At 41.8% G+C, this 58,159-nt stretch overlaps 2 protein-coding genes across 2 annotated transcripts; both read right to left on the reverse strand.

Moving 5' to 3' along the window:
• Positions 1–9,504: 9,504 nt before the first annotated feature.
• LOC145850202 (uncharacterized) lies at positions 9,505–30,404 on the reverse strand. The gene is made up of 3 exons (XM_082976071.1): positions 29,079–30,404; positions 24,227–24,401; positions 9,505–23,326 (listed from the first exon to the last, which is right to left on the reverse strand). Exons 1-3 carry the CDS (start codon positions 29,085–29,087, stop codon positions 22,191–22,193), a joined length of 1,320 nt encoding a protein of 439 aa, XP_082832197.1. The 5' UTR covers positions 29,088–30,404; the 3' UTR covers positions 9,505–22,190.
• Positions 30,405–39,474: 9,070 nt separating this feature from the next.
• LOC145850346 (uncharacterized) lies at positions 39,475–50,832 on the reverse strand. Its single transcript, XM_082976128.1, has 3 exons — positions 50,788–50,832; positions 42,137–42,254; positions 39,475–40,972 (listed from the first exon to the last, which is right to left on the reverse strand). Exons 1-3 carry the CDS (start codon positions 50,830–50,832, stop codon positions 39,702–39,704), a joined length of 1,434 nt encoding a protein of 477 aa, XP_082832254.1. The 3' UTR covers positions 39,475–39,701.
• Between the last annotated feature and the right edge of the window lie 7,327 nt (positions 50,833–58,159).

Genomic DNA, 58,159 nt, shown 5'->3' on the forward strand with positions numbered 1-58,159 from the left:
ACTGTGTTCCACTCCTATCAGCTAAAAACAAGAAGACGCTGCTCCAGTAGGAACGCAATAACCAACACTGGACAATTAAGGAGTGGAAAAACATTACCTGGTCCGACGAATCCCAGTTCCTGTTGCGTCATGCTGATTTTGGCGTAAGCAGCATGAGTTCATGGACTCATCCAACCTGGTGTCAACGGTACAAGATGTTGGCGGAGGTGCACTGGTGTGGGGAATGTTTTCCTGGCACACTTTAGGGCCCTTGATACCAGTTCAGCAACAACTTAACGCCACGGTTTATCTGAACATTGTTGCTGCCCTAACCCAACAGAGTATCTTTGGGATGAGATTGGCAGCATGAATGTCCCACCGTCCAATCTGCAATAAATGTGTGATTCCATCGCGTCAGCATGGACCAACATCCCGGGGGAATGTTTCCGACACCTTGAAGAATCCATACCCCGAAGAATTCAGGCTGTTCTGGAGGCAAAGGCTGGTCCGATCAAGTACTAGATGGGTTTACCTAATAAACTGGCCACTGAGTGTATACTGTTTATCAATCAAATAACAATTGTTGCAGAAACAGATTGTAGTCTAATCCACACACATTATTGTTCTTACTTGATGAAATCAAATCCCCCTCCTCGTTTCCTCTCACAGTTACACTCTGCCCTGATGTTTCCTGCAGTCGACCAGCCGCAGAAACCCTCTTCAGACCCAGCAGTAAGGCGCTAACGGGAGTGTTGCAACCGGGGACTCCGGTAGGGTGGAGGGGGATGGGCTAGCTCTGTCCTGGTGACCACAGGAAGTATTGTACATAGAATATCATTAGACCAAACATTTGATTACTTTAACTGTGCATTCTTATAATATCTCATTTTTCTTGAAGTGTGCAATCGTTCACTACTTTCCACAAATGTACAGTTTTTTTAATCACTTTAGCACGTTTTTCCAAATGGATGTGGTTTATATATTCTTTTACTCTTAGTATAAATGCCAAAACTGATAACACTTGTAATGCCCCATTTTATGTTCAGAACCTTTGATTGAGCATTCATTAGAGTTGAACATATCTTTCACCCCTGAGTTAGTCTTGGATAACCCAGCACTAAAGTCTCACGTAATTGTTCAGCCGCTCGGTTAAGTTCTGGGTTCACTCATGTTAGGAGAGAATAGGAGATGCTAGAACGAGGAGCAGAACCAGAATGTGGAGCTCCTCTCGATATGGGCCAAATGTCCCCTCCCCTTCCGAAATATGAAAGATGATAACATCTGCGAAATACCCAAACAGCAGAACTACTGCTGCTCGTTATCCCACATTTGCAGCATGTTGAGAAAAATGTCAGTCTTACAGTTTCAGTATTCTTATATACAGTACATACATAGAAGAAACCATCAGATATAGGGGTATTGTGGTATGTAGCAGAAGCCTACATTAAAAAGGTATTGGTGTAGCCTGGTGCAATTTCTACCCCATGCAACATTGCTCAGATCCACTTGTCTATGTGACTTTACTGTAACAGCATCCTCATCGAAAATCATCAGCTTACAGCGTATCAACTTTTATCGGTCACATACACATGGTTAGCAGATGTTAATGTGAGTGTGGAGAAATGCTTGTGCTTCTAGTTCCAACCATGCAGTAATATCTAACAAGTAATCTAACAATTTCACAACAACTACCTTATACACACAGGTGTAAAGGAATGAATAAGAATATATAAATATATGGATGAGCGATGACCGAACGGCATAGGCAAGATGCAGTAGATGGTATAGAGTACAGTATATACATATGAGATGAGTAATGTAGGGTATGTAAACATTATATAAAGTGGCTAGTGATACATTTATTACATCCAATTTTTTATTATTAAAGTGGCTAGAGATTTGAGTCAGTATGTTGGCAGCAGCCACTCAATGTTAGTGATGGCTGTTTAACAGTCTGATGGCCTTGAGATAGAAGCTGTTTTTCAGTCTCTCGGTCCCAGCTTTGATGCACCTGTACTGACCTCGCCTTCTGCATGATAGCAGGGTGAACAGGCAGTGGCTCGGGTGGTTGTTGTCCTTGATGATCTTTTTGGCCTTCCTGTGTCGTCTGCAAACTTAATGATTGAGTTGGAGGCGTGCATGGCCACTCAGTCATGGGTGAACAGGGAGTACAGGAGAGGGCTGAAAACGCACATTTGTGGGGCCCCAGTGTTGAGGATCAGCGGGGTGGAGATGTTGTTTCCTACCCTCACCATCTGGGGGGAAGTCCAGGAAGTCCAGGACCCAGTTGCACAGGGCGAGGTTGAGACCCAGGGTCTCGAGCTTAATGACAAGTTTGGAGGGTACTATGGTGTTAAATGCTGAGCTGTAGTTGATGAACAGCATTCTTACATAGGTATTCCTCTTGTCCAGATGGGTTAGGACAGTGCAGTGTGATTGCGTCATCTGTGGACCTATTGGGGCGGTAAGCAAATTGGAGTGGGTCTAGGGTGTCAGGTAGGGTGGAGGTGATATGATCCTTGACTAGTCTCTCAAAGCACTTCATGATGACGGAAGTGAGTGCTACGGGGCGATAGTCATTTATCTCAGTTACCTTAGCTTTCTTGGGAACAGGAACAATGGTGGCCCCCTTTAAGCATGTGGGAACAGCAGACTGGGATAAGGATTGATTGAATATGTCCGTAAACACACCAGCCAGCTGGTCTGCGCATGCTCTGAGGACGCGGCAAGGGATGCCGTCTGGGCCGGCAGCCTTGCGAGGGTTAACACGTTTAAATGTTTTACTCATGTTGGCTGCGGTGAAGGACAGCCCGCAGGTTTTGGTAGCGGTCGTGTCAGTGGCACTGTATTGTCCTCAAAGCGAGCAAAGAAGTTGTTTAGTTTGTCTGGTAGCATGACATAGTGGTCCGCGATGGGGCTGGTTTTCTTTTTGTAGTCCGTGATTGACTGTAGACCCTGCCACATACCTCTCGTGTCTTAGCCGTTGAATTGCGACTCTACTTTGTGTCTATACTGATACTTAGCTTGTTTGATTGCCTTGCGGAGGGAATAGCTACACTGTTTGTATTCAATCATGTTTCCGGTAAAAGCAGTGGTTCGCGCTTTCAGTTTTGCGTGAATGCTGCCATCAATCCATGGTTTCTGGTTGGGGAAGGTTTTAATAGTCGCTGTGGGTACAACATCACCGATGCACTTGCTAATAAACTCACTCAATGAATCAGCGTATTCATCAATGTTATTGTCCAACAGACAATATGCGGAACATATCCCAGTCCATGTGGTCAAAGCAGTCTTGAAGCGTGGAATCAGATTGGTCAGACCAGCGTTGAACAGACCTGAGCACGGGCGTTTCCTGTTTTAGTTTCTGTCTATAGGCTGGGAGCAACAAAATGGAGTCGTGGTCAGATTTTCCAAAAGGAGGGCGGGGGAGGGCTTTGTATGCATCGCGGAAGTTAGAGTAACAATGATCCAGGATTTTGCCAGCCTGGGTCGCGCATTCGATATGCTGGTAAAATTTAGGGAACCTTGTTTTCAGATTAGCCTTGTTAAAATCCCCAGCTACAATAAATGCAGCCTCTAGATATGTGGTTTCCAGTTTACATAGAGTCCAATGAAGTTCTTTCAGGGCCGTCGATGTGTCTGCTTGGGGGGGGGGGGGGAACACACGACTGTGATTATAATCTAAGAGAATTCTCCTGGTAGATAATGCGGTCGGCATTCGATTGTAAGGATTTCTAGGTCAGGTGAACAAAAGGACTTGAGTTCCTGTATGTTGTTATGATCACACCACGTCTCGTTAATCATAAGGCATACACCCCCGCCCTTCTTCTTACCAGAGAGATGTTTGTTTCTGTCGGCGCAATGCGTAAAGAAACCAGGTGGCTGTACCGACTCAGATAACGAATACCGAGTGAGCCATGTTTCCATGAAACAAAGAACGTTACAATCTCTGATGTCTCTCTGGAAGGCAACCCTTGCTCGGATATCGTCTACCTTGTTGTCAAGAGACTGGACATTGGTGAGTAGTAAACTCGGGAGCAGTGCGCGATGTGCCCGTCTACGGAGCCTGACCAGAAGACCGCTCCGTCTGCCCCTGCGCCGTTGTTTTGTGTCGCCGGCTGGGATCCGATCCATTGTCTTGGGTGGTGGACCAAACAGAGGATCCGCTTCGGGAAAGTCGTATTCCTGGTCGTAATGTTGGTAAGTTGATGTCGCTCTTATATTCAATAGTTCCTCCCGGCTGTATGTAATAAAACTTAAGATTTCCTGAGGTAACAATGTAAGAAATGATACATAAAAAAACAAAATACTGCATAGTTTCCTAAGAACGTGAAGCGAGGCGGCCATCTCTGTCGGCGCCGGAACATTCAGATAATGAGTGGAATAAACTGTAATTTACCACTCAAGTATTTCAGCAGTTCATTGTACACTACACAATAATTTGAAATGGTAGCACAAAGTGACCCACTTTGCCCTGCTGGCTGAAGAAGGATGATGTAGTATTTATAGCCATATGCATAAATTATTTGGTTTTACCTTCCAACCTAAATTAAATGTATGTCAATTTATACAGCTTTCAAACTGTACGTAAACTCGACACTATACAATTTTGGTTTCGAAGTTCAGTTTTTAGCAATTTGATTAAATTATAGTTAAATTAATTGTTAACAAATGACAGGAAAATATTTTCAAAAGTAATCAATATGTTTTATACCAGTTATTTCCTTTCATATCAGTGAATGGAAGTGAACAAGTGCACACTTTGGGAGGATGGGAAAGAAAATTAGGGATTCGGTAACATAGTATCTAGGTAGAAGTGGAGCTAGCGTGAGGGCCATGTGTGCTAAAAAACAAAACAATACATGTAAGCCTACCAAAAAATGAATAAAAACATTATGTAACACTATAAAACATAATTTAAAAAGATGACACTATGAAGACATTGCTCCACCATTTCCTGGTTGCTACATTTTTTATAGTTCGCCTAATTTCAGTTTGTGACAAAATAAGCAAGTATAGTGTAGAGAATCATTGCAGCATCTAAACTGCTTTTAAATATATTTTCCATAACCCAAACTATTGTATTTTCAGCTGTTCGAAGCTTGTGTACAAAACCGAAAGTAAAAAGAATACAAATCGGTTTGTGACACATGGAATCAATCAATCATTCGTTAATTTCATCACACAGGCGAGTCATTCATGCTTTGAAATGCAATCAAGCATTTTAGTTTTAAAACAAAGTAACAAAGAGAGCTTTGTATAACTAGCCTAAACAGTAAATAAACGGCAATTCACTGTTTTTAGTCTTTGCTGTAATAAAAGCTTAATATATTGTTCTTTAGAATAGACTCTGGTAAAATTAGAGTTGACTTTATTCAAAGACATAGGGTGTGTCTATATATGGAAAAAATACACGTTTTGACATTTTAATCAATCGATTGGTCGACAAAACAGACTACTCTCGGTCGACCAAGATCTTTTTAGTCAGGGACTTGCATAACTCCAAATACAGGTGGGCCAAGCTTGTAGCGTCATACGCAAGAAGACTCGGCGCTGTAATCGCTGCCAAAGGTGCTTCAAAGTACTGAGTATAGGGTCAGAATACTACATAAAGTATGTTTATTTGTATACATTTGCAAAAATGTCAAAAACCCGTTTTCGCGTTGTCATTATGGGGTATAGTGTGTAGATTGATGAGGCAAAAAAACATTTCATCAATTTTATAAAAAGGCTGTAACGTAACAAAATGTGGAAAAAGGTGAAGGGGTCGGAATACTTTACAAATGCACTGTAGCAACCATAAAGTGACCATTTGATTGAAGAAAAAAAACATTGTATTGACTAAGTTTGTAGCTCCAACAGATTCTCACTTTCACGTGCACATTTTCGTCCATTAGCAACCAATGACGAGCTACTTTTTTTGTAGCATTTCTGACAATGCTAACATCTTTTCAGCCATATCTCCGAGTTCTATTCAAACGGGTCAGCAACTCTGTTGCTCTGGAACAATACAGTTGCTATTAGCTAAAGTTAGCTTATTTCCCCTGTCGGGTTGCGTCAATTCGAATCTGGTGTCAGAACAAAGAGAAACTCTGGTCTCTTGTACTGTTTCACAGCTGTTTATTAAGCTAAGTAAATAGTGATAAATGCAATGTTCGTATATACGGGCTCACTGTAACACCTCGCAAGGCAGACAGAGAACTGAGTGACACATCCTTTGCTTTTCATTAAATACTCTGACAGAGATAGTTCCCGCTCACTGCTGGCCTGTCAGAGGGAGGATGAGCGTGGTTTAAACTTACTCATCCTATCGTTGGCGTGCAGGCTGGTCCCAGCCTCTAGACGCATCTTTGTTGCCAAGCATAGTTGTCTTCTAGCTTATCTTCGTGTGTGTACCCGAGAGTCAGACACCCAAGGACAGTGCCTGTTCTTGTGCCACAGCCATTCTCCCCTCTATCAGTTCCTCACATACATTTTCTCAAGCAAGGGATTATACAGGCAGCACAACACATCAATAATGGGAACACAAGCACTAGGGTCAGAAATCCAGTAACCACCATAGATGTGTACTTGCCAAAAAAGATGTTCAGCCAATTCCCCTCGTATACCCCCGCTACACCCTTCATTTCAGCAGATAGCTTGTCAAGTCCCAGTAGGGCTTTGGTAATGCTACCATAGGGCTGGTGTTATTAGGGATAAAAGTACAGCATTGTTCACCAAACGTTTTATACACCCGCCATTATTAGCCAATATCATATCCAACTCCAATCTATTTTGTCTAGCGGTTCTAGTGGTAGCCTCTAGCTGCTCAGCCATACCTGTCAGTGCAGTGCGAGTATAGTTAACAAATCTCTGTTACACACACATCAGTAAAGAACTCAACCCAGCTTTAGGCGGCTGTATTTTTCCCACAGTACACATACATTCCTTATCAACCTTGCCACCTGTCTTCTAATCTCCTGCCCACTAGCCGTTCCCAGGCCGTTGTTACTCTCCCTAACTTAGGGAGGCTTCTTCTCCTGTTCCCTTCCCAAGGTCGTCTTATCAACTCTGCCCTGCTCATTCTGGTAACAGTGTCTTACTCACACAGTGTCACGGCTGTCTAGGACCAGTGGAGATGTGGAATCAGGAGCAGGAGACAGAGGGCCGGAGCAACTGTGTTTTAATAATATTAGTAACACGCAATAGCCGTAGGGCACCAGGCGCGTGGCGAAGTCTGCCAGGGGAAAAACACCTTCCCAAAATAAGCGCACTGGAAACAAAAAGCGCACGGGGCGCAGCCCGGCAATAATAATCGACAATAACAATTTACAATCACAACTGTCCTGAGTGGACAATAAACAATCCCGCACGAGAACCCCAACTGAAAATACACACTAAATAACCCCCCACTAATGACAAACACAAAACAGGTGCGAGATAGACAGACAAAACCAAAAGACACAGAAACAACGATCGGTGGCAGCTAATAGGCCGGCGACGACGACCGCCGAGCGCCGCCCGACCGAGGAGGGGCGCCACCTTCGTTAGATACTGTGACACACAGTATTGGAATCTAGTTTTTAACCCATTATTATAGCTGTATTTCGAATACATTTCAACAGGTTATAAGGTTTCTGAGTGAAATCTTTTAGTCAAACCTCTCATTACATCCACCCGATTGGCTAAATATTTCACATACATTAAAACACATCTATTTTTATTGGATTCAGAAATTTCACACAAAATCAAACTAATTCAGGAAACTCTAAAGATGGTCTCATCTTATCATGGGCACCTCATAATTGAATGAATCCTCCACCAGGCTCGGCGGTAGGTATTTGTCGTCCCACTGATCTGAACTTTGACTCGGTCCGTATCTCACCATCCGCTCCGTTATCGATCTCTCTAAAGTTCTGGAAATGAGACCTCTCGCACAAGGGACCAAACAACAACCACACAACACAAACACACTCATACAGGTGAAAGCAGCCCATAATACAGTTCTTACAACACTTTTCCATTTCCCAAACATGAGCTGTGTTATCAGGAATGTACGTACAGCAATTAACCTAATCATTCTACCTACACTGCCCTCTTCTGCCAAAAACATATCGAGAGTCAGTCTATTTTACCAGGTCATGAGGGAGGTGGTGGATAATTGGTCAGATAACCTCTTTACTGCATCCCCGTTTTCATTCATGAATCTCTGTTGATTATAAAAGATGTCATTAATCCAATCCACATTTCTATTTATTGTCAACTACCAAAATAATGTAGTGTTAAAGCCTTCACATATTTGATTCATAGCTTTGTATTCATCTGGAACTTCCCTGAAGATGCCAATAGCATCCATCTAGACAAAGCTACTCCCATCCTGGTCAAAACTCCTCCTGTGCCTACTTTAGCCTCCTATAACTGGCCTCTGATGACTAACTCGAACTGGTTGGACCTATAACCCCAGGCCGCAAGTTCCTAACCACCCTTTGTGGTAGTTACTGTCGTATGCGTTTGCTGGTACTAGCCCACCCTACATCAGTTATAGGTGCTATGAGGTTAAACATTTTCTCCTGTGCTTTCAAACCTAAGTCAGTCACATTAACGATTACCTTTCAGCCATTAAAATCATCTTAGTTCTCGGTGTGCCATTCTTGTATCTATAACACTGGTATTCATCCGGAGTTAAGGTGAACCGAGGTGTGTTGGCTGAGTACTTCAATCTGGCCAACCCCAATTCCTGTACAGTTGTCTGCTTCACCAGGAAATTGTTTAATGTTTACCTTAAATTCTACATCTTGATCTTTTTTGATTCCTTATTCTGTATGTCACTCATCAGTGTATTATAGTTTATCTTTTACTTCTTCTCAATGACAACGGTATCGTATGATTAGTACTGGAAGATGGTGGATCTGAATGTATCAGAAAGGTTACCAAAACTATGATGCAGCTCAGAGTCTCTACTCTTCCCAAAAACCGCCAACCCTCTCCTGCCCTTAGTCTCTCTGCTTGGTACCACCCCATACTCACACCTCTAGGAGCACACACAGTGATGAACGGTCGGGATAGGGAATCTTCGTTAAGGAGGTAACCCCCGCACCCTGTTGGTACTCGGTTCTTCTCCTAACTCTGTGTGTGATCAGCAGTGGTCATATGTGTACATACCTTCTTGCAGTGGATAACGTGGACCCAAGTGACTCTTTCAGCTTCTCTAATGGCAAAGGCAGTGGTTTAACAGAACCTGGTATGGGCCTTCCCCACGGGGCTGCTTCCCGTCTTTTCTCCTCAGGGACTGGATCCACACCCAGTCTCCTGGTTGTACTGAGTGAATCACCTTCTCCTGTAATTCACCTGTTGGACACAAAATCTCTGACATACGGGTTTGGTTAACAAACAGTCTTCTCATGTGTTCTGTTAGTATTTCTTCAACTTCTATGTCTACCTGTTCTGGTATCTCTAACTCTGGCATTCTGTAGGCTTTACCTGATTAGTGTTAGGTCGCGTCAATTCGAATCTGGTATCAGAACAAAATAGTCAGCACCTAGTAACTTCTGATTTCTTTGTACTTTAATTAATGCAAACACTTGAATGGTAAATATGTGGTTCATATATACGGGATCCCTGTAACACCACGCAGGGCAGACAGAGAACTGGTATGTCATCACAAGTTCTTCCTTAAATACTGGACAGACTTAGTTCCCTCTCCATGAGGGCCTGTCATAGTAGAGGCTAGAATATGGTTTAGACTTATTCCAGCCTATCGTTGGCGTGCAGGTTGGTCCCAACCTCTAGACGCACTCCTGTTTCCTGGCGTAGCTGTTGTCTCTGGCGGATGTCTCATCTTGTGACTGCACAATGCACAGTTCTCTAAAACCCTTAACACCCCCCGCATATACCTTTCACCCATATCCTGTTATTGATATTATTCTACAGACAATCCTGTTTCTACAGCATCAGCATTCTGTCCACATGACCCACCATCACATGAGCCACTTCCTCTATCATATAGCAGTACTCAATGATCTATAGTTTATATACTCATTATTATAGCATCTGTGTTATATTATATAGATTATGCAAACAAATTGTTATATTATATAGGATATGCACACAAATAGTTGGTCAAACCCTAACAATCCCCCTTTTCACACCTGATAGGTGTGAATACATAAGTTCTTAAAATTTCAGGGAAATTTTGAGATTCCCCCTTTTGACACCCCCTAGGGTGTCACTCAACACAATTGTAAATTTTCGATTTAATGATTAGATGATTAGTTAAAAACCCTCACGTCCTTCCGGCTACACCTAACCTGTACTAGGTTGACTACCAGTCACCCAGGAACTTCAAACCCTCACATCAGGAAAGACAAATAGTACACAGGATAAATTCAGAACATATTATTCAAAACGTATAAAAAGAAGACCTTCTTGCGGCAGGGGCTACACCTAACATGTGTGGGACAGACTCTTTGTCCCAGAACTTAAAACCTTCACATCCACCTGCCACTACATTCAATACATATAAGAACATTTTGGATAAGCTTTATTCTACCACTTCCTCAACATGCAACCAAGGATCATCCTCAGACAGACCCCTCTTTTGCCCAGAGGTTGATTCAGTATCCACTGGGGTCACTTCCATCAAGGGCATCATTCCGGTTGTTTTGACAACATCTGTAAGAGACTTTCTTAAGCAAGAGATTATACAGGCAGCCGTCCCACAGGTCTGAACTTGGACTCGGTCCGTACCTCACCATCTGCTCCTTTATCATTCTCTCCAGAATTCTGGTGATTAAACCTTTCATACTTGGCATATACTCATCAATCACACAATATCAACACACTCATACCGGTGAAAGAAGCCCACAACACAGTGACTATAACATTTTTCCAAACATACTATCGCATCACCCAGTCAGTGAGGTATCCACCCCAGAGTTCTCTACTAACTTGTTAGCCAATGTGGTTAAACCTGCCAGGGCCTTGGCCACTGATCCATCTGGAGCTGTGTTATTTGGGATGAAAGTACAGCACATTGATCCGAATATCACACACACATCACCCTTCTCCACCAGTAACATATCCAATGCTATTCTATTCTGCCAAGCCATCAAACTAGTTGCCTCTGTCTGTTCTGCTAATCCTTTTATCGCATCTCTAGTATAGTTGATGAACTGCTGTTGGTTATAATAAATATAATTTATCCAATCTACATTTTTATTGAGGGTTGACCACCAGAAGATGCTTGATTCCAATCCAGCCAATATCTGATTCCTAGCTTTAAACTCATTAGGCAACCCCCTTGGAACCCCAATGCTATCAATGTAAGCTCTATCGTCTAAGGACCCAGACGGAACACTCCTTCTCTCTCTCTGTTCTATTGCGTGTTCTCACTTCCCCTACATCCCGTCCATGTATATTGTGTCAAGCCATACAATAATAGTCTCCTCCTGCGACTGTGAAAGGGGGAAGTCTGGATCTAATGGGCACATAGGATACAGATAATGCAGATCAGTGCAACTGTTATTGTCTGGCTTCCCTGCCTTCATGACCAGCTTTACCATACAGGCCATTCCCCTTGGTAAATTAATTCCATCGAGTGGAAAGGGGATGGTTGTCTAGCTGTATCTAGCTGTATACTGAATCCATTCCAGCCATAGGTTGGAATCCCCAAACCAAGTCTCCACCTCAATCACTTCCTTAAGATCTTTCGTCTGAACTATCCTCAGCGGTCCTTGGCTCTGGATGACTACAAGAGTAATGTCAGTTTTATCAGGGGTACAACTGATATCCTGTCCTAACCTCTACTACTCGGAATGGTACCGTAGTGTCGACACTGGTCTGGTCAAGGCCAACATACCATAACCCTAAATCCTCTTTCTTTACGCTTTTAATGGTAATTCATACCTTTAAGCAATACTTCCCTTGCTCTGGATTGCAGTCAAAAACCCTGGCTTTGACTATACTCCATCTGTTTCTATATTGGGTGTGTGGATTGACATAGCCTTCTCTCCCTGTGTAAGCTATGACCTGATTCCATGAGTTACACAGGGATCTACACAGATATCTTCCCCATGAAGTCAGAGTCCTAGACTGCCAGGAGGTTAGGGACCCCATTTGGTCTGCATATAACTCTATTGAGACATCCTTCCCTAACTCTACTCTCACTTCCTTTTTTATCCAGCTCGAGTGACCTTTTGTACCTAGGGCATAAAAACTCCTCATCTTCTACACTATGGGTCAAGTTACCACTTTCTGACTTCTCGAGTGGTTCATGGTGTATTAGGAATATGGCTCCCACAATCAGACAGCTCAGACTGACCAGTACCACTGTAAAGCCCCACCCCCTCCCGGAGAACATATCACTGGCTAGAGGCCAACCCACACTTTCACTTCTATGAACGCACACAGTGAGGATCGGGCGGGTTAGGGAATCTTCGTTAGAGAGGTAACCCCCGAACCTTATTGGTATTGGGTTCTTCTCCTAACTCTGTGATTGTTCGACAGTGTCAGTGTGTCTTACCCTCCCGCAATGTGCGATATGAACCCAGGTAGCTCTTTCAGCTATTCTCACCGCAAAGGCTGTTACCAGGAGCACTTGGTATGGCCCCTCCCACTGTGGCTGCTTCCAGTTCTTTTCTCCTCAGGGACTGGATCCACACCCAGTCTCCTGGTTGGATTGAGTGAATCACCTTCTCCTGTAATTCACCTGTTGGACACAAAATCTCTGACATACGGGTTTGGTTAACAAACAGTCTTTTCATGTGCTCTGCTAGTATTTCTTCAGCTTCTATGTCTACCTGTTCTGGTATCTCTAACTCTGGCATTCTATAGGCTCTACCTGATTAGCTAACCTGTTAGGGCTAGGGGGCAGTATTGACACGGCTGGATAAAAAACGTACCCGATTTAATCTGGTTACTACTCCTGCCCAGTAACTAGAATATGCATATAATTATTGGCTTTGGATAGAAAACACCCTAAAGTTTCTAAAACTGTTTGAATGGTGTCTGTGAGTATAACAGAACTCAAATGGCAGGTCAAAACCTGAGAAGATTCTGTACAGGAAGTACCCTGTCTGACCATTTCTTGAACTTCTTTACCATCTCTATCAATTACAAAGGATCTCTGCTATAACGTGACACTTCCTACGTCTTACATGGTCTCTCAGAAGGCGGCAAAAAGCTGAATCGTGGCTTTGCAGGCTCTGGCTGAAACAAAGTAGCGCGTTTGGGTAGTGGCTGGTTACAGTACTGTGAGACTCAAGCTCGTGCCCGCGTCGACCGAAAGCTTTCTTTTCCTTTGTCTGTTTACCTAAAAGGATATTCCCGGTCGGAATATTATCGCTTTTTTACGAGAAAAATTGCATAAAAATGGATTTTAAACAGCGGTTGACATGCTTCGAAGTACGGTAATGGAATATTTAGATTTTTTTTGTCACGAATTGCGCCATGCGCACGACCCTTATTTACCATTCGGATAGTGTCTGGAACGCACGAACAAAACGCAGCTATTCGGATATAACGATGGATTATTTTGGACCAAACCAACATTTGTTATTGAAGTAGCAGTCCTGGGAGTGCATTCTGACGAAGACAACAAAAGGTAATCAAACTTTTGTAATAGTAAATCTGATTTTGGTGAAGGCTAAACTTGCCGGGTGTCTAAATAGCTAGCCCGTGATGGCTGGGCTATGTACTTAGAATATTGCAAAATGTGCTTTCACCAAAAAGCTATTTTAAAATCGGACATATCGAGTGCATAGAGGAGTTCTGTATCTATAATTCTTAAAATAATTGTTATGCTTTTTGTGAACGTTTATCGTGAGTAATTTAGTAAATTGTTAGTAAATTCCCCGGAAGTTTGCGGGGGGTATGCTAGTTCTGAACGTCACATGCCAATGTAAAAAGCTGGTTTTTGATATAAATATGAACTTGATTGAACAAAACATGCATGTATTGTATAACATAATGTCCTAGGGTTGTCATCTGATGAAGATCATCAAAGGTTAGTGCTGCATTTAGCTGTGGTTTGGGTTTTTGTGACATTATATGCTAGCTTGAAAAATGGGTGTCTGATTATTTCTGGCTGGGTACTCTGCTGACATAATCTAATGTTTTGCTTTCGTTGTAAAGCCTTTTTGAAATCGGACAGTGTGGTTAGATTAACGAGTCTTGTCTTTAAATAGCTGTAAAATAGTCATATGTTTGAGAAATTGAAGTAATAGCATTTCTAAGGTATTTGAAAATCGCGCCACTGGATTAGACTGTGTCATGACGTTGGCCTGTGGGTAAGGTTTATGACCCCCCCCCCCCCCATAAATACCTTTCTCCCTTCCCCTCTCTTACTGACCCTACTGAAGGACTTGAATAGCCTGTGTTAAATATAGAGAGTCTGGGAACATCAAACAAATGGGGAAAAGGAACCATATTTTGTTAATAAAACCAGTTGGAAATATGCTTGATAACGTAATGAGTATGGATTTCATTTCAGTTGTCATCTGAGACATTATGATTGATGACAGGACGACATAAACTGTACCTGGGAAAGTATCCACCCTCTAGTTATCAGAGTCACATGGAATTGTTATGCAATTGAAATGTTTGATACGGAAATTGTTTGTTAGGAGATTAAATGTAATTTTAGCTTCCAAATGAGAGAATTGGGTTTTCATAAGGAAAGTGCCCTGCTTGATCAGTGGCCCAACCCTGTGAAGAGACAGGGGTTATAAACGATGAAACACCTCCCTCCCCCTCTCCACTATATAAGCCTTTGACGAAAAGATAACCAGTGGTTCCAGTACGGGAGGTCTGCAGCCTCTACGTTAGAAGGACACACATGTCAAGTACAGAACTAAGCCAACCTCGGCGTGAGCTCTGGTATGAACTGGTATGAACTTTGAGCTTATTCACTACAGAAGTGCTACTTCCTAGCCGTTGAGTTAGCAGCGGCCGCTGTAACGTGGGCTAGGAAAGGACGGACGACGGATCCAGTCTAACAGACGGACGAAGATACCACCACGTATCCAATTTACCACCAGAGACATTCTTGCGAGGACAGGAAGGTCTGTTGGCCAACCCGGCCAGCATCTACGACCAATCTACCGAAGCGCAGCTCAGAGTAAATATTTATTGCATTTTCCTTTTCCAAATGGGCGGTAATTTAGAATGCATAAGATAATGTATTTACAATAGCATAGCTGCTGTTTCTGTGTTCCTAAATCTTCCCGCTCTTTCATTCAAGCCCAACCCCCTTTCCTTTGTGTAACCAGCTTTCATACAGGTTCCGTCCACCAGGACGTTTTCTGTATGACATCATTGTATTCTGTGTATTTGTAATTCTGTGTGATTAGTTAGGTATTTAGTAAATAAATAATTAAACCCAATTTTGCATTGCTGATTCAACTTGTTAGCCAGGGTTCGTGAAGATAACCAAGAATTTACAACTTTCATTATGAGACTGAAAATAAAACAAGGGTTAATATTGACTGCTATCGATGTAAAATATTAAAGTATTTTAAGAGTTTATTTGGAAGATAACGGCTCTATAAACGTTCTTCCGTGGTGCCCCGACTTTCTAGTTAATTACATTTACACGATTAGCTTAATCAGGTAATATTAATTACAGAGAAATCATTTTATAAGTTAGCATGTCATATCACTTAATCCGGCATAGCCAAAGACATGACAACTGGCTGTTGCGTAGGTGGGACGAATTCGTCCCGCCCAGCCCAGAGAGGCTAAACTGTAATTCATTCTTTAAAGAGATAGATCCCAGTAAACCAACTCTAGGGATAATATCTTGACCTCATTTTTTAGTTACCATAATCATGTCCACCAAGTAAATGGGGAACGCATCTACCCATTTGCTATACTTATCTGTTATTGTTAAACACCCCTTCTTCCCCTCCATTCAGAATAGTTCAATAAGTCAATTTCCAAATGTTGGAATGGATATTCTACAAAAAATGTTTTTGTTTAAGTAATTATCCTAACCTGTTCTATCGCTTGCTCTACCATACTCTCTACTATACTCCCCCTATTTATACATTCTCCCTTGGGCATTTAGCTACCCTGTAACAATTCTCTTCAAGTGTCTTATCTTCTTTAAGATTTAACAACTACTTTCAACAAAATTATCATATCTTTTCCTAGCAAATTTTACCAAACATAACTTAAAATCAAAACTAAAATACATGCCTATGGAGCCAATAGTCTCTCCATGAATTAATATCCTAAAGCTAAGCAAACCAAACTAAATTCTCTTCCTATCTTCTATTCTTATTATGTATTTTCTGTCTGTCCCAGTATTATTTCTGTCCTCACCTGTTTATAATTTAACTATGCTGGTCTCCACTCACTAACTGTTATCTAATTCTTCTGTGTCCCTTTTATCTTCTCTTCCTTGCTTATGCTCTCCTCCTGCTACTTCCAACCCATCAAGGTCTCAGCAGTGCAGGGGAGGACTTCTCCGTCTGCTGTCTTATTCCATAGCTACTTAAATTTATCTCGATACCCTCAGTGATCCTGGATCACCTACAGATGTCATATATTCCTATCCCGTTGGCTTAGAATATATCCTAATACTTGACATAAGTCTATCATTATTAAACTTATTCAACAACTAAATATAATAATACTATTATATTAATTCCACAGCCTTGTGTTAAATCTCTTCCACTGCTTTCAACCACAGCTCACTTCCTAAGGGAAAATAAACTTATCTAGATCATGTAAAAAATACCCCTGCTATTGGTCAAAATATTTTCAAATAACATAATCAGATCAAAATGACTAATCTGATTTACTCCACCAAGAAAAATTATTGTACCCTTATTGTTCTAGGAAAATAGACTTAAGGAAGCCTACCCTTAGTCTAAGGCTTTTCCCTTTTAGTCTTCTCATTGGTTCAAATTATCAAGAACTTTAACTCCATCATAATTATCAGTTCTACAAATTCCCTTAAAATCAATATCACCAATGACCTTAAATTCACCATCCAAATGGCTTTTCAATGTGGCTGATCAGACTACACAGGGAAGCCACTAGAGGGGTCAAAAGTCATACCACCCTTTCAGAACCGTGTTTCTTACTACATTAGACAAATGAAGGCTAAGAACTTTATCCACATTTTGTATCCCAGGTTCCCAGAACATTCCCTATCAAAAGAATTTCACGTGTTTAATTAAAACTCAGAAAACCAAACTTCCAAAATGCCATGTGTATACCCCTTTAATAACCTGTTGGGGCTACAGGTTAGCAATGAACCCCGAGCCGGGATTGCTAACAAGGCTGGAAATTCAAAACATCAAAAATCTAATAATTTCAATTTCTCAAACAATCAACTATTTTACACAATTTAAATGATAAACATCTCCTTAATCTAACCACATTGTTCGATTTTCAAAGAGGCTTTACGGCAAAAGCATAAAGTTAGATTATGTTAGGACAGTACATAGCCACAAAAGTACAAACATCCATTTTCAATTCAAGGTCAGGCGTCACCAAAAGCAGAAACCAGCTTGAATTATGCACTAACTTTTGTCAATCTCCATCAGATGACACTCCTAGGACATTATGTTATACAATACATGCATTTTTTGTTCCATCAAGTTCATATTTATATCCAAAAACAGCATTTTACAGTAGCGTGAAATTCAGATTTTTTTCTTCTCTGAAATGCTTCCGGTGAACATAACAAAATTACTATTCGAAAACATTTGGTAAATTATAATATTGTCATTCAAAGAATAATATATTATCATCTCGTAATTGCTACCGAATGGCCAGATCTCAAAATAACTTTACTGGGAAATCACATTTTGCAATAAACGGGGTGCTATGCTAAGAACAACAGGCTATGCTATACAGTTAGCATCATCTAAAATCGATAATAACATTGTAAATATCCCCTTACCTTTGATTATCTCCATCAGAAGGCAGGCATCCCAGGTCCGGAAGGCATCCCAGGTCCGGAACAAATGTGGTTTCTTTTGACAAAGTTCATAATTTATGTCCAAATAACACCAAGTACTTAGCGTTCATTATGCTCCCACAAAACGTGGTGGGGGGCTGGTAAAATCACAACGAAAAACTAAAAAAAAACTAGTAAATAATCTATTTATGTTCGTTCAAACATGTCAAATGTTGTTTAGCATTAATCTTTTGGTCCATTTTTAACGTTAAACATCAGTAATATTTTCACACAACCTATCCTATGTCTAGATAAAAAATGATGACAAACTCACGTTTCTCAGATTTATGCGCAGGCGCAAAAAAATGAAGTGATGACATGTCAACTTCCTTGGATTCTAATTTGCTCTCTGTTTATCATAGACGCTTCAAACAACTTTATAAAGATCGTTGACATCTAGTGGAAGCCGTAGGTGTTGCGAAATGAATCCTTTCTCACTATGGTATCTATAAAACAATGACACTAAATAGTACAGTCACAAAATTCACATTTTTTTTTGGATCTATTTTTCACAGGTTTTTGCCTGCAATATGAGTTTTGTTATACTTACAGACACCATTCAAACTGTTTTAGAAAATTCAGAGTGTTTTCTATCCGAATGTGTTAATAATATGCATATCCTAGCTTCTGAGTTGGTGTAGGAGGCAGTTAAAAATGGGCACATATTTTTTTCAAAATGTCTCAATACTGCCCCCGAGCCCCAACAGGTTTTAAGATATCCTGTCCCTAGGAATTTTTCCCAAAGAGTGCTAAGCTCTCCTTTTTCCATAAAATAACCACGTACATTTGGTCATCATTCCTTACACTACACAGATTCAGAAACCCAAACGTTAGCTACAAACAAAACCTAATAATACTTATAATTCCATTGTACTCCCCCCAATCATTAGTTTTAAACTTCCTCAAGGGTTTATGTGATAAAAAATATTATCTCTTTTTAAACAGCGTTCTGCCTTACCTCTATCGTAAGATTAAAACCAATGTTACAACTTTATCTCTCTTTCGGCTTCACTCTTATGAAATGTCCAAGACTTTAAAAAAATATCATGTATATCTCCAAATTTATAAAATACTTCTTTCAACTCTTTTAGCATAAAAATAAACACCTGTCGGTGGTTACAATTCTATCGCAATTACCTATCCGCTCCTTTAATTTAGCCTTCTCCATTGCTTCTTTAAATCTGCCTCTACGCGTTTCCCCCTCCTGCTTCCATTCGGAAAAGGTTTTATCTGTTTTTTCGTTTTAGCATTTCTAATATTCTACCGGGCTCCCCGTCGACTGGGAGTCCGTTGGGTGCATTAATACTACCTTCTTTTATCCATCCCTTATATAATTTTCCGCCTCTCCTCTTCCATTCTTTCCCATCGCGACCACCATTCCTTTCGAGAGTCGCTTTCAAAGTTTTCAACACCCGTTCTGGTTCAATATCCCCCATTCTCACGTTACCTTTTCCACAGAGGAATTATGTCTCCCTTCCTATGATCTATTTTACCCCGCTAATTTCTAGACCCGTTTTAACAATGTATTATGCCCACCCGGTAAAACCCTAATATAACCTGGAACCTAGCCTAAAACCTAGCCCATACCTCTTTGTATAGGACTTCGTAAAGGACCTCGTCCTGGGAATCGAACTAATCCTGAACCTTCTCTATAAGATGATCAACCCTGTAAAGCATTACTGGATAGCCGATATATTAAACACTCAAACCAGATATTCAGATCGCTGTCTAATATCCAATGTACTACATTCACACGATTGGGTTGGCCTCCCAAACTTCACACAGTCCCGTTGATAGTCAGACTTATCAATCACATTCAAACCAATACCTAGTATCTAGTACATTTCAATCGCTGGTTATATTCGTAATTACCCACATTCAGTCGGTTAAATAACTCAAAACCTATACACGAAACCTAGCCTGAAATATGATCAATATCTACAGGTCCTCGTAAGGGTCCTCATAAGAGGTTAACCACACACACACATTCAGTCGGTTAAATAACTCAGAACCTATACCCGAAACCTAGCCTGAAATATGAGTCAATTAATTTCAGGTCCTCGTAAGGGTCCTCGTAAGAGGTTAACCACACACACACACATCATATTACCTAATACATATCATTCATCACAGTTCTTAATAGGTCACATTCATTACTGTTTAACCGGTTGTCAACAATGCATTTATCACTTAATCAAACTCCAAATGTTCAATACATACTTCAACCAATTTGTATATGCTAAAATACAAATTTGGTCACTTACATCAAACAGGTGTCTCACAAAAATAAATTTTGAAATAGCCAATGTGCAGAACTTCAGTTATTCACAATAGGTGTCTGCTTACCTTTTTAGTTGACCGGTCAGGATTTGTGAAACACACCGTCCGACGACAGCGATGGCCAATCAGCCGGACAAATTCCAGCGAAGTCCCTACACCAGATCACGTCGGGGTCACCAATCGGGTTGCGTCAATTTGAATCTGGTGTCAGAACAAAGAGAAACTCAGGTCTCTAGTACTGTTTCATAGCTGTTTATTTAGCTAAGTAAATAGTGATAAATGCAATGTTCGTATATACGGGCTCACTGTAACACCTCGCAGGGCAGACAGAGAACTGAGTGACACATCCTTTGCTTTTCATTAAATACTCTGACAGAGATAGTTCCCGCTCACTGCTGGCCTGTCAGAGGGAGGATGAGCGTGGTTTAAACTTACTCATCCTATCGTTGGCGTGCAGGCTGGTCCCAGCCTCTAGACGCATCTTTGTTGCCAAGCATAGTTGTCTTCTAGCTTATCTTCGTGAGTGTACCCGAGAGTCAGACACCCAAGGACAGTGCCTGTTCTTGTGCCACAGCCATTCTCCCCTCTATCAGTTTCTCACATACACCTGTCCTTGAGCGGCCCCACAACCAGGCATTGTGTGTGTGTGTCACGAGTCTACTCAGCCTACACTACTAGCCAGCAACCCTCCAGTTAGTCATGTCTATTATATGTCGCTCAATCTATGTTAATACAATATAAACCTCTTATGTTTAGCATTAGTATTCATAAGTTATGCACCACAACTCATTTTATTATATAGGTTTAAATAGTTGTATTATATTGGTTATGCAAACAAATAGTTGGTTAAACCCTAACAGCCCAAAGTCCAGCAGCTAGCCTCTGTAGCTAGCTAGGTAACACCAGTCAGCTGAAAGCTAGCTAGCTAATGAACGGGCAAAGAAAGGTAACGTTAGCTAGCTACATTTGTTTATGGAAGGGTTGTTACACATAACAAAGCCATTCGGTAACTAAAGCCAGACAACAACAGCTGACGTAGACACATAAGGAAGCTAATGATAGCTAATTCACTTCCAAATACCAGTCCTACACTTTTCCACAAAACATAGCTAGCTAACTACATCAGTTCAAAATCAACACCAAACTTTGGGCAAATTGCCACGCTGCTAGCTTACAATGCATGCATCGCAATTGGCTTTTGCAACACTAGCTAGCTCTATAGTCCAAACTATGGTAAGAGCTAGCCATTTGACAGGCTTCATTGTTTTTAGAGCTCCGATCTGGATGGTGGACTAGCCTATGTGTAGGATATTTTTTGTGAAAAGCTCTGACGAAGGCCGTGAGGCCGATACGTAAGCTTATTAAAGATCAGTGATACGATCAAGAGCAGTGTGCGGTTTCCTTTTTCATTTAATATAGATATATAAAATACAATTTAAGTGATAGCTGCTTGTTAAGAAGATAAGATTGAATTTATTGATCACTTGAATACATGAATATACACCCATTGTTGAAACATTCTACAAACTGACATTCAATAATAATAGTATCATGAGTGTATGAAAGAATATACAATTATCAACACCCCCCCACACAAACAGGTTCACTATGACATTTTCTATGATAACATTTATCCATTTAGATCCCAATATGTGATATTACATAGACACAGGGGAGACCTGATCCTAGATCAGAGCTGCATATTATGCTCTACAGAGGTTACCATGGTGATAAGACTAAGTCAACTTTTTAAGAATGGGAGATGGATATGACTGTTCACTAGGTGTTTTCTACTGATCCTTTACATGGGGATCAGAAACTGGTGCCGAATAGGAGGGAGATTAAGTACGGCATGTTTGTGCTTTCTGGTGTTTTCTCATTGGCCCTAAATGAACAAAGCTCTTCCCACTCTTCCCACAAAGCTCTTCCCATTCACTGGTGTGAATAAAGGGTCCATAACTGACTGAAACACTTCCCACACTGATCACAGATATAAGGCTTCTTTTTCTCCAGTGTGTGTTCGCTGGTGTTTAGTCAGGGTGGAAGCTCGAGCAAAGCTCTTCCCACATAGACAGACATAGGTTCTCTCTCCAGTGTGTGTTCGCTTGTGTATTTTCAGGGAGGAAACTACAGAAAAGCTCTTTCCACACTGATCACAGCTGTACGGCTTTTCTTCTGTGTGTGTTAGCTGGTGTATATTCCGGTTTACTGATTGAGAAAAGCTCTTCCCACACTGACCACAGCTAAACGGCTTCTCTCCTGTGTGTATTCGCTGGTGTATAGTTAGTTTTTCTGATACAGCAAAGCTCTTCCCACACTGATCACAGCTATAAGGCTTCTCTCCTGTGTGTATTCGCTGGTGTCTAGTTAGTTTTTCCGATACAGCAAAGCTCTTTCCACACTGATCACAGCTATAAGGCTTCTCTCCAGTGTGTACACGCTGGTGTATAGTCAGGGTGGAAGCTAGAGCAAAGCTCTTCCCACATAGACAGAGATGAGGTCTCTCTCCAGTGTGTATTACCTGGTGTCTAGTTAGGGAGGAAGCTACAGCAAAGCTCTTCCCACACTGATCACAGCTATAAGGCTTCTCTCCTGTGTGTGTGCGCTGGTGACTGGTTCGTTTTTCTGATACAGCAAAGTTCTTCCCACACTGATCACAGCTATAAGGCTTCACTCCAGTGTGTGTTACCTGCTGTCTAGTCAGGGAGGACGCTCGAGGAAAGCTCTTCCCACACTGATCACAGCTATAAAGCTTCTCTCCTGTGTGTATGCGCTGGTGTATGGTTAAGGCTCCTGCACTAACAAAGCTTTTCCCACAATCAAGGCAGGGGTAAGGCTTCTCCCCTGTATGAATTCTTACATTCGATTTGAAGGTGTTAGATGCAGCAAAACTCTTCCCACACTGATCACAGTGAATAATGAAGCCACTCTGGCTTGTGAAACTCTTCCCACACTCAGAGCAGCAGTGGTGAGGTTTCTTCCCTGTACGTCTCTGCTGGTGTTTCTTGGGATGTTCTGATTGGGAGAGACTCTTCTCTGTCTCGTCAGCAACATGATGTTGTTGAGGCTCCCCAGATGATAAGCCCCTCCCACTGAGAGAACGACGGTTAGGGGTGTCCCCTGTGAAACAATAACATTAAATAACTAGGTTTTGGAAATATAGGTCCATAAATAATATCATTTTTGTAAAAATGTGTTATTTAGCAGACGCTCTTATCCAGAGCGACTTACAGGAGCAATCAGGGTTAAGTACCTTGCTCAAGAGCACAGACAGATGTTTTACCTAGTTGGCTCAGAGATTCAAACCAGCAACCTTGCGATTACTGGCCTTAACCACTAGGCTTGAAAATAAGGGAGAGCCGCACACCCTAGGAGCTCAGATGCAAAAATGTAATGTCCAACGTTTCGACAGCCAAGCTGTCGGGGTATGATCACAAACACTGTGAGATGACTCGTTTATATAGTGTCAAAAGACACACAGGTGTCTGTAAACATGGCCAAGTGTGGCCTAATATCATTGGTTAACTCTGAAATATAAAAATGGCATACAAAGAACATACAAAAAAACAAATGGATAGCATACGATCATAATTCATTTTAGACTACACAAGCTTACAAACAATTACAATGGCAAAGTCACAATAATCACAAGAATGGCTTAAGATGTTGAGACCGAAGGGTGCAAGAGTCTTTAAATTAAAGATCCAGGCAGCCTCTCGTTTTAACAATAAATTATCAAGGTCACCCCCTCTCCTAGGGAGGGTGACATGTTTGATGCCAATATAACGCAGAGACGAAATTGAGTGGTTTGCTTCCAAAAAGTGGGCCGCAACCACTAGGCTACCTGCCGCCCTCATCATCAATAAATACACTCCGTGGCCAGTTTATTAGGTACAACCTCCTCCGTTCACGAAAAGGATCGACAATTTACTGGCCACTGAGTGTATACTGTTTATCAATCAATTAACATAAATTGCAGAAGCAGATTGTATTCTAATCCACACACCCCATTGTTCTTACTTGATGAAATCAAATCTCCCTCGTGTCCTTCTCTCACAGTTCCACTCTGCCCTGCTGTTTTCCTGCAGTCGACCAGCCTCACAGACACCCTCTTCAGACCCAGCAGTAAGGAGCTACCAGGAGAGTTGTGACCAGGGGACTCCAGCAGAGTGGAGGGGGACGGGATAGCTCTGTCCTGGTGACCACAGGAAGTATTGGTCATAGAATATCATTAGACCAAACATTTGATAAATTTTGTCTAAATCTCTGATTGATGGCTGCATCCTTATAATACCTCCTTTCTCCTGAAGTGTGTAATCGTTCATTACTTTCCACAAATGTCTTGTATATTTCACTTTGGCAAATTTTTCTAAATGGAATTGTAATATTTTTTACAAAATGTAAAAAGGTATAAAACTTGATGGTAGAACAAAGAGCAGAACCGAATCGAAAAGCTCCACACCCTCTTTCAAGATACGGGCTGAATGTCCTCTCCCCTTCCAACATGTGAAAGATGGTAACACCTGCTAAATCATGTTTTTTTTCAAATAACCTGTGATGAAATACCCAAACACCAGAACTATTGCTGCTCGTTATACCACTTTTGGAGCATGTTGAGAAAAATGTCAGTCTTATAGTTTCAGTATTCTTATACAGTACATACGTAGAAGAAACCATCAGATATGGGGTATTGTAACATGTAGTAGAAACCTACAGTAAAAAGGTATATTGGTGTAGCCTGGTGAAATTTCTGCCCCATGCAACATTGCTCAGATCCACTTTTCTATGTGACTTGTTGCTGTAACAGCAGCCACATCTAAAAATCAACAACATTCAGATAATGAGTGGAATAAACTGTAATTTACCACCCAAGTATTTCAGCAGTACATTGTACACTACACCATCATTTCAAATTTCATTAAAAAAAAAAATACTGTATGGAAACTTGGCACTTTATAATTTTGCTTTCGTAATTCAGTTTTTAGCAGTTTGATTAAATGATAGTTAAATGTATTGTTAACAAATGACAGGAACATCGTTGTACTTACAGTTACGAAAATCTACAACATACTTATGAAAATTGTACCAAAGATAAAAGAAAGCGGCATTGGATTGGTGGAGTCATGGGCTAGTGGGAGAATCCACCATATGTTTTATAACAGCCATTTCCTTTCAAATCAGTTAAGGGATAGTGAACAAGTACACAGTTAGGGAGGACAGAAAGATAACTACGGATTCCTTAACATATTATGTAGGCAGAAGTGGAGCTTGCGTGAGGGCCTGTTCCTGCAGATACAAAGAAAAATGATGTAGACCTACCATTATTTAACACCATAAAACATTTAACACTATAAAACATGCAACACTATAATTACATATTTAACACTATAAAACATATGATTCAATTAAATCCTGGAATTGGTCTGAGCTGTTGTTGCTTATTTTATAAAGCAATGTATCGTCTGTCAGTATACCTCCTTGAGGGTACACCTGTGACTGGTGGCTGCACTGCTGGTTGGCTGCTGGTGGGGGAAGGACCAGGGTCTTCAAAATGATTTATTTATTTAGTTTAATAGTTTAAATTAAGTTAACACACTGCTTTAATACTTACAAGACCATCGTGATTAATTGACCGAATGATTTTGTCTTGCAGTAATGTGGTGCCTGCCTGTATTTCCTTAAACCTTTGTTTTAGCAATGCATGCTACTGAGAAGACAAAAAAATATTTCATAACAAATTCTCTTGCCCCCATTAGCCCCCACCCCTGGCACCGCACCACTGGAATGGCCGTGCATGGCAGAGTTGTTGACAAATATCCAACACATGGGCTAGTCCAGCATCCAGATCAGAGCTGTAAAAATAATCAAGCCAGTTAAATGGCAAAGTTCTTAGTTTGGCACTGTTGATCAGCACAGATTTGGATAAAAAATGTAAAGAAGACAGAAGAAGCATATTTTAAATTGAGTTTTTCCTGATACTAGCCAGCATGCATTTGCTCACTGCATGCTGTTGCAACATGCTGTTTACATGTGTATTTGTTTTCTCCGCTACAGTTAGACTTGTGTCCTGTCTGACAGTGAAATATGGCTAGCTCTTAACATAGCTTGGTCTATGGAGTAGCTAGCTAGTGTTGCAAAAGTCTATTGCATGCATTGTAAGGTAGCAGCGTGACAATTTGGTTTTGAACTCATGTAGCTATGTTTTGTGCAAAAATGTAGGACTGGCATTTGGATGTGAACTAGCTATCGTTAGCCAGCTTCTGTGTCGATATCAGCTTTTGTTGTCTGGTTCTAACTAGCTAGCTAGCTAACGGCTGAAGTTATTTGTGTAACAACTATTCTATAAACAATTACAGCTAGCTACCTTTCGTTGCCTGTAGGTTAGCTAGCTAGAAACTTTCAGCTGACTGGTGTTAGCTAGCTGAACTTTGGACAAGCAAGCTAATGTTAGCTATGAGCAGCTGTATTGTTGCCAAGCATCCAAGTTGCTGACCCAGGTTAGATAGATATGCTGATGTAACAGTGTAGGTTCCGTCCCTCTCTTCGCCCCAACCTGGGCTCGAACCAGGGACCCTTGCACACATCAACAACTGACACCCCACGAAGCATCGTTACCCATCGCGCCACAAAAGCCGCGGCCCTTGCAGCGCAAGGGGCAACCCTACTTCAAGTCTCAGAGCGAGTGACGTCACCGATTGAAACGCTATTAGCGCGCACCACCGCTAACTAACTAGCCATTTCACATCGGTTACACTGAAAAGATGTTAGCATTGTCAGAAATGCTACAAAAAAGGTAGCACATTTTGGGTCTTAATGGACAGAAATGTGCACGTCAGAGTTGTCAGGTCGCGTCAATTCGAATCTGGTATCAGAACAAAATAGTCAGCACCTAGTAACTTCTGATTTCTTTGTACTTTAATTAATGCAAACACTTGAATGGTAAATATGTGGCTTCGTATATAAGGGCTCCTTGTAACACCACGCAGGGCAGACAGAGAACTGGTATGTCATCACAAGTTCTTCCTTAAATACTGGACAGACTTAGTTCCCTCTCCATGAGGGCCTGTCATAGTAGAGGCTAGAATATGGTTTAGACTTATTCCAGCCTATCGTTGGCGTGCAGGTTGGTCCCAACCTCTAGACGCACTCCTGTTTCCTGGCGTAGCTGTTGTCTCTGGCGGATGTCTCATCTTGTGACTGCACAATGCACAGTTCTCTAAAACCCTTAACACCCCCCGCATATACCTTTCACCCATATCCTGTTATTGATATTATTCTACAGAAAAGCTCTTGCAAAACCCTGTTTTAAAGCATCAGCATTCTGTCCACATGACCCACCATCACATGAGCCACTTCCTCTAACATATAGCAGTATTCAATGATCTTATAGTTAATAAACTTATCATTATAGCATCTGTGTTATATTAAATAGGTTATGCAAACAGATTGTTATATTATATAGGATATGCACACAAATAGTTGGTCAAACCCTAACAGAGTGATAAATGATCAAATGTAATAAAACCTGTTCCACCTAAAAAGTTATTAAAACCTTTTAATTCCAATCATCACTTTATGGAAGGAATAGTGCCATTTTAATCCAACGCAATAATTTTAGCAAAGTAGGCACAGAAAATACTGAACACTCACGACTATAATATAAGGGAATCTAAAACAATAAAATAGAAAATAATAATTGTCCAAATATAATTGTTTTTGCCAGTGTGTAGTGAGATAAGCATCTCACAATTACTTACAAAATAGTCATAATTTGAAAAGGGGATATTAACTAGCTGGCCTGGCACATCATTGCCCATGAATAGAAGTTACAAGGCTAGTGTGCAAGCATCTTAGCCAGGTAGCCTTGGACAAAAAAACAACAAAAAGCATGTACTGTATGACAGAGTCCTAGACCGTTCAGGGAACATAAGTTGGGACACACAACATGTTTTTTTTTCTTCTACTTGCACGCACACACAGAAATGAGTACCATGGATAGACGCCTCTTGGCAGGGGCGCAACTTTGCTTTTAGAAGTGTGGGGGGGTCATAATAATTTACAAAAATTATCCAGTCAGATACACTCTACAAACAGCCTACTCGAACTCTTGGAGGCATCCGCATGGTCCTAAAGCACACCATTAACACATTTAGTATCACATTCCAATGATAAAACTAGGAGGGACAAAAATGCAATTTCAGAATGTGGTTTTTGTTATCTTTTAGTTGTCACTGTAGAAGACTAAATTAGATGATGTTGAAGTTGAAATGGTTCTTGAATAGTGGAGGCAGCACCTGTTTCCTTTTCGACTTGCGGTAACTCTAAATCAATAATTGTTTAGTATTCAGAAACATTCACTTGCTTGACCGTTCTGAAGGTCATGTAACTGTTACATGCAACATTTTTGGTGAACTTAACAGGACAGATGTTGCTCTCTAGTTGTATGATTTAACAAAAAGGTGTGGTTGAATGTATTCTGCCACTGTTTTCTTGTCTCGGCTGTGTCAAGGTATATGAACTAACAGGTTATAACAACGCAATTACCACAACATGTAATACGGCTATTTTTCTGGCTTGGCTTCACTGGTGATTTTACCCACACACTGCTTCTGCAAGGTGTAGGCTTGGCCTCATTATTTCACCATGGTTCTGACTTTAGCTGCTTGTTGCCTTGTTTCAATCTGTGTGCTTTAGGCTAGTAGGCTACTTTGCTGAAGGACAAAATATCCCAAGTGTTTATTACCATCATTGTTTATTTTGTCCAGCTGTTCAAATGGAACGAATGGATATGGAAGATCAAAGATGATAACTAGGCCTAGACATGTTATACACCACAGTAGGCATATTGTTAATAAAAGTAAACCAAACTTACCCGATCCATCGTTGAAGCCGTTGTTTCTTCAGCGTTTCTTCAAATAAAAAAGTGACAGTAAATCTGTAGCTAGCCTACACTACAGTTACTTCCTTGTCACAGCATTCAGATAAAGCTAGACCAGAGCAAACGTAAATTTAAATATCAACACTCGATTTACGTTGTGACAAATATATGTCTGATGTAGCCTAATCTTACTTCAGAATGATCCTGGATAAGATTTAATCTATTAAAGTCAATTAAACGTCCAACACCCTATTCACCAAGAATCCTGTTGTCTGTTATCGTCTAACTCTACCCGAGCGTCACTTGGAACTACGTCCTCTTCGAGAGTCCAGCTAGTTTTAATTGTCTAATGCCCAGTAACGGTAGCCTATAAAATACCAAACTGATTACAGCAGAGCTGTACGTGCAGTGTCCATGCAGTACTTACAGCAACGCAACCTCCGCAGTAGTCAGTGTATTACAAGCATTTCGCTACACCCGCAATAACATCTGCTAAACACAAGTATGTGACCAATTGTTTTGATTTATAATTCTTCCGCTTTACAGACCAGATCCAGAACCGTTGTGAAGGAAGTGGTCTTCTTCTTCTTTAGTGTTATGGCGGTCCGCAAACAATTATTATAGGTGCACGCCCCCACCTAGTGTATTGGCTGTGCATCAGTCTACTATTCTGTAGTATTAATTCAATACACTTTGTGAAAAACCAACTAACCCTACACCCATTACAACCTCATCAATATTCCACTACTTTGGCCCTCTGTTCCTACACCAGGCCAGCAGCCTGAAAGGATGGGATATTATCCTTCAAAACACCTTGTAACTCTGCAGTAAAATATTGTACACCCAAGTACTTCTCAACAGCTGCCACCACAACATCTATCCACTGTAATTTACATTCTATTCCTGTGGTACAGTTGACAACCATGACCATGAACACCAAAAAAATTAATCTTACTGAAGAATGTTATTTCTGTCACTCTCTATTGACCTCAGCCTAATTACAGGGATCCTCTCAGGATCCCTCCCCCTGGAGCCATCTTCCTCTACTACTTTCCTCACTGCCTCAGCATACAACACCTTCTGCACTACTGTTATCCTGGTAACCTCAACCTGTCTTTCTCTCACCGGACGCGTCTGATCTCCAGCATCATGATACCCCTACAGTTTACACACACAACTTTTTACATCAATACTACACATTCCTTTCTCTCAGGTCCTTCTTCACACCTAGGAATCTCCCTGCTACACACTGCTGGAAGGAAGTAGTCAAGGAAGGGAGTTTGTGTTTATACAGAAAGTACCGCCCCCACTTACCGTCAACCAATCATTTCAATGTCAAGCTATACGAGCTCGCCAGCTTGTAGTCTTGAAACTCGGAAATGAGATACGTTTGGCTCGTTCAGCCATCCCAATGGCAAAAATGAAATGGGGGAAAATGTGGGTTTTGGAATAAACACTGAAAATTAGGTCTGCGCAGGCTAAGGTGATCTTATACGTTTTGTTCTATGAGATAATAGCAGTCAGTTAATATGAACTTGATATTTTATGAAGCCTTCTGTGCTTTTTCTGTTAGAAATTCTTCAAAATTCACAAGAAGTGACGTTAGCTGATAAATATTGTAGAACAAAACGTATAAGATCTCCTAAACCTGTGTTTACAACGGTCCTTATTTTCGGCATTTATCCAAACACCCTACAAAAACGCCATTACATTTTCCCCATAGAATTTGTCCAATGAACCATGGCAAAATTAGTGCCTATAAAAAGATGCCATTACTATTTCTCGCTATAGAGTCCCACAGTGGAGAGTCATAATACCCATAAAACCTAGTGGTCAAACAGGGAAATGGTTCCAATTGTTTTCCACCGTTCATTTTTCTCATAGGGGATTTCCCATAGGCTTACCCTGGCGAGACATTTTGATTACCGTGTAACTCTCTCGGACAAGGTGACTTGATCAGTATAGTCAGCTATATTTACTCTCACATTTCACAAATGCTGATGCAAGGCAATGATCTTCACCTTTTCCAAATGTGTATTTTGGTCCAGTTTCATCCAACTGACAACACATTACATTATCAAAGTATGTTTGTCTATTTTATGTTTCTATCTGAAAATATTTTTCACTCTTGTAGTCTTCTGACGTTGATATCAGAGTCCTCTAAGGCATGTAGTGACCTCTCTGAGGCGTGTAGTGACCTCTCTGAGGAGTGGTGGTCGGGGTGGAGGTGGTAGCCCATGATGGGGTGGGGGTCCGGTCGAGGGTTCTCCCCGCCCGAGGCACGGCATCTTTTTAAATGTCATTTTTACGACGTTTCAGAACCACATGTCAAACAAAGTTAAAAATGTATAATTTTCTTTTTAAAGCAATGACAGGTAATTCTGATGTTTCCTAGAGGTCAAAGATCACCTTTCTGTCCATCTGAACATTCTGAAGATGTGTCTGATGGATAGCTATGAATCTAATATTTCCAATGATATGATTAAAGGGTAAACATGAGTAATAACCTGATGTACTGTATGCTGACGTTGTCATAGGGTAAAACCTCTATGGGAAAACTGAATGGGATGGAGGGACGAATAGAAAGTGATAACACACAGAAAGCTACCATTGCTGCAACGATAGAACACATTTTACACTCTAGGGACATATACATTGTCACCCCGAGTGAGCCTGGCTCATTGACTACAAAGTCTACAGATAAATTCAGTAAAAAAAATTGTGTGTGTGTGTGTGTGTGTGTGACTGATTGTTCAGGTGTGTACATTTCAATAATTCCATTATTTTCCTTTTAGATGGGTGTATTGTTAGATATTACTGCACTGTTGGGGCTAGGAACACAAGCATTTACAATTTGATTATTAGAGTGTGTGTTTGTGTGTGAGTACAGGTGCTTAGGTTTGTGTGTGTCTGTTTGCAATTGGTGAAGTAACACATAAAACATTAGTTTGTGTTATTACATGATCGGTCACAGTCATTACTTTATTCATTTAAAAGGTTCTTACATGATAAAGTAACTTAATGTAATAAGTGGAAAAAGTTATTACGATAACAATTCAACATTTTATATTAAGCAACAAGATATTACATTTACAGTTGAAGTCGGAAGTTTACATTCACCATAGCCAAATACATTTAAACTCAGTTTTTTACAATTCCTGACATTTAATCCTAGTAAAAATTCCCTGTTTTAGGTGAGTTAGGATCACCACTTTATTTTAAGAATGTGAAATGTCAGAATAATAGTAGAGGGAATGATTTATTTCAGCTTTTATTTCTTTCATCACATTCCCAGTGGGTCAGAAGTTTACTTGCGCTCAATTAGTATTTGGTAGCATTGCCTTTAAATAGTTTAACTTGGGTTAAACGTTTTGGGTAGCCTTCCACAAGCTTCCCACAATAAGTTGGGTGAATTTTGGCCCATTCCTCCTGACAGAGCTGGTGTAACTGAGTCAGGTTTGTAGGCCTCCTTGCTCGCATACGCTTTTTCAGTTCTGCCCACAAATGTTCTATAGGATTGAGGTCAGGGCTTTGTGATGGCCACTCCAATATCTTGACTTTGTTGTCCTTAAGCCATTTTGCCACAACTTTGGAAGTATGCTTGGGGTCATTGTCCATTTGGAAGACCCATTTGCAACCAAGCTTTAACTTCCTTACTGATGTCTTGAGATGTTGCTTCAATATATCCACATAATTTCCTTCCTCATGATGCCATCTATTTTGTGAAGTGCACCAGTCCCTCCTGCAGCAAAGCACCCCACAACATGATGCTGCCACCCCCGTGCTTCACGGTTGGAATGGTGTTCTTGGGCTTGTAAGCCTCCCCCTTTTTCCTCCAAACATAACGATGGTCATTATGGCCAAACAGTTCTATTTTGTTTCATCAGACATTTCTCCAAAAAGTATGATCTTTGTCCCCATGTGCAGTTGCAAACCATAGTCTGGCTTTTTTTAATGGCGGTTTTGGAGCAGTGGCTTCTTCCTTGCTGAGCGGCCATTCAGTTATGTCAATGTAGGACTCATTTTACTGTGAATATAGATACTTTTGTGCCTGTTTCCTCCAGCATCTTCACAAGGGCCTTTGCAGTTGTTCTGGAATTGATTTGCACTTTTCGCACCAAAGTACGTTCGTCTCTAGGAGACAGAACGCGTCTCCTTCCTGAGCGGGATGACGGCTGCGTGGTCCCATGGTGTTTATACTTGCGTACTATTGTTTGTACAGATGAACGAGGTACCCTCAGGCATTTGGAAATTGCTCCCAAGGATGAAACAGATTTGTGTAGGTCTACAGTTTTCTTTCTGAGGTCTTGGCTGATTTCTTTTGATTTTCCCATGATGTCAAGCAAAGAGGCACTGAGTTTGAAGGTAAGCCTTGAAATACATCTACAGGTACACCTCCAATTGACTCAAATGATGTCAATTAGACTATCAGAAGCTTCTAAAGCCATGACATCTTTTTCTGGAATTTTCCAAGCTGTTTAAAGGCACAGTCAACTTAGTGTATGTAAACTTCTGACCCACTGGAATTGTGATACAGTGAATTATAAGTGAAATAATCTGTCTGCAAACAATTTCTGTAAAAATTACTTGTGTCATGCACAAAGTAGATTTCCTAACTGACTTGCCAAAACAATAGTTTGTTAACAAGAAATTTGTGGAGTGGTTGAAAAACGAGTTTTATAACTTCTTAGGATAGGTGTCCCGTTAACAAGACGTCTGAAGGTGAAATGTGTACTTAAATCAGAGCAAGATTTCAGAATGTATCATCCAAAGTGTCCCAGAGATAACATGAAGTGTTGTTTTGTTAGATAAAATCCTTTTTCATATCCTAAAAAGGTCCATATAGCATGCACGATCGATTTTGTATTTCCACTCGTTCAATTTGCAAAGAAAGGAATCTGTGAAAATCTAACCCTAAGTGTTGTTTCAACCGGTCAAATCACATTTGTATGCATTCCTCAGAGATCCTAGAATGTACCCAGACTTCACTATATCATTAGGGGTGTAGTATATCCTATAGGACACCATAATTGGTCAGAGAGCGACGCCTTCATGGCACGGCGATGATGCTGCCAGTCTTCATTTGATCGACTATCTTTGTGAAACAAAGCTATCTAGATAGCCAATGAGCTAACCTTATGGGAGTATCCGGAAACCGTGTGACTGTCGCAAAATGCAGGTGCTGACCTTTTGCGACAGCATGCAATTTCCTTTTGGACAAAAATTAAGTTATGAAAACTGGTTGTTTTGCAAATGTTGAACTTATAATATGGCTACTAACACTGGAAAAGCTAAATCAAAGTCCAAGTATACAGATTTGATGATATTCTTGCAGAAAAATGTAATATGAATGCAAATGTCTCCTTCACGATTTGCACAAATGTACCTGGGTGACTTCACTCTAAATGTCATGTAGAACGCTCATACTTCAAGTTATCCGTCTGAAACTTTGCACATACACTGCTCCCATCTTGTGGACACCATCAGAATTACAACCAGAGTGATGGCTCAAACTGGGACCTTTCTCTTGCATTTCAAAGATGGTGGTAGAAAAAAAAAACAGTTGTTTTTTTCTTTTTATCTTCTTCTTTCAGATCTATTGTGTTATATTCTCCTACATTCAATTCACATCTCCGCAAACTTCAAATGGTTTCCTTTGAAATGGTGCCAAGAATATGCATATCCTTGCTTTAGGGCCTGAGCTACAGACAGTTAGGTATGTCATTTAGGCGAAAATTGAAAAAAAGGGGGCTATCCCAAATAAGTTTTATTAATGACTCCAACCTACGTGTATGTAAACTTCCGACTTCAATTGTACCAGTTTTATTACATTATTAATCTAAAAGTTATTACATTACTTAATTACTTTAAACAATGCCATATACAGTCATGGCCAAAAGTTGAGAATGACAGAAATATTAATTTCCACAAAGTTTGCTGCTTCAGTGTCTTCAGATATTTTTGTCATATGTTACTATGGAATAGTGAAGTATAATTACAAGCATTTCATAAGTGTCAAAGGCTTTTATTGACAATTACATGAAGTTGATGCAAAGAGTCAATATTTGCAGTGTTGACCCTTCTTTTTCAAGACCTCTGCAATCCGCCCTGGCATGCTGTCAATTAACTTCTGGGCCACATCCTGACTGATGGCAGCCCATTCTTGCATAATTAATGCTTGGAGTTAGTCAGAACTTGTGGGTTTTTGGTTGTCCACCCACCTCTTGAGGCTTGACCACAAGTTCTCAATGGGATTAAGGTCTGGGGAGTTTCCTGGCCATGGACCAAAATATCAATGTTTTATTCCCCAAGCCACTTAGTTTTCACTTTTGCCTTATGGCAAGGTGCTCCATCATGCTAGAAAAGGCATTGTTCGTCACCAAACTCTTCCTGGATGGCTGGTAGAAGTTGCTCTCGGGGGATGTGTTGGTACCATTCTTTATTCATGGCTGTGTTCTAGGGCAAAATAGTGAGTGAACCCACTCCCTTGGCTGAGAAGCAACCCCACACATGAATGGTCTCAGGATGCTTTACTGTTGGCATGACACAGGACTGATGGTAGCGCTCACCTTGTCTTCTCCGGACAAGCTTTTTTCTGGATGCCCCAAACAATCAGAAAGGGGATTCATCAGAGAAAATGACTTTACCCCAGTCCTCAGCAGTCCAATCCCTGTACCTTTTGCAGAATATCAGTCTGTCCCTGATGTTTTTCCTGGAGAGAAGTGGCTTCTTTGCTGACCTTCTTGACACCAGGCCATCCTCCTAAAGTCTTCGCCTCACTGTGCGTGCAGATGCACTCACACCTGCCTGTTTCCATTCCTGAGCAAGCTCTGTACTGGTGGTGCCCCGATCCCGCAGCTGAATCAACTTTAGGAGACGGTCCTGGCGCATCTTGGGCGCCCTGAAGCCTTCTTCACAACAATTGAACCGCTCTCCTTGAAGTTCTTGATGATCTGATAAATGGTTGATTTAGGTGCAATCTTACTGGCAGCAATATCCTTGCCTGTGAAGCCCTTTTTGTGCAAAGTAATGATGACGGCACGTGTTTCCTTGCAGGTAACCATGATTGACAGAGGACGAACAATGATTCCAAGCACCACCCTCCTTTTGAAGCTTCCAGTCTATTATTGGAACTCAATCAGCATGACAGAGTGATCTCCAGCCTTGTCCTCATTAACACTCACACCTGTGTTAACGAGATAATCACTGACATGATGTCAGCTGGTCCTTTTGTGGCAGGGCTGAAATGCAGTGGAAATGTTTTTTGGGGGATTCAGTTCATTTGCATGGCAAATAGGGACTTTGCAATTCATTTGATCACTCTTCATAACATTCTGGAGTATATGCAAATTGCCATCATACAAACAGAGGCAGCAGACTTTGGAAATAAATATTTGTGTCATTCTCAAAACTTTTGGCCACGACTGTAGAGCCCACTGAGGAGGTCTTCTACTTTCTGAAACATCACGTTGGATCGGATGGCATCAGAAAAGGTCAGTTCAAGGCGGTGTGCCATACAGTGGATGCCGATGATGTAGGCCCTGTCCCCCTTCAGCTGGCTGACCACACCATTCTTGGCTCCGGTCATCACAGCAGCTCAATCTGTTCCCAGAGCGACCAACTTGCTCCCCCACTCATCACACACTCCCTCCATGATGGCGTTACTTATGTGTGCGCGTCTGCCTTCTCCACTGACTTGCTGCCAACAAACTTCGACTCGATCTTGCCCTTGTGACAGAATCTGACATAAACTAACTCCTCTTTCACAGAACCATCTGTGGAGCCATCTGACATGGAGAGAAAGTGTTTTTCAGAGTCTCTCTAACCTCTGCAATATGGTGCATAAACTCTTTGGCCTGCTTATCATTTCTATATGTTGAGCCCACAGCGATTCCTTTTTTCTCATCCAAAGCGCAAAAATAAGAACATCAGATTAATTCAATAATAATTAAAAATACAATCATATTATCCAATATAGCTGTCAGTTGATTGTGCTAAATTAGCCTTCTAGCCTTTGTTTACTTTAGGATCAACACTATAAGGCAGGTAAAGTCAATTGTGTCACAATGCTTCAAAATGTAAACAGCATCTGGAGACGAACATTAAAATAGAATGTTACAGAGCCATAGGAAAGCATGGAGATCCATATCATCATCATCAGTAGGCCTATCATTTTGTTATTTATACAATATTTTAAGGTGAACCAAAGCTTATCAAGAGCTGAGAAATAACCTACAGTACTGGACCACGTCTGCTAAATAGACTTGAAAAAACTAGCTACAAAAGTACTAGTCTAGCTACAAGAGTAACAACATTTTCACTTCCTCGCACATCCATTCGAAGTCAGAAAGTGGTCTCACCTTCTTGCCAATGGCATGTACAGTCCTAAACAGCATCTTCATCTTCGTGCTGGTCTGCTCTGACATTGCCATTAGTACCGTTACAGAGGGTGTCAAGAGGAGAGGCTCTGATTGAGCCCGGGACACAGACACGCAATGTGACACTTGCTGTGTTCATGGTCACGAATGTTCTCCAGCTTCATCATTTTATTTCTGATAACAAATTAGTTGTTTCTGCTTTTATCCTCAGCATACTGGTGACACACAGAACAATTCATCACCACAGCCTCCGCATCTTACTGTAGCCAGCTTCTTGAAACGCCTTTATCTCCAAACCTCCATTTCTCTCACAACTTTCTGTGATTTGTCCTCCTTTTCGTCGGTGGGTTTTCGTTTCAAAAGGTTGGCTCACTCCAGGTAAATGTCGCCACATAATAGCTATTTATTGAACAGTAGCTAGCAGCAAACCCGTGGCAAGTGAGCGATGTCAAGTAGATGATGTACTGTGCGGTAAACTGTGCCACGAAACTAGGAGCACTAGAGACGGTCTGTGGTAGGCTGGCAAACATGAGTAATTTTTGAGCCATCATGCCAGATTTGATTACATTACTATTTTGGTACAAACATTTACCCGTCAGTGTGGCGGATAACCTAAGATTTACTCGCCAAATGAAAAATCTACCCGCATTTGGCGCTTGAAGGGTGTTAATTTCAGAACATGCCGCCATCTACCTACGGTTTCTGGTTGGGGTAGGTTTTAATAGTCACAGTTGGTACAACATCTCAGATGCAGTTCCTTATAAACTCACTCACCGAATCAGCGTATAAGTCGATATTATTCTCTGAGGGTTCCTGGAACATGTCCCAGTCCAAGCGATCAAAACAATCTTGAAGCGTGGATTGCGCTTGGTCAGACCAGCGTTGAATAGTCCTCGTCAGGAGGTACATCCTGTTTGAGTTTCTGCCTATAGGAAGGCAGGAGCAAAATGGAGTCGTGGTCAGATTTTCCGAACGGAGGGCAGGGGAGGGCCTTGTATGCATTGCGGAAGTTAGAGTAGCAGTGGTCCAGTGTATTGCCCTCACGAGTGCAACAATCAATATGCTGATAGAATTTAGGTAGCCTTGTTCTCAAATTTGCTTTGTTAATTAAAATACCCAGCTACAATAAATGCAGCCTTAGGATATATGGTTTCCAGTTTTCATAGAGTCCATTGAAGTTTGAGGGCCGTCGTGGTATCGGCTTGAGGGGGGATATACACGGCGGTGACAATAACAGACGAGAATTATCTTGGGAGATAATACAGTTGGCATTTGATTGTAAGGAATTCTATGTCAGGTGAACAGGAGGACTTGAGTTCTTATATGTTGTTACGATTACACCATGAGTCGTTAATCATGAAACAAACAACCCGCCCTTCATCTTCCCGGAGATATGTTTATTTCTGTCAGCGTGACGCATAAAGAATCCCGGTGGCTGTACGGACTCCAACAACATATCCAGAGAGAGCCATGTTTCCGTGAAACCGAGTATGTTACAGTCCCTGATGTCTCTCTGGAAAGCAACACTTGCCCTAATTTCGTCTACCTTGTTATCTAGAGACTGGACATTAGTGAGTAATATACTCGGAAGCTGTGGGTGGTGTGCACGCCTCCCAATTCTGACCAGAAGGCCGCTCCGTCTACCACTTCTACGGCGACGTTGTTTTGGGTCGGCCTCTGGAATCAGATCGAATGCCCTGGGTGGTGGTGCGAACAAAGGATCCGCATCGGGAAAGTTGTATTCCGGGCGTTAATGTTGGTAAGTTGACGTCACTCTGATATCCAATAGTTCTTCCCGGCTGGACTAGAAGCGAGGCGACCCTTTCTGTTGGCGCCATTTTGCTCACACAAGAAAACTATAACATTAAAGTGATATCTTGTTTATAAGATAATGGATTGAATTTATTGGTCAATTGAATATACACCAATTGTTGAAACATTCTACATAATGAGATTTAATAACAGTATCATGAGTATATGAAACACGATACAATTTTCAACAACCCCCCCCCCCCCCCCACACACACACACATAGGTTCACTATGACATCTTCTATGATAACATTTATCCATTTAGATCCCAATGTGTGATATTACATAGACACAGGGGAGACCTGATCCTAGATCAGAGCTGCATATTATGCTGCACAGAGGTTACCATGGTGATCAGACTAAGTCAACTGTTTAACAATGGGAGATGGATATGACTATTCACTAAATGTTTTCTATTTAACCTTTATTTATGGATCTGGAACCGGTGTCGGATAGGAGGGAGATGAAATATGGCACATTTTTGCTTTCTGGTGTTTTTTAATTTGCCCTAAATGAGTAAAGCTCTTTCCACATAGACAGACATAGGGTTTCTCTCTAGTGTGTATTCGCTGGTGTGAATTCAGGGTCCCTGACTCAGCAAAGCTCTTTCCACACTGATCACAACTATACGGTTTCTCTCCAGTGTGTGTTCGCTGGTGTATAGTTAGGGTGGAAGCTCGAGCAAAGTCCTTTCCACATAGACAGACATAAGTTCTCTCTCCAGTGTGTATGCGCTGGTGTTTATTCAAGGTGGAAACCACAGCAAAGCTCTTTCCACACTGATCACAGCTATATGGCTTCTCTCCAGTGTGTATGCGCTGGTGTATAATCAGGGTGGAAGCTACAGCAAAGCTCTTCCCACACTGATCACAGCTATAAGGCTTCTCTCCAGTATGTACACGCTGGTGTATGGTTAGGGCTCCTGCACTAGCAAAATTTTTCCCACAATCAAGGCAGGGGTAGGGCTTCTCCCCTTCATAAATTCTCAGATGATATTTGAAGGTGTTATATGCAGCAAAACTCTTCCCACACTGAACACAGCTATAAGGCTTTTCTCCTGTGTGTGTTCGCTGGTGTGTAGTCAGGTTGGAAGCTTGAGCAAACCTCTTCCCACATTGATCACAGCTGTAAGGCTTTTCTCCTGTGTGTGTTACCTGGTGTCTAGTTAGGTTGGAATCTTTAGCAAAACTCTTCCCACACTGATCACAGCTGTAAGGCTTCTCTCCAGTGTGTGTTACCTGGTGTGTAGTCAGCTCTCCAGACCGAGCAAAGCTCTTCCCACACTGATCACAGCTATAAGGCTTCACTCCAGTGTGTGTTCGCTGGTGTGTAGTCAGGTTGCCTGACTGATTGAAGCTCTTTCCACACTGACCACAGCTATAAGGCTTCTCTCCAGTGTGTGTTAGCTGGTGTCTATTCAGGTGTCCTGCTAGAGCAAAACGCTTCCCACACTGATTACAGCGATAAGGCTTCTCTCCGGTGTGAATACGTAGGTGAATTATGAAGGACCTCCGTGTAGTGAAACTCTTCCCACAGTCAGAGCAGCTGTGGTTAGATTTCTTCCCTGTACGTCTGTGCTGGTGTTTGAGGTGTTCTGATTGGGAGAGACTCTTCTCTGCCTCGTCAGCAACATGTTGTTGTTGAAGCGCCCCAGATGATAAGTCTCTCCCACTGAGAGAGCGACGGTTAGGAGAGTCCCCTGTGAAACAGACATTGAATAACTAGGTTTTGGAAATATGGGTCCATAAACAAACATCAACAATATAACATTATACACTCAGTGGACAGTGTTTTAGGTACAATACCCAGTTCATGAAAATAGGTCACTCCTACAGACAGTGTCACGCGGCTGTGGCTTGCTATATAAAGCAGGCAGACAGGCATTCAGTTCCTGTTTGATTGAACATTAGAATTGGCTAAATAAGTGACTGTGTGTGGTATGACCGTCGGTGCCAGGTGAGCCAGATCCAGTACCTCAGAAACGGCCGACCTCCTGGACTTTTCACGCACGACAGTCTAGAGTTGACCAAGAATGGTGCGACAAACAAAAAACATCCAGTCAGCGGCAGTCCTGTGGGTGAAAACAGCTCATTGACGAGAGGTCGCAGGAGAATGGCAAGAATCGTGCAAGCTAACAGGCGGGCCACAAACAGACAAATAACGGCACAGTGTATCTGAACATTGTTGCTGACCAAAGCCAACAGAGTATTTTTGGGATGAGATGGAACGGGCTGTTGGCAGCATGAACGAGCAGCTGTCCAATCTGCAGCAACTGCGTGTTGCCATTGCGTCAGCTTGAACCAACATCCCTGTGGTATGTTTCCCGACACCTTGTGGAATCCACGCTCCAGAGAATTCAGGCTGTTTTGGAGGCAAAGGCTGGCCCGATCCGGTACTAGATGGGTGTACCTAATAAACTGGCCAATGAGTATATATTGTTTATCAATCAATTAACAGAAGTTGCAGAAGCAGATTGTAGTCTAATCCACACACAACATTGTTCTTAATTGATGAAATGAAATCTCCATCTCCCTCCTCCTCTCACAGCAGATGCTCTTATCCAGAGAAAATTACAGGAGCAATTATGGTTAAGTACCTTGCTCAAGGGCACATGGAAAGATTTTTCACCTAGTCGTCTTCTAACCAGCAACCTTACGATTTGTGGCCCAACGCTCTTAACCACTAACCTACTTGCTGCCCTTATCAATATACACTCAGTGGCCAGTTTATTAGGTAACCCCCCCCCCCCCCCCCCCCCCCATATTCACGAAACTGGATCAACAATTTACTGTCTACTGAGTGTATACTGTTTATCAATCAATTAACAGATTGTAGTCTCATCCACACACCCCATTGTTCTTACTTGATGAAATCAAATCTCCCCCTCCTCGTGTCCTTCTCTCACAGTTCCACTCTGCCCTGCTGTTTTCCTGCAGTCGACCAGCAGCACAGACACTCTCTTCAGACCCAGCAGTAAGGTGCTACCAGGAGAGTTGTGACCAGGGGACTCTGGCAGGTTGGAGGGGGACGGACTATCTCTGTCCTGGTGACCACAGGAAGTATTGTACATAGAATATTTGACCAAACATTTGATACATTTAGTCTAAATCTCTGATTGGTGCATCCTTATAATACCTCCTTTCTCCTGAAGTGTGTAATCGTTCATTACTTTATACAAATGTACATATTTTTTCAAATCACTTTGCCACATTTTTCAAACGGAAGTGGTTTATATATTTTTTTACTCTTAGTACAAATGCCAAAACTGATAACACGTGTAATGCCCCATTTTATGTTCATTACTTTGATTGAGCATTCATTGGAGTTGAACACATCTTTCACCAGAGTTAAGAGATTATAGAATGAGGAGCAGAACCTGAATGAGGACCTCCTCCCTCTCTTGATACGGGCCAAATGTCCCTTCCCTTTCCGAAATGTGAAAGATGGTAACACCTGCTAAATCATGATTTGTTCAAATAACCTGTGATGAAAAACCTAAAACACCAGAACTACTGCTGCTCATTATCCTACTTTTGCAGCATGTTGAGAAAAATGTCAGTCTTACAGTTTCAGTATCCTTATAGAGCACATATGTAGAAGAAACCATCAGATATAGGGATATTGTGGCATGTAGCAGAAGCCTACAGTAAAAAGGTATTGATGTAGCCTGATGCAATTTTGTCCCAATGCAACGTTGCTCAAGATCCACTTGTCTGTGATTTATTACTGTAACAGCATCCACATTTAAAATCAACAACATTCAGATAATGAGTGGAATAAACTGTAATTTACTACCCAAGTATTTCAGCAGTACATTGTACACCACACCATCATTTCAAATGGTAGCACAGTGACCCACTTTGCCCTACTGTATAGAAGTACACTGGCTGAAGGGTGGTGTAGTATTTACAGCCAAATCCATAAATTATTTGGTTTTACCTTCCAACCTAAATTAAATTCATGTCAATTTATATACAGTTGTTTTCAAACTGTACGCAAACTCGACACTATACAATTTTGGTTTCGTGGTTCAGTTTTTAGCAGTTTCATTAAATTATAGATAAATGTATAGTTTACAAATGACAGGAAAATATTTTCAAAAGTAATTAATTGAAAATGGCCTAAGAATTTTGAAACAGATTTTTGTGCTTAGAGTTGTGAAAATGTACCAAAGAGAGAGAAAAAAAACGTAATTGGATTGGTGGAGTCATGTGCTAGTGGGTGTATCCATCATATGTTTTATACCAGTCATTTCCTTTCAAATCAGTGAAGAGAATTGAATAAGTGAACACTTTGGGAGGACGGAAAGACAATTAGGGATTCCTTAACATATTATCTAGGCAGAAGTAGAGCAAGCGTGGGGTGCAACTGACCCCCCCCAAAAAACAACACATGTAAGCCTACAAAAAAAAGAATAAAAACATTATAAAACATTATGTGACACTATAAAACATTATGTATCCACTATAAACATTATGTAACACTATAAAACACTATTTAAAAAAATGCACTACGCAGAAATTGCTCCCCCATTTCCTGGTTGCAAAATTGTTTATAGTTCGCCTAATGTCAGTTTATGTGACAAAACAAGCAAGTATAGTGTAGAGAATCATTGTAGCATCTAAACCACTGTCAATTATCTTTTCCATAACCCAAACTATTGTATTTTCAGCTGCTTAAAGGGGGTGTACAAAACCAAAAGTTAAACACAAATCTGTTTGTCACACATAATATGCACACATTAATTTCATCACACAGACAAGTAATTCCTGCTTTGAAATGCAATCAAGCATTTTAGTTTTAAAACAAAGTAACAAAGGGAGCTTTGAATAATTAGCCTAAACAATAAATAAAGCACAATTCACTAACTCAAATAATCCATGCCCAAAATATTAAAACATGCTCTTGTGTAAATTATACTTATCCTGAGACAAAATGTAAATATAATTGTAGAAAAAAAGTGGTTCCAAAATAATTTTAAAAGCAAATAGCTCTCGAGCAACACCTAAAATGGCATTTCTCATCCCACCTTCTTGATGACCAAATTGCACATCAAATATAACAGTTAAAATAAGTTTTAAATCTACTTTGTTTGGTATGACTCTTGTAATCGTTCAAAACAATTTGTTTAATCATCAACATATTTTAAAATGATATCCATTATGCACTGAAGTTGTGTCCCACAACATGCATGCAGTCCTGTTACCGAAACCTGTTTAGCCTGGCAGAGGAAGAGAAAAAAAAACTGAGTCACATGACAGAGGAAATTATATCATCAAGCCATTTGCTAACACCATGGTTAGACCAAAGGTAAGTCCTGTCTTTTATTTTTCCAATATTTTCAGCCTTGATCAAGTGTCACTCTAACCAACACAACCCTGTTACTCATTATCAGATTAAGACTAACTCATTTCAAGGTTTTTATTTATATAACTAAGTTTGTCCTTGACAGTAACGCTACATTCAACAGATAGTTTTTTCTCAGGAATAGATGCTAACATTAGCATTGATTTACAACTGTTACTTGAAACCCTGTTATTATAATTCAAGTAACAGGGTTGCACTACAATAACAGGGTTGTATCTTCTTCAGTTCACCCAGAAGGGACAATCTATTATCTATAGTAAAATCAACACTAGAACCGCGATTTGCCACATCATTCAACAGAGTTCTGGCACACCATTGAGCGCTGCTGAAAAGCAGTGGCGCTACCGTGCCAGACGTGATGCTGATTAACAGAAGAGACAGCAGTACTTAGAAAAATAGAAGTGTAGGGAAGACGTAGAAACAGGGAAGAAGAAAAGGCAAAAAGACCGCAGTGTTAGAGAGCAGGGTGCCCAGCAAAAAAAGTGGAGAGGCGCTCATGAGGAGTAATGCCAGGAAGAAGGTACTTGAAGGATTAAACACCCTTCCAGTCAGCCCTGATCCTCCAATCAGCCCTGATCCTCCAGTCAGACCAGAATATCCAGTCAGCTCTCAACCAGACTTCAAGGTCAGAACAGAAGTTAAGGTTATCCGGAAGTCGCAGACGCAGACTTCCGGATGCTGGAGTGAGTAGTCGTGCTGTTCTTCGCTCCGTGGGTAATATTACATTTCCTTATATTCCTTACATTACAACGGAACGATTTGATTAGTGTAATGTTAGCTAGTTAGCTACATAGTTGTCTGTGCATCAAGGATAAAGGTGTAGCTAAAGGTGTAGGTGTAGCTTTGAGAAACTAACTTTGAGAAACTAACAAGGTTAGCTAGCCAGCTGTATTCGTTCGTTCACGCCGTTTTCCCAAACGGCGTCAACATCACAACACCACAGCCACTGCTAGCTAGCCAACTTTACCAACTAGCGGTACTGTAGAAACTAAATACATTACAATGGAACGATTTGATTAGTGTAACGTTAGCTAGCTACATAGTTGTCTTTGTATCAAAGATAAAGGTAAACGCAGCCACTGCTAGCTAGCCAACTCTACCAGCTAGCAGTACTGTGTCAGTTTTAGTCAATAAGATTTTTGCAACGTAAGCTTTCGAGTTGTGTAGTCCACTTGTGTAGCTAGCAGGACTGACTTTGTGTTAGCTAGCCAACGCTTAATTACTTCTGCGTTATGAAAGGAACTAGACACGGACACGATTGATCCATTGGTAGTTTGTTGTAACCAAGTATTGGTGCTAACCGTGTGTTATTGGATGCTAGCATGCTAGTTAGCTACGGCGTCATAAGACACGGTGCACTGGGTGGGTTTCACGGAAGAATACTGTACCAAGTTATCTAGCTGAATAAACTAAGTTTGAGCCTATTCCTGGAAACATTGAACCACTGTAGTTTACATCAATTATAATTTCTAAGTGGAAGTTGGAATAGTTATATTTGAGTGTTTCAGCGAATGGTTAGTGACAGAGGCCCTGCTCTCTCGCTTCCCCAGTTGTTTAGTTAATTTTCATTCCAATCTCCTTTGCATTAGCGTAGCCTCTCAACTATGTGTCTGTCTACCCCTGTTCTCTCCTCTCTGCACAGGCCACACAAACGTTTCACACCGCATGGCCGCTGCCACTCTAACCTGGTGGTCCCAGCGCGCACGACCCATGTGGAGTTCCAGGTCTCCGGCAGCCTCTGGAACTGCCGGTCTGCGGCCAACAAGGCAGAGTTCATCTCAGCCTATGCTACCCTCCAGTCCCTCGACTTCTTGGCGCTGACGGAAACATGGATTACCACAGAAAACACTGCTACTCCTACTGCTCTCTCCTCGTCTGACCACGTGTTCTCGCATACCCCGAGAACATCTCTCCCAAGTGGACATTCTCTCTTTCTCCCCTGACCCATCTGTCTATCTCCTTTGAATTCCATGCTGTCACAATCACTAGCCCATTCAAGCTTAACATCCTTATAATTTACCGCCCTCCAGGGAGAGTTCATCAATGAGCTTGACGCCTTGATAAGTTCCTTTCCTGAGGATGGCTCACCCCTCACAATTCTGGGTGACTTTAACCTCCCTACGTCTACCTTTGACTAATTTCTCTCTGGCTCCTTCTTTCCACTCTCCTCTTTTGGCCTCACCCTCTCACCGTCCCCCCCTACTCACAAGGCAGGCAATACGCTTGACCTCATCTTTACTAGACGCTGTTCTTCTACCAATTTTACTGCAACTCCCCTCCAAGTCTCCGACCACTACCTTGTATCCTTTTCCCTCTCGCTCTCCTCCAACACTACTCACTCTGCCCCTAATCAGATGGTATTGCGCCGTCGCAACCTTCGCTCTCTCTCTCCTGCTACTCTCTCCTCTTCCATCCTATCATCTCTACCCTCTGCTCAATCCTTCTCCAACCAATCTCCTGATTCTGCCTCCTCAAACCTCCTCTCCTCCCTTTCTGCATTCTTTGACTCTCTATGTCCCCTATCCTCCCGGCCGGCTCGGTTCTCCCCTCCTGCTCCGTGGCTTGACGACTCATTGCGTGCTCACAGAACAGGGCTCCGGGCAGCCGAGCGGAAATGGAGGAAAACTAGCCTCCCTGCGGACCTGGCATCTTTTCACTCCCTCCTCTCCACATTTTCTTCCTCTGTTTCTGCTGCTAAAGCCACTTTCTACCACTCTAAATTCCAAGCATCTGCCTCTAACCCTAGGAAGCTCTTTGCCACCTTCTCCTCCCTCCTGAATCCCCCCCTCCCTCTCTGCGGACGACTTTGTCAACCATTTTCAAAAGAAGGTTGACGACATCCGATCCTCGTTTGTTAAGTCAAACGACACCGCTGGTTCTGCTCACATTGCCCTACCCTATGCTTTGACCTCTTTCTCCCCTCTCTCTCCAGATGAAATCTTGCGACTTGTGACGGCCGGCCGCCCGCCCAACAATCTGCCCGCTTGACCCTATCCCCTCCTCTCGTCTCCAGACCATTTCCGGAGACCTTCTCCCTTACCTCACCTCGCTCATCAACTCATCCTTGACCGCTGGCTATGTCCCTTCCGTCTTCAAGAGAGCGAGAGTTGCACCCCTTCTCAAAAAACCTACACTCGATCCCTCCGATGTCAACAACTACAGACCAGTATCCCTTCTTTCTTTCCTCTCCAAAACTCTTGAGCGTGCCGGTCCTTGGCCAGCTCTCTTGCTATCTCTCTCAGAATGACCTTCTTGATCCAAATCAGTCAGGTTTCAAGACTGGTCATTCAACTGAGACTGCTCTTCTCTGTGTCACGGAGGCTCTCCACACTGCTAAAGCTAACTCTCTCTCCTCTCACCCTATCTGCTGCCTTTGATACTGTGAACCATCAGATCCTCCTCTCCACCCTCTCCGAGTTGGGCATCTCCGGCGTGGCTCACTCTTGGATTGCGTCCTACCTGACAGGTCGCTCCTACCAGGTGGCATGGCGAGAATCCGTCTCGGCACCACGTGCTCTCACCACTGGTGTCCCCCAGGGCTCAGTTCTAGGCCCTCTCCTATTCTCGCTATACACCAAGTCACTTGGCTCGGTCATATCCTCACATGGTCTCTCCTATCATTGCTACGCAGACGACACACAATTAATCTTCTCCTTTCCCCCTTCTGATAACCAGGTGGCGAATCGCATCTCTGCATGTCTGGCAGACATGTCAGTGTGGATGACGGATCACCACCTCAAGCTGAACCTCGGCAAGACGGAGCTGCTCTTCCTCCCGGGGAAGGACTGCCCGTTCCATGATCTCGCCATCACGGTTGATAACTCCATTGTGTCCTCCTCCCAGAGTGATAAGAGCCTTGGCGTGACCCTGGACAACACCCTGTCATTCTCCGCTAACATCATGGCGGTGACTCGATCCTGTAGGTTCATGCTCTACAACATTCGAAGAGTACGACCCTGCCTCACACAGGAATCGGCGCAGGTCCTAATCCAGGCACTTGTCATCTCCCGTCTGGATTACTGCAACTCGCTGTTGGCGGGGCTCCCTGCCTGTGCCATCAAACCCCTACAACTCATCCAGAACGCCGCAGCCCGTCTGGTGTTAAATCTTCCCAAGTTCTCTCACGTCACCCCGCTCCTCCACACACTCCACTGGCTTCCAGTTGAAGCTCGCATCTGCTACAAGACCATGGTGCTTGCCTACGGAGCTGTGAGGGGAACGGCACCTACGTACCTTCAGGCTCTGATCAGTCCCTACACCCAAAGAAGGGCACAGGGGTTCATCTACCTCTGGCCTGCTCGCCTCCCCACCTCTGCGGAAGCACAGTTCCCGCTCAGCCCAGTCAAAACTGTTCGCTGCTCTGGCACCCCAATGGTGGAACAAGCTCCCTCATGACGCCAGGACAGCGGAGTCAATCACCACCTTCCGGAGACACCTGAAACCCCACCTCTTTAAGGAATACCTGGGATAGGATTAAGTAATCCTAATCCTTCAAGATTTGCTTAGAATTCCATGGCATTATTTTATAGTATGAAGAAAACTATTGAACGTAGCTGTATAAAATAGGATATTTTCTTCAAGTGATTTGAAGGAGTAACACATGCGGCTATTCTGTGTTGAGCGCTTAATAACAAAGAAACAGGTAATCATATACGCTTAAGTAAAGACAAGGAACTATCTGCACAATGAACAGTGAAATAGGCATCACTTTTACTGGATAGGTATAATATGTAATAATTAAGGGTAACACTTTATAATAACCATCCTTAGTAAGTCATTTATATCTATTAATTACTGGGTAACGACCCTCAAATAAGTTGCTACTGTGAAATCAATAATGAAAGTATCTATATGGTTACAGTTAATGGCTGGCGCTGTCTATTTTGCTGCAGGTGAAATGGTTAAGTAACCAAATATATTTATGGTTTATGTGTTTCTTTTAGGCAACATGATTTTGGGAGAAGAAAAAGGAGCGCTACCAAAGCAAAATTAAACAGGGAGCTGCAGAAACTACAAGATCAGTTGAGTAAAGTCGAACAGCGAGCAGAAAAATACAGAAAGCAGCTCCAACGATCGAAAAAGGACCACCCATCTCCAAGATCCAAAGTCAACAAGTTGGTTCGGCAAATCTCGGGCACATCCCTAAGGAGAACCCTGTTGTTTCATACAGCAGTAGCTGAGGAAGTACGTAACAAGTACACACATTCAAAGAGAGAGAGTGACAGACAAGTCATTGCAGGAATAGTTACCAGCAAAATCCTGAAGTACAGGTTGCAGAGATTGGCAGAGGAGGTTTTGGGATTTTCAAGGAGAAGGTGGACACAACTGGTAAATTAAAATGTCTACGGGTACCAGAGGAAGAAGCACAAGGGGATTGCTGCCACGCTGAGATCAACAGTCAGATGATTATTTTTACGTGACGATGTCAGCGGGATCACAACTGGGAAAAAAAAGAAAACGGTGACAAAAAAAAGAAAATGCAGAAAAGATTACTGGTGGATTCAATGAAGACCCTCCATTTGAAGTTCCTAGATGAGCATACCAACCTCCGTCTATCATACTCACTGTTCTGCACACTTCCCCTCCTACTGGGTTGTGCATCCAACATTGGCAGATCGTGACACATGCATGTGCAAACAACACAAGGCTTTATTTTGCCTAAAAGCTTCACCAGATGCACATCATCTACACATCCAATTTGGAGAGCCTGACACATGCCATCACGTGGGATACCACAAGCGAGCAATGTATGTATGGGGAATGTGAGCAATAATACCAATACACTCAAAAGCCACTGATCACATCTCCTACCTTCAGTGGGCCACTGTGGACAAAGAGCACAAAGATCTCTTGGAAAAAATTATTTGAATGCCCCGCAAGAAGAGCTGGTGGAAACAACATTTTGCTCCAGAAGTTCAGGCACCATCTCTATAACATCATACAGCAATATGCTTTCTCACGGACGCTGAACCTCCTTGCAAATGAATGTGCAGTCCATATTGACTTCTCTGAGAACTATGGCTGCAAGTACAGCACTCAAGCACAAGCTGTCCATTTTGGTGCATCACACCAATGGGCCACTTTGCAGACTGGGGTTTACTATATGTGTGTGTGTGTGGGGGGGGGGGGGGGGGCATCTGCCCCTACCTCCTGCACTGTATCGGCATCCAGACTGAAGTGACCACCTGCCATATGGCAACACCTGGAGCCCATCCTGAAGGAAGTCCGAGAGAGATGCCCGGATGTTTTTTTGCGCGACGGTCCCTACACACAGTACAAGCAGAGTGGCAATTTTTACCTCTTTTGTACTGACATTTTCATGAAGGGGTTTACAAGAGGAACCTGGAACTACTTTGAAGCTAGTCAGGGCAAAGGTGCCGCAGATGGTGTGGGTGGCACATTGAAGAGCAGGGCCAACAGGCTTGTCAGCCAAAGAGTTGATATCCCCACAGCATTGTCCCTGTACCAAGCTCTGAGTGAGGGACAATCGAAGGTGAAATTGTTTTACATTCAGGAGCAAACTGTGGAGGATGGAGTGGAAGAAATGCCAGCTGACCTTCCAGCCATATCGTCCACAATGAGGCTCCACCAAGTGGTCACTCTTTCAACTGGGAAAATTCTCTACCGTGATGTCAGCTGCATATGTTCTGCAACAGAGAATCTGGAGTGTGATTGCCAAAAAACAAAGTGCTCCAGCTTTAATCCCACAGAAGACCCCATACACAGCACACCAGAAGAAGCACACCAAGTTAACAAACAGATCACCGACCATTTCGAATCCCACCGTACCTTCTCCGCTATGCGAGCTGGTCATGGGTGCACCTCAGCCATGCTCAAGGTCCTAAACGATATCATAACCGCCATCGATAAAAGACAGTACTGTGCAGCCGTCTTCATCGACCTGGCCAAGGTTTTCGACTCGGTCAATGACCACATTCTTGTCGGCAGACTCAATAGCCTTGGTTTCTCAAATGACTGCCTCGCCTGGTTCACCAACTACTTCTCAGATCGATTTGACACACTGAACTCCGAGGGCCTGTTGTCCGGACCTCTGGCAGTCTCTATGAGGGTGCCAAAGGTTCAATTCTCGGGCCGACTCTTTTCTCTGTATGAAATCAATGATGTCGCTCTTGCTGCTGGTGATTCTCTGATCCACCTCTACGCAGATGACACCATTCTGTATACATCTGGCCCTTCTTTGGACACTGTTAACAAACCTCCAAATGAGCTTCAATGCCATACAACACTTCTTCCGTGGCCTCCAACTGCATTTAAATGCTAGTAAAACTAAATGCATGCTCTTCAACCGATCGCTGCCCGCACCCGCCCGCCCGATTAGCATCACTACTCTGGACGGTTCCGACTTAGAATATGTGGACAACTACAAATACCTAGGTGTCTGGCTAGACTGTAAACTCGCCTTCCAGACTCACATTAAGCATCTCCAATCCAAAATTAAATCTAGAATCGGCTTCCTATTTTGCAACAAAGCCTCCTTCACTCATGCAGCCAAACATACCCTCGTAAAACTGACTATCCTACCGATCCTTGACTTTGGCGAGGTCATTTACAAAATAGCCACCAACACTCTACTCAGCAAATTGGATTCAGTCTATCACAGTGCCATCCGTTTTGTCACCAAAGCCTCATATACTACCCACCACTGCGACCTGTATGCTCTCGTTGGCTGGCCCTCGCTATATATTTGTCGCCAAACCCACTGGCTCCAGGTCATCTATAAGTATTTGCTAGGTAAAGCCCCGCCTTATCTCAGCTCACTGGTCACCATAGCAACACCCACCCGTAGCACGTACCCCAGCAGGTATTTTTCACTGGTCATCCCCAAAGCCAACACCTACTTTGGCCGCCTTTCCTTCCAGTTCTCTGCTGCCAATGACTGGAACATATTGCAACAAAAAAAATCACTGAAGCTGGAGACTTATCTCCCTCACTAACTTTAAGCATCAGCTGTCAGAGCAGCTTACCGATTACTGCACCTGTACACAGCCCATCTGTAAATAGCCCACCCAACTACCTCATCCCCATACTGTTCTTTTTTTTGCTCTTTCGCACCCCAGTATCTACTTGCACAGCATCATCTGCACATCTATCACTCCAGTGTTAATGCTAAATTGTAATTATTTCACCACTATGGCCTATTTATTGCCTTACCTCCCTAATCTTACTACATTTGCACACGCTGTATATAGATTTTTCTATTGTGTTATCCCATGTGTAACTCTGTTGTTTTTTTTTTCGCACTGCTTTACTTTACCTTGGCCAGGTCGCAGTTGTAAAATGTTCTCAACTGGCCTACCTGGTTACCTGGTTAAATAAAAAAATATGATATTGGGATTACTCGGAATATCACACATGGATATTTCCTATGGTCGGATATGGAATCATTCAATATCCTGAGGTGTGTGACACCCCATTTTCTCCCTTCATGTTGATAAATACTGACTGTATTCATTGCATATGTGTTTTTTCAGCACATTCAAGACATGAAGCTTCTCTTGTTTGAGGTCCATATATTGATCTTGATATGCTGAAAATGAAGATTTGATGCAGTTTTCAGCAAAGGCTAAATAATGAAATCCATGCACAAATCATTTTTTTGGATTCCCTCCAGATATCATACATGGTTTGGCCGGATATTGACTCATATATCCTGATATAGGCCTATGAGGAAACCTTATTTTCTCAATATGATGACAAATACTGACAGTAGGCCTTCTGCACATCCAACCCATAGGGTAAGGCTGCCGTTTTATTGGCTTGTTGCACCCTCGACAACTACTATGATTTTTATTATTTGACCATGCTGGTCATTTCTGAACATTTTAACATCTTGACTATGTTCTGTTATAATATCCACAGCCAGAAGAGGACTGGCCACCCCTCATAGCCTGGTTCCTCTCTAGGTTTCTTCCTAGGTTTTTGGCCTTTCTAGGGAGTTTTTCCTAGCCACCGTGCCTCTTTCACATGCATTTCTTGCTGTTTGGGGTTTTAGGCTGGGTTTCTGTACAGCACTTTGAGAATATCAGCTGATGTACGAAGGGCTATATAAATAAATTTGATTTGATTTCTTAACCAACCATACTATTTTTCTTCCTTTTTTTGCATTGTTCGTAACTTGTTTTGTACATAATGTTGCTGCTACCTTCTCTTATGACTGAAAAGAGCTACTGGACATCAGAACTGGGATTACTCACCTCAAAGAAGAACTCCTCGTTCAATTCAATCAGTCGGACGCGAGGAATATACTACGGACACCCAACCAGGCCCAGATCCCTGTGATTCGCTGGAAAAGGAAACGTAGGTTTCGCGGAAAGAGATCAGGATGCCTTGTGAGGATCAGGCGACGAGTGGCTAATCTGCCCTTGTCTTCCGTTCTGCTAGCTAACATTCAATCACCGGAAAATAAATGGAATGAACTGAAAGCACGTATATCCTACCAACGGGACATTAAAAACTGTAATATCTTATGTTTCCGAGTTGTGGCTGAACGACAACATTAAGGACATACAGCTTGCGGGTTACACACTAAATCGGCAGGACAGAACAGCAGCCTCTGGTAAGACAAGGGGCGGGGTACAATGCATATTTGTAAACAATAGGTGGTAGAGGTCGACCGATTAATCGGCATGACCGATTAGTTAGGGCCGATTTTCACGTTTTCATAACAATCGGTAATCTGCATTTTTGGACGCCGATTATGGCCAATTACATTGCATTCCATGAGGAAACTGCGTGGCAGGCTGACCACCTGTTACCTTGGCTCCTTGCTGCACTCGCGTAAGTTGCTAGCTAGCATTAAACTTACCTTATAAAAAACAACTAGTGATTATGTGAAGATTGATTAACTACACATGGTTGATAATATTACTAGGTTAACTAGCTTGTCCTGCGTTTCATTTAATCAATGCGGTGCCTGTTAATTTATCATCAAATCACAGCCTACTTCACCAAACGGGGGATGATTTAACAAATTCACGAAAAAGGCGCATTCACGAAAAAGGCGCAATCGTTGCACGAATGGGTATATGCAACAGTTTGTGCCGCCTGGCTCGTTGCGAACTAATTTACCAGAATCTTACATAATTATGACATAACATTGAAGGTTGTGCAATGTAACAGCAATATTTAGACTTAGGGATGCCGCCCGTTCTATAAAATATGGAGCGGTTCCGTATTTCACTGAAAGAATAAACATTTTGTTTTCGAAATTATAGTTTCTGGATTTGACCATATTAATGACCAAAGGCTCGTATTTCTGTGTTTATATTATAATTAACTCTATGATTTGATAGAGCAGTCTGACTGAGCGGTGGTAGGCGGCAGCAAGCTCGTAAGCATTCATTCAGCACTGTTTATGACTTCAAGCCTATCAAGACTTCAAGCCTGAGATTAGTATTGCCAGCCTAAAGTGCCTATTAGAACATCCAACAGTCAAAGGTATATGAAATACAAATGGTATAGAGAGAAATAGGTCGACACTTCTTAATTTCTATATTAACGTCAACTTAAAACTTCTTAACTGGGAATATTGAACCACCAGCTTTCATATGTTCTCATGTTCTGAGCAAGGAACTTAAATGTTAGCTTTTTTACATGGCACATATTGCAGTTTTACTTTCTTCTTCAACACTGTTTTTGCATTATTTACCGTAATTTCCGGACTATTAAGCGCACCTGAATATAAGCCGCACCCACTGAATTAAAAAATATATATTATTTTTAACATAAATAAGCCGCACATGTCTATAAGCCGCAGGTGCCTACCAGTAAATTGAAACAAATTAACTTTACACAGGCTTTAACGAAACATGGCTTGTAACAAAAATAAATAGGCTTTAACGAAACATGGCTTGTAACAAAAAATACAAAATTAGCAGTAAACAGTAGCCTACCAAGAAAGTCATTGGTCACAATCTTCCTTCTCCTGTGCACTGAAACCATCTCCTTCGGTGTCGGAGTTGAATAGCCTCTGAATTGCTTCATCCGATATTGGATCGTTTTCATTGTCGCTCTCGTCACTTTCATCCAGAGGCAAATCCCCCGCTGAGCCCTCTTCAACACGCAGCAGTCCAGCCTTTCGAAACCCGTTGATGATAGTGGATTTTTTGACAATGCTCCACGCTGTCAGGACCCACTGGCAGACTTGACCATAAGTTGCTCTTCGCATGCGGCCTGTTTTAGTGAAGTTTTTCGTCCCACTTGTCATCCAAGCCTCCCGCTGAACACGGAGCGCCACTTTAAATGCACGATTTACACTGATGTCAAGTGGCTGCAAATACTTTGTTGTACCCCCAGAAATCAGGGTGACAAAATGACTACCGTAATCAGAATGATGGGAAGTTTGAAAGCGCTCGATTTAATCTAAACAGTAAACAAAAATAGTTGTTTGACCTTAACCCGTTCGGCAATTTCATTGGTCTAATGAAAGCTTCATGCCGCCAAAAAACTGAGCACGTCACAGAAGCGGGAAAAATCCATATATTAGCCGCGTCATTGTTTAAGCCGCGACATTCAAAGCCTGGGAAAAAAGTTGCGGCTTATAGTCCGGAAATTACGGTAAACCAAATTGAGCATGTTTCATTTATCTGAGGCTAAATAGATTTTATTTATGTATTAAGTTAAAATAAGTGTTCAATGTTCATTCAGTATTGTTGTAATTGTGATTATTATATATATAAAAAAAACAATTTGAATTTTTTTTTTTTTTTTTTTTCCCCGGACTATTAATCGGTATCGGCTTTTTTTTTATACCTCCAATAAATCGGTATCGGTGTTGAAAAATCAAAATCGGTCGACCTCTAATAGGTGGTGCACGATATCTAAGGAAGTCGAAGGGTTTTGCTCACCTGAGGTAGAGTATCTCATGGTAAGCTGAAGACCACACTATCTACCTAGAGTTTATCTGTATTTTTAGTAGCTGTCAACATACTACCAGTTAGGGGCTGGCACTAAAACCGCACTCAAGTAACACTGGTATTCCACCATAAGCCAACAGGAAAACACTCATCCAGAGGCAGCGCTCCTAGTAGCCGAGGACTTAAATCCGTTTTACCAAATATCTATCAGCATGTTAACCTGTTAGGGCTAGGGGGCAGTATTGACACGGCTGGATAAAAAAAAACATACCCGATTTAATCTGGTTACCACTCCTACCCAGTAACTAGAATATGCATATACTTATTACATATGGATAGAAAACACCCTAAATTTTCTAAAACTGTTTGAATGGTGTCTGTGAGTATAACAGAACTCATTTGGCAGGCAAAACCCTGAGACATTTTCTGACAGGAAGTGGATACCTGATGTGTTGTATTACCTTTAAACCTATCCCATTGAAAAACACAGGGGCTGAGGAATATTTTGGCACTTCCTATTGCTTCCACTAGATGTCACCAGCCTTTACAAAGTGTTTTGAGTCTTCTGGAGGGAGATCTGACCGAACAAGAGCCATGGAACGATGATGGCCCATTAGACACCTGGCGCGCGAGTTCATGTTGGGTACCCTCGTTCCAATACGTTATAAAAGAGTATGCATTCGTCCACCTTGAATATTATTCATGTTCTGGTTAAAAAAGGCCCTAATGATTTATGCTATACAACGTTTGACATGTTTGAACGAACGTAAATATATTTTTTCCCCTCGTTCATGACGAGAAGTCCGGCTGGCTTAGATCATGTGCTAACAAGACGGAGATTTTTGGACATAAATTATGAGCTTTTTTGAACAAAACTACATTCGTTATGGACCTGTGATACCTGGAAGTGACATCTGATGAAGAGAATCAAAGGTAATGGATTATTTACATAGTATTTTCGATTTTAGATCTCCCCAACATGACGTCTAGTCTGTATCGCAACGCGTATTTTTCTGGGCGCAGTGCTCAGATTATTGCAAAGTGTGATTTCCCAGTAAGGTTCTTTTTAAATCTGGCAAGTTGATTGCGTTCAAGAGATGTAAATCTATAATTCTTTAAATGACAATATAATATTTTACCAATGTTTTCTAATTTTAATTATTTAATTTGTGACGCTGACTTGACTGCCGGTTATTGGAGGGAAACAATTTCCTCAACATCAATGCCATAGTAAAACGCTGTTTTTGGATATAAATATGAACTTGATAGAACTAAAAATGCATGCATTGTCTAACATAATGTCCTAGGAGTGTCATCTGATGGAGATTGTAAAAGGTTAGTGCATCATTTTAGCTGGTTTTATGGTTTTGGTGACCCTGTCTTTGAATTGACAAAACATTACACACAACTCTTGTAAATGTACTGTCCTAACATACTCTAAATTTATGCTTTCGCCGTAAAACCTTTTTGAAATCGTAAAACGTGGTTAGATTAAGGAGATTTTTATCTTTCAAAGGGTGTAAAATAGTTGTATGTTTGAAAAATTTGAATTTTGACATTTATTTGGATTCAAATTTGCCGCTCTTGAAATGCACCTGCTGTTGATGGAGTGCACCACGGGTGGCACGCTAGCGTCCCACCTA

This window comes from Salmo salar, chromosome 06 (assembly GCF_965601325.2).
Source record: "Salmo salar chromosome 06, fSalSal1, whole genome shotgun sequence".
NCBI classification, from domain to species: Eukaryota; Metazoa; Chordata; class Actinopteri; order Salmoniformes; family Salmonidae; genus Salmo; species Salmo salar.

Bases quoted from the DNA above. Each gene is read 5' to 3' on its own strand.
- LOC145850202 (XM_082976071.1), bottom strand. The intron at 23,327-24,226 runs GTAAGAACAATG...ATTGTTTCACAG, and splicing joins GGGAGATTTGATTTCATCAA to GGGACACCCCTAACCGTCGT.
- LOC145850346 (XM_082976128.1), bottom strand. From the start codon at position 50,832: ATGGCAGGTGGTCACTTCAGTCTGGATGCCGATACAGTGCAGGAG. The intron at 42,255-50,787 runs GTAGGGGCAGAT...CTCTCCTGGTAG, and splicing joins ATGCCGATACAGTGCAGGAG to CACCTTACTGCTGGGTCTGA. The intron at 40,973-42,136 runs GTAAGAACAATG...TCTGTTTCACAG, and splicing joins GGGAGATTTGATTTCATCAA to GGGACTCTCCTAACCGTCGC.